The sequence below is a fragment of the Ptychodera flava genome, chromosome 5, assembly GCF_041260155.1.
Source record: "Ptychodera flava strain L36383 chromosome 5, AS_Pfla_20210202, whole genome shotgun sequence".
Taxonomy (NCBI): domain Eukaryota; kingdom Metazoa; phylum Hemichordata; class Enteropneusta; family Ptychoderidae; genus Ptychodera; species Ptychodera flava.
In genome coordinates this window covers 3,817,254-3,889,342 of record NC_091932.1, presented here as the reverse complement: position 1 = coordinate 3,889,342, position 72,089 = coordinate 3,817,254, and the positions used below count along the sequence as shown (strand labels likewise).

Sequence of the window (72,089 nt, the reverse complement as noted above, 5' to 3'; positions counted from 1 at the left end):
TAAATACCAAAATATTGGAATACATATTTTTGTAACTAAGTACAAATCCTTTCACTTTTCAAAAGATCATGACTGTATCACAACTAGGAATACATGCACTACTCACTGTGCCTTTCATCAATACTGGTATACAGTAGAAATCCTCTGAAGTTGACAGTGTCATCACTGCTTAAGGTGATACACAAACTGCTAGAGTCTGTCACACAAGGTGGTATGTAATCCATTCCTAAAAGCCAAAGCTAACAGTTGACAGGTCAGTTTCATCACGTACTGCCTCCACCTACCGGTATGTCTACCCAATTGTAACCCTTCTCAGTTGCGAAATCTCTAAAGTTGATGGTCATTGGTTTTCCTGACTCAGCTGTCACTTTCCATATGCACCATGAGTTGATGTGGTAATTTGCTGGGTAATTTGGTGACTGGATGTACAGTATTGAGCCAGGCTTCAGGACCATGTCTGTTTCACCACGTGGTTTTGTGGGCAGTAGCTCTGTGATGAGAAAGATATTATATGAAAATCAATTTATGAAAAAATTACTAACCAAAATTATGAACTGAATGAGTTTTGAAAAAGTCTACATTGTGTTATCTATATTGGACAGTTGACTTGAAAAAAATTTCCAGGATTTCAAGACAGAGAGAGGACTACATATCTTTCACAATGACTGTATCACAAAAGCCATGCAATCACATCTTATAGTTTCCTAATTTTGTTTTCTAACAGATACCCATTGCTGCAAGTAATGTTATCAGCTAGCAAGATAATGTATGTTTCACATTTTTCTTGCTTGACCAAATCCAACATCATGTTGGATTGATGTTTTGACAAAGTGATCTGCAATCCCTCCAAATATAAGAGGCATATGTATGTCCCTTTGTTGGGTACAATTTCTCTTCAATGAAAACTTCACTAAGTGTGAGACTTTTGAACAGCAAGAAATGAAAGCTGTAAATCAAATAGGATCATTCATCTTTCTTGGATCAATAATGGTAAACTTGTTCGAGAATGCCCCGCATGCAACTAAATGCCAGATAGTGTTAACTGAGGAGAGCATGTAATAAAATACTACTGCCGGAGTTCTTGGGTTTATATCCCTCACAGTAGGAAAAAAATTGCCCTATATATTTTTCCGGTTCAAAATGATGGTCTCCTGACTTTGACAAATTACGGGCATGCTTTTTAGCTTTAATATTACAAACATACACAAATATAACTTCTAAACAATCAAGTCTTTGATGGAGGGACTGTGATAATTTCTGAGTTTGTTCCCTGATCTAACTATTGTGAATCACGGCATATTTTCCTCCGATATGCACATTTTTTTTATCTGTCATTACCCCATAAATATTATATTTTCAATAAGCCAGATGTCGACTTGCAACATTTTTACAAGCATGCATACTATAACTGCTTGGTTCCCCTATATCAATTGATTCAGAGATTATGCCTACCGATTTCTTCATATTACATTTATTCAGTTATATTATTGTTCTTCCGACATTTGATCTCTTCAAAAAATATATGGCAAGTCTGTCAGAGACCCCAGTCACAAATTTCATGACACGGTATGTAGAATATTATTTTGGTTGTGTTGTGTTGTGTTGTTTGTCTGTCTGTTCAGAGAAGGATACCCAATAAAATCCGCTGCCATGATCACATTCTAAGATGTCAGATTATTATTAATCTTTCTTTTCTCTTGTTCGTTCTTGTGTCATATAAATTCAGCATAAAACACTTTCATAGTTCGTGGGCGTGAACAGTAAGTAGCGGAAATACTACGAATGACAATGAAAAGGTATATAATTTTAAAGTCATACAATTCAAAATTATAGAGACACTAGGAAAGGCTTGCTGATCCTTGATATATGTTTTATTGCCTTAGTTATCTTCTTCGCATAAAATTACAAGGCTTGAACAAGTTGTGCTCTGTCTGTATACGCCATCACGCAAGGTGCATGTATAGGACCCATACATCTGCATGGCCCTAAGACAAATAAGACTTACAAACCAGAAAACGGCTCGGTACAGATGTCAGATAATCAGATTTATACGCACCCATGAACTCCGCGAAAATGAATCTTTACTAGTAGGGCCTAACGCAAAGCTGTATACATGACTGTTTTGGGGTTTTGTTCAAACCCGTCGATCGCGTTCCATAAACATTGAGCGTGGAGCCGCCGGCCGCCATTAGGGACGATTCAGAATTTACTTCCAGGGGGAGGGTGGAGGATTTTCTATTTTCTCGGTGATTTTTTTCCATGGCCCCCCCCCCCCTTAGTAAATTATAGAAAAAATCTATGGCCCCCCCCTCATCTTTCCTGTTTTTTTCCATCCCCCCCCCGAATATATACATGCATGCTTATAAATTATAGACATATCCAGTCTAACAAGTTGCAGGAACTGTAGTGGACATCTAATCGATGATATAACAAATCATTCCAGGGTTATATGACTATAAAAAGAATGATTTGCAGGGACTGCAAGTGGCACACTTTTGGAAAGGGTAGCAATAAACATATCTGGTTGTAAATTTCTGAAGAAAAGTTAATTACTAAATATGAATAGTTTTTTCGTTATGTCTCACTGATACATATGATGCACACAAAGACAAGCAAAGATGTCAGTTAGAAATGGTGAACAGAAAATCAGAGGAGCAGATAATTGGCAAAGTGATATATATCTAGAAGTTTAATTGTACATCATTTGCAGATATCCAGATATTTCTGGAAAGTGAGATGTACATGTACATGCACACGTTCAGCATACATTTTCATTTGATGATGCTGAATATTTGCAGACTCACGTTGAAAGTTTTAAACATTAGGAATTAAAATTGGTGAAAGCCAACTTGTTTTTAATTTTCTCTTTTTTTCTAATTTGGTTGTCATAAAACCAAGTTGCTGCCACTGAAAGCAACAATGCTGAGGAATATTTTAGAACATTTCTTGAACAAAACACCTTATCCAAAACATGAATTCACATGTTATTCTGCTCATTCCATTCACAATCCAATGTTCATATTAAAATGCAGATAACCCTGTGCAAGTCAAAATTCACATTTTGTCAGCAGTATTTTTCAAAATTGACAGAGCATTCATATTTCAAATTTTTTTTAACAAACTTTAATTTTTAAATAGTCATGATGTGCATGTTTTCAGATGACACGAAACAATACATGTTAATTTGTTTTTTTGCCTTTTCTGCCAGCCGCCACTGTGAAATCTTTGATTATACATATCAGAATGAATGGGACACAAAAGTATTAGCATCAATACACAATGTGTAAGCCTATCCACATTTCTCCTAGCCTCATACACACTGAGATCACTTCTTGGACTATAGCAAATTTCTTGTGTACACAATATTTCAACAATCCAACACCATAGCATTGGTGCAGTGCCACATGATCTTCTGGATGCACATACAGGATTATTGGAAAATCAACCCTTTTGTAAATTTTTCACCATATATTTTTGACAGTAATACATAATATTTTTATTTTCAACATTAAAACCTATTCCTTGAAAAGCACCTTGAAGATGAGACGGCCATAAATTTATTTTCAAAAAAGTTTATAGTAGATGTAAGCACTGTAAAAAGTTATGTAGAACATTTAAAAAATTTAGAAAGGGTAAAATTGATGAGAATGAAACATAGAAAAAAGGAGAGGAAAAGAAGAGTAGCATTAACAGTAGTTTACTCAAAGGATGAAGTGGGTGTATATTTGGGGTAAAAAACCTCAATTTTTGTATTAATGATAAAAATTAATTTAAGTCGAAAACTAGACAGTATTTTCTGAAATGAAAAATTTCACTTGAAAGGATATTATTCATGTAGAAAAAAACAACTATTTTACTTGGCATTATCCATCTTCATTTTAAAATTGTAGGGGTTTAAAGACTGACACTCTAATAATTGATTAAAATCATGATCAGCAAAATTAAAATGCCTCTTATTCAAAATGCCTCTTATTAAAAATGTAAGAGCTTTATTGCCAAACAAAACCAATTGATAGTTGTTGTGTTATATAGCATTTAAAAAACATAATGTGAAATTTCAGAAAATTTGACCCAGCCGGAGTGGAGTTAAATTCGTTGGAAATTTTGAAATTGGGAGGCAAAAGAAGCCAAGAAATCAGGTGATTTGCATACATTTGCATAAATTAACACTTCTTTATCATGCAACTTTCAACTGCTTTACAAGCTACAAGGTAAACCCAACCTTAAAAAGACATTTGCTGTAATTTTTAGCATTTGTTCAATGTTCATCTCTGTGTATCAGCATTTGTTTGTTATTCTATCACTACATAGAACACCCAATGCTGTATTTAGCAACATAACAGTGTGAACATAAATGACCATTGTTATTGTTGATAAATGAATTCTAGTCTGGACTTGATCTGAGATCTCTTTTCAACAAAAACAACCCTGACTGTTCACTGTATGGTTTGTATTGACACGCTAAATACTGGACATTTCATAACACTTCAGGGAGGAGAACAAGATACTGCAGTAGATGCATAAAACAAACCACTGTGAATATTACCGAATTTGGCAGCTAAAGGAGTTTAACTAAACATGTTGAGTTTATCTGTCACCCAGGTAGCGTCTACGGTGCTCTTTTGTAGAGATCACTGATCAGAAATACTGGGCAAATATTGAATTGATGTTTTTTTTCCTTGGCCCCCCCTAAAAGATTGTGGTATTTTTGTCTGCCCCCCCTAAATTTTCCTGGGAAAAATGGGTGCCCCCCCCCTGAAAATCCTCCACCCCCCGGAAGTAAATTCTGAATCGTCCCTTAGGCTTATCAACTTCACCACGATCGAGAATCAAACAATCGGTTATCGCTACACCAAGTACTTACCCTACTGTTCTCTTTACGCTCAACGTGTGGTTCCTTATCCACCGTTGCCCACCATATTTGTCAATATCAGTATTTAACAACGTCAATTAGCTGTATCAGGGTCCCTCCGTCTCTACAGTTACACAGCTTGCACTTCCAGGCTGGCTGGAGGGATATCCCGCCTCATTTTCAAACGATCTCCCAGAGGGCGCACATAAGGAAATCCCTGTTCCTGGCCGCTCATGCTCAATCGCTCCATCGCATCGGAGTGATCGGTCGGTATCCGGTACGGAGAGAAAGGATGGGAAGCTTTTTCAAAGGTCAAAAGAACTGTGAAGAAGCGACAAGTTATCTCCTTTGGAATAATTAGATTAAAACAGTGTGAATCGATTTTTGCTGAGCGGTAGACCACAGCAAAGTGAAATGACCTTATTTTCAGCATTATAAGTTGTCATTCCGATGGAAGGCGGATTCTGTAACCGCAAATGTTTATTCATTCTAAAAAACACATGAAAGAAACATTGCATTCCTTTTAAAAGGGATTGTATGATATTTATAAGCATTAAAATAACAATATAAACTTAAAAAATTCCCACATTGAACCCGCAACGTTGGCAGTGAACAGTCATGATTCGAATCCCACACTGAAGCTGTGGCGATCCCGAATGAACCACGTCACAGTTACAGCTTCGACCATACACAGCACTTCCCAAATTTCCATCGTCTCGACTGATGATCGTCACCTTTACAGCAGCTTTTCGTCGATTTTGTTTGATTCTGTTGATTAGTTTATACCTCAACGAGTTAGTGTATAAAAGGTAAGTAACGGTCAACTTCCCATTTACTGTCCATGAAATACAAAGAATGTGTGAGCGCATAGAGCTCGCCAGCGACTACATGTAGTCGCTGGCGAGCTATACACTCAGTGTGACAGTTTTCGGACGACCTCAGTTTTCGGACATTTAGTGACATGCTGTTAGTTACACCACACTCACTTCGCTCCGTATCGATAGCGATTTACAGATCATGTGACCTCATATTAAGTCAGGTGACACTGTTGTCCCGTTTTCGATAGTTTTTTTGGCAGAAGCTATTGAGTTCGCTATGAGCGGCTAGCGGCGGTCACAAATTGTCGTCTGACACCGCGTCAGTGATACTGTCAACATACTGCCGTCAGGTCAAAGTAACTGAAATTTTGACTAAAGTCCTTATTTAGCATTGAATTTTGAATGTGGGGGAGAATAATGATTTTGAAAATATTATTTCCATTGTTCGCTACGATCTGCATGTAGTTTTTTAACGAAAACTGCGCAATGAATGTAAGAAGTGTACAAGTTTTCGGACAGACAATATTTAGCATAATTGTGTAAACGTAGTAAGTGACTTACCGCGTAAAAACTTGACAGGTAAATAATGTCATACGATGAAATATACTCGCTATTTTTATTAAATAATGCCTGTGCGATTCTAATACAAACAAAATATGCAATGGAAACAATTATAAGTAATACTCACTGAACAAACTTAGCGACGTTAGCCACACCGTACGATAAAAGGTGCCGAAAGCAACACACACAGAGGCAGCCTATGTCCGATATCTAGCGCTATACACGTCGAAATATAGTTGAGTCGTCCATGGATTAAACATAACTAATTATCACGAAATATTCTTATATACAGTTTTCTAAACACATCGAAATTAAAAATTGGTGGTTTGAAGTTCAAATTATCAATACTTAGCTCCTAATCACATTCAAAACACGACCTCCGATTTCTGGGATTGCAGTCCGATTATTACGCCTTCAACATGGGGTCAAAACTTTGGCCCCGAAATACCACTCCCGTCGTGTCAACTGAGTTTGAGGATAACCACAATAAAGTTTCGAAATGTATGGTAATAAGATTTCGTATTGCTGGTCATTTACGAAACGAATTTGGGCGAAATTCACAACCCTGTCCGAAAACTGTCACACTGAGTGTAGGCCTATGCAGGTGCCGCCAACTGGTAAAGTTCATGACTTTCGCAAAATCATCACAAAACATGTTTTGAAGGTTGATATACCGATTTTTCTTATTTTTGACCTTGACCTAAAATTTTGAGGGGAAAGTAGAGCTGTTCGTAACTACCCTTCAAGTTCCACTGGCATACACTGAAAATGTGTCCTCCCAGTGAATTTTGATGCCCACTGCCCTCCGTTATCTACAGTCTGCCTGCTCCCCACAACAATTCAAACGCCCCGCTGCCCTCTCCCCACTACTGAAACCCCCATTGCCAACTAGTAGATGCCCACTGGGCAACCCAGATCAACGCAAAACCATGCGAGCAGTTAGCAGTATACCTTGGAACATTGCTGCCCTCTAAGTGAGGCATTTTATTTCTCATCAAGTTCTATCAGCCACGCTGCTTTCCCCTCCCTCTACGTATTTTCCGGTGCCCACTGTCAACAATTTTCTCCCCGCCTGCTGAAAGTAATGAAATTTCTTCCCCGCCTACAGTAAATATCGATATTTTCTCCCAGCCTGCTGATTAGTTTTAAAATTTGCCTGCCCGCTGAAAAAACTTCACACGAACACATTTTTGCATGAACAGCTTGGTAAGCGGCACCTGTATATGCACTCACACATACATGCCACTCTGCGGTAGGGGTACTTCTATGCCCTATGAATATGATGAAAGTGTTCGGCTTTGGCTACGCCTCGTAGCCAAAGCCGGACACTTTCGCCATACTTGTATGTGGCTAGGATACTTCTATACACTGTAGCTGTGTGTCATATCAGCCCAGTCGAGTTTATGTCCCTTTTTCAGCAAACGTATCTTGATACTGAATTACTGTAATATGAGAAATGCTCAGCAATGTCATGCATAGAAAAGGGGCAAGGCAATGGCATTCATTGTATAACTTAGACGCGGTAGAGGTAACACACAGGCTCACGCTCCAGTAAATGCGGCTGTTTTCGCCTTTATCCATCGCATAAAGTCACATATACTTACATCATCGTTCAAGTATATTTACAATCAAGTAATGAACTCATGATACAATCTAAAACTGATAAAACCTGAGGAGGATATTTTAGGATTTTCATGCATCCGTGGCGAAAATGCTCTTGTGCACTTGTGCATCTTCATAGCCATTGGCAGTTTGTCATATTTGGGTAGAACAAAATTGAATGCAACCTGGAAAAAATGTGTTTCCTGTTACCCAACCTAGTCTAGTTCAAATCCCCTGACTCTAAGGTATTTCCCTTTATTACGCAAAGCTCGAGAATCTGAGAAAAACCAGCTAAAATCGCGAAAATTTATGGAAATTCATCAATTTCCCTCTTTGTATAAAGGCGAAAAAACAATGCACTTGCTTTGAGCCACGTCAAGCAATTAAATCAGAATGGGGAACAGGCCTAGCCTAGTCTGTCAGCAATAAGGTATTTAGGTCTGGAATTTTTTTTTAAAGTCTGGAATTGAGAAAAGTAAGATATTTTCAGATATATCAGTGATTTTGTGCTTACCACCAAATATCTCACAGGATTTTATTGCCAGTGAGGGTCATCAAAAGGTCAACCCACCTCAACCGTTTGACAACATTTAGACAAAGACAACAAAGTCCACTAATCATTGTACAATAAAAATCAAAACTATCCCTTCAAGTAAATTCTGCAAAGTTTTGCAGCATGTGTTCATTCTTATCTATCAGAAACAATAAAAAATTCCTTTAAAAGAGAAGTTCCATTTAGCATTTAGCTAAAAAAAGGTAAATGCTCTACCCATGGACATAAATTACATCAATGCTCTGCAGATTGGAAAATAGTGACGCTTTGCTCGTAAGGTTTATCTACATGGATTCAAATAGCCATGAATCTGAGAGGACAGACTTTGACTTGCAACCTACAGCAGTAGACCTAGGCCCTGTTTAGGAGTAGTAGCTTTCAAGCTGTCTGGCAAATGCTTCAGACCTTGTAGTCGTGATCACATCGATCAACCATTCATTTTGAAAGACTTCAAAATTACCAGAACAAAACCTTGTTGGCAACACGCCATTATCGCCGAAACAATGGAGACACAAGTATACATTCGAAAATTTTTCAGATTTTCCTCCATTTATGTCTAATCATGAAAGATAGGTGTATAAAATTTCATGTAGATTTAGTATCATTTGTTCTGGAATTTATAAAATCCAGCTTCTTTGTCGTTAGAGCAATGCACCTATTAGAGCTAAGTTTGATATCTGTTTTCATCAGTGGTTTGCTGTCACATTAGGGTTTACATCACAACTTCTGAGCACAGGTTTGAAGTCTGGTACATGGTAGAGACCATGTCAGAGCACAATTATAAACCTGGCAAATACTAACTGGCAATATGTCAACAGGATTAGCAGAGGTGGCAAACGGTTGCTATAAATTGTGTAACAAGTGTTGGGGCAAATTAAACATTGTAATGGACCCAGTGTGTATGTGAGAGTTCAGAAATCGACAGTCTGCGCCCCCAATCTGCGCTAGCGCATTTCAATCTGCGCTATCAATCTGCGCTACCGTTCTGCGCTATCAATCTGCGCTACCATTCTCCGCTATCAATCTGCGCTACCATTCTCCGCTATCGATCCATGAATGTTTTGATTTTAGTCATTACGGTGGCATTTATGACATTGCCGCGATATAGCTGCCCGCTAGATGATACATGGCATGGTCTAGTGTTGAAATAGATTTGTATTTTTGTACAGCATACCGACACTTGTACAGCATACCGAGTGTCAGGAAGACTAGTTATTGAGTAATGTTATGTACGATCGAATGCAATTCCGAATCAAGCGCGACATAAAGTTATAGTCTCATGGATCCTAGGGCTATGAAGAAGACATTCGATGAATTTTCTTTCTCATATAAAAAGCTTGAGAAATGATCAAGTACATGTAGTAAGCGCAAAGTCAAGTACGCTTACAATTATGGTAGACCTTGCTACAAGTCAACGACGACTTAGTCGACAGCCCAACAACGCACAGCAGAGGGAGTGCAGTGGCAGGGCTTGCTACCAGCACTGCAGCAACCTTGCGACATTGATTGAAGCAGTTTGTAGGATGGCCAACGGAAGCGCAAGTGGATACAAACTTTTGGTCTGGGTTACCGTCACTATTAAAAACTTTTTTACGATTTTTCTGTCGATATTGAGCATTTCTGTTCATGTTCAGAGAAACGTTTGAGCCCGACAATTCTGACGTTAGCCTGTTCGCAATGTCCTTTATGATGATTGGCAAGTTACGTCCAGTGACGTCAAGCTACTGAATACACGCGTGTGCGGTCGGTGACCTGTAGATGACGTGACACAATGGCTATCTGTTTATGTACTGATCAGGAAGTAAATAATTCACAGTAATTGTGCACAAAATCGCGAAAATCGTGAAGGGAAATGTAAATCATGTCTTTCTGTTTCACATAACGCAATACGATGCCTGGCCTGTCACAATAAATATTGTCTCTGACCGTGTGCTGACCTTGTGAGTTTGACTCAGATTGAGGTTTCAATGAATTTCTCAAATAAAGATGACATCACTGATCTGAGAGATGTGATGTCGAAGAAAACTGATACTATGACGGTGACGATTAGGTAAGTTGATGCCATAACACATCGCAGAAGACAAGTAAAAACAATGATAGATATATTTTCTCGAGATGTTTGCGATTTTCAAGATTTGCACATGATAACAAGAAGGCGATTTACATGTAGTCCTATCATGCAAGAAGTGAATGCCCGTGACTTGGAACACTCTGATTTGTACCAGTCATTTCAACTTCAGTGGTTGGTTCGAGCTGTAAATAATTTTTTCAATTGTCCACAAGGACGACCCACGACTAAAACTGCATAACTTTTGTGGCACTTTCAATGCTGCTCCCTTGTTTTCATGTATGATCGTAGATGGCATTGATCAACAAATTATGACATCCGTTCTAGCTTTATGTTTATATCATGCGAGGAGGTCAGAAACGACAATGTACTCCCTTGTCACCGCGTCAACCTGTCCTGATATAATCAAGGCAAGGTGGTGTCACGTCTGCAAAGATAATAAATTACGTACTATAATTCCATAGACACACACTCTCTCATAAATGCATGTGCTCCTTCTCTTTCGATTGTTGAAACCATATTCATACGGAACGATTGAACTAACAAGCACAAACATTGCGATTGAAGTTCCACTCTTGTAAACAATGGTCAGTTCGTAAATCTTTCTCTAGTCACAATCCCTCACGAGCATGTCCCCGTAATTTCAATAATTTCACAAGCTGAGCATCTCTATCAGCTCATTTTCAACCCAACTATCACTATTACAGTAGCTAAGCCCATAAAACAGTTAATTTGAGTGGTGAAAACTAAATAGATTCGTTCGAGATTACTGCAAACTTTTCTACTGATGTGAAGACGAAATATCCAACTCTAGCCAAAACATATCTCTGCGTTTTGGGCGATTGCACTTGACGTCTTTTTACCAATACTAGCTACAACCTTATATCAAGGAAAACGGTTGCGCGACAGGGCACGTTCAATTCGAAAATAGAGAGCAACTTTAAGGCAAACGATTTATTTTAAAACATGGAGATTTAAAAAGACCCCCTTTGACTACGTTATGATTGGAAAAATCTCGCTGAAGTGTAGCGAAGCCCCTTCAGCCAGGCACCTGCGTGAAATATTACATATAGGGCCTAAATGGACAATATGTGGAACTCGCGGTAGAGAAAGTCATGACCACTGTACTGTCAACAGTGCGTGCACACGAGGCAATCATACAAGGATGCCATGTAATTTGTCTTCGCTACCGCTGGTAGTACGGCGAGAGTGCCCACTAAAATGTTTTACACCCTTGGTGTTTAGCTTTTAATTTTCAAATTGAGCCCGTTTGCGAAGTGAAACGTACATACAAGAAAACAGCTGGTAGTCTTTGTCAAGGATTTTATAAAAGAGAGATTCGTACATCTGATCCCCTTTTTCAACAATACTAGCAATGGAGCAAGAGAGTCAGTTACTACATGTATTAGAAACCCGCTGGGAAAATCGGGCAACAGCCCAGACGTCGCATGGTCACCATGGAAACCGGCGGTTCTATTCAGAACAGAAGGTACAGCAGGTGATGTTTCACCATCTCGACAAAATAGAATCATTTACGTAATGCTTATCTTTGACCCCCAAAACCTCGAATAGCTAAATTGTACCAACCACGAAACTAGTTCAGTCACGTGAATTTGTATATTTCGATACATTTATGAATTCTTTCACAACGGAACGCATCAAAAATAAAGGTCGCGGTTCTTGTTCAAGGACGTTCACAAGAATACTACGTCGACTAGCGTCTATCCCAAAAGTTCTTGACGTTATTTATTTGCCTACGAACGCTTGTTGCTGTGAAGATCAGTAGCTTAAAACTGATAGAGATAGTCCCGAATTTAGTTCTTCAGCTTGCTGGGTCTGTAAAAGCATCTGGTCATCATTGCACATCGCATCGACATGAGTTTCTGAGAACTTTTACAATTTGTATCACGGTCCCTCTGTCATAACTTTTGACACTGTCCCTCGACAAACTGTGGAAAGACGATGCTGTGTAATACCATGGAGCTAAAAACAGAAGAGGTATCCCTCATGGTAATTTAGAACTGTCGTATCTCGTCATGTTTCCTGGTCAAACAAAGCCGCATATGCAGCAGTATACATGTATGCTCTAATCCACCAGAAACCTGGAATCATATCTTACCGACGACGACGTCATGCTCAGCGGTATAGACAGTAGACACTAGGATACTGCGACATTGCACTTTTATGTGATATCGGATATTTTCAGGAAATTAGGATTGTTGAGTCAGATATGAGGAAGAGGGGAAATCTTCGATATATCGGATATTAGAAGAGGGGAAATACCCGTGATTTGACAAGTCTTTAGTATTGTCTAGTATTGTAAATGAAATCAGACTGACGACGTCGGGCTGAACCAGCATGAAATCTCCAGTAGCACCTACATTGGATATACTTACCTGCGTTTTGACAAGTCTTGTATCACCCAGGTAAAGCATATGACAAATGTGACTTTTCGTACAGTGCTTGTATCAAAGTTAGAGTTAGACTGACAACGCCGAGCTGAGCCAGATCTATTCATGGGTGAAATCTCAGATATTTATCGAATAGAATTACCAGCGATTTGACAAGTGTAGTCTCGGTATTAGAGTCCCAACATCGCCGATAAAAATCGGATAATCGACGATCACGCAGACCCAGCGTGCCCAGATACAAGGTACGTCGTTGTGGTGACGTCTAGTATTGATATGGGACTCAACATATATTCCAAGTCTGTTATCTATAACAGAAATATATATCTATCTATAACAGAAATATATGGGACGTCAAACTTCGATACTGGACAGTAAATAACCAATATTTAAAAATTGTGCAAAGTCGCTCCTTCATGGGGAAATACCCGATCGGTTAGGTTGTGCAGTTGACTTTCCCGATACTTTGGTGACTTATTACAGTCATTTTTGGAACTGGATTTTTAACATAATGACACGTCAACGATGACATTTAATTTTGTTTTTTGTTCCACAATGACAATTCTAGTTTTTCAGTGACCACAGTGTAGTCCTGCAGTGTTCTACCTTTCTGAACACAGTTCATGCATACGTCTGTGCAAAGATATTTTTGAAAACAGACACGACAGTCAAATTTGGTCTTCGCGTGTCTCAGCAAGATCTTGTGCCGATTCGGCAAACTCGGAAACTGTTCAGTCCGATCTTTTCTGACTGAGGTAAAGCAGATCTTAGTGAGAAAAATTAGTTAGCCAGTGAAAACACTTGCATTCACCCATGTATTTTTATTTGGGGACATTAGGTTGACCTACTGTGCGGACACATATAACGCAACAAACCATCTACCACAAAGTTAACAGTTTGAGCAAAGTCGTTCGGGAAAAAAATAATGGACAAAAATACAAGTTTTCAAAACAATAATGTAATATGTTGTCTCTTTTACCTTGGATATTCTTTGAATTCTACTCACTCCATGATCTGTACCCTGAGAGTTCGAGAGCGCAGAATGGTAGCGCAGATTGATAGCGGAGAATGGGAGCGCAGATTGGTAGCGCAGATTGATAGCGCAGATTGGAATGCGCTAGCGCAGATTGGGGGCGCAGACTATCGATTTCTGACCTCTCACATAGCTCGTAATGGACCCAGTGTGTACCTTGGAGGAGAACTCACTAATTAATGCGAGAACCAGGGATTTAAAATTGCTGCTGTAACACGAGTTCCAATGATAATTAAGGCAAGAGAGAAGCAAGGTTACTGGTTAACTAAGCATCTTATTTGTTGAAATATCGCTGGAACACGTGTTACAGCGGCAATACAATGTTGATTTAAGTGTAATTGGATCTGTGTCCCGATTTTATCATGATTTCTTCTGTATATGAAGGTGGCATTTATTGTGTTATTTTACAGCAGTATCAGTTGATACATAATAATGTGTATTGTTGGTGTGCATATTTTATCACAATTTGAACAAATCTGTATCAGATTAACCCTGAGGATCTCTATACCAAATATCAAAGCTGTCTGACCAGCCATTAAGGAGAAGAATATTTTTCCCCAAAAATAGCAAAAGTAGCCTCAAAAATACAAATTTGCATATTTCATCAATATCACAATTGAATGAAATCTAATGAAGGTCATCTCTGGGGGCCTGTACTCCAAATATTAAAGGAACCAGACTGGCTGTTTTGAAGAAGAATCTTTGAATCACAAACTCCATTTTTCTTGAGGGTCTATGTTTGAATGTATAAAAGTTGACAGAGGCTTGATGATGCCATAATGCACCTATTAGATAAGCTCAGAGTCGCTGACAGTGGAGATAAAATGCGTGACAAGGTGGAAATGACAATGGTACATAGATCTGGATGTGAATCACTGGGATTGAAACAGACAAGGTGCAGGTGACCCTCCACATTGGAGTCATTTGGCATTGTCACAGTAGATACAATAATTATACACATGCATATATTTTGCCATTTGTCTTTTGGGACAGTAGCTGTAATGATTTTCTCAGCATTTTTGTTTCAGTGTTCTAACTACTCTTTCTTTTTCTACATTAGCAAAACATTTTGAAACACTGTATTTTCAGCTCATCACTAAGGTAAAAAGTAGTCCATATACTGGACAAAAATAAGTTACAACTACTATAAGGGCATGTATGAGTTTCCTTACGTTTAATTATTTAACAAATTGATGCACTTGTTTTTGAACAGATCACTATGCCATACAGGAAGGGTATAGGCGGAAAATTCAAAAACCAAGAAAGGAAGAAGAATCTTGCAGCAAAATTGAAGAAGTGCAAAGTGGATGGATCACAGAAAGTGAAACAATCAATGAATGCCAGGCATAAGTATCCTTGAGGATTTTGTTGAAGTTGCTATTAACCATTCAAGCAGTCATCGGAATAGCAAAACAGAGGAGGATGCAACAAAACAAGCCAAACTTTCACCAGTAGAACGATCAGCTTTAAACAAACATTTGCCCACCTCCATTAACTATTGGCATCCCTGACAACAAGCAAGAACATCCAAGATTCAATTTTGTACAGTAGTGTGGTATTTCATACACATCTTATACCGGTACTTGATCAATATGGTTTAAGCTGTTTGTTTTTGAGGAGTTTCTGGATAGCAAACCGACTCTATCCCTTTGTTGTAGGTTAATGTTTAATATATTCATTGTTTAATGTCTGGAGCCCATAGGATCAAGTTTTACATTGGATATACTGTGTTTGCTCCATTGAACATTTAATGGTCATAACATCCCCATATTTTAGGATAAACCAAAATGTGTTGGATAATGAAGTGCCTAGAATGTCAGTGTTTTACATTGATCAATGGAAATAAGAGTATTTACTCTTTTGACAACATGTACTCTCAAGAACAATTCAAATTAAAAGAACAAAGTGAAAGAAACTAAATGTGTATGAGGGCGCTAGCATTTTAATCCCTGCCAAGTTACAGCTCTTATTGCAACTATACATTACCTATGCAAAAGTGTACAGCCAATTTAAAGTAGAGTTATTCAAAGAAAATAGAAATTCCCATAATAAATAAATTAAGCAACCTTTTAAAAACAAAGTAGATGATCTAAATGCACTACTTTAAATCATAGACCCTCGAGAAAAACGAGGGTCTATGTTTAAATGTATAAGTTCATATAAACTTATGATTGACAGTATTTCATTAGACACAGCATTCATGCATATTACAGTCTTTAGTACAGTCTTGTATTTGAAATATCTATCTTCAAAACAAAGATTTTGTGCCTTTTAAGTGTAAACTGATATGAGACGGCAAAATGTTAGGGGCTATGGTGAAGTGAATTCAATGAAAGTAAATCACAATATTTGAGATTGTTATGACTCTGTGAATAGTCATATTGAACACAGGCAGTGCATATCAGACCTGTGTAGTATCTACAATTGTTACAGTCATTCCACATTTCTATATGTACATCGATACACTATTATGACCGTGTGCTATCATTTTGAGCATTTGCATAGCAGTAAAATGTAATTTAGATGAGATTTCTTCAAGTTTTTATCTCAGTATTCTATAGCATGTCTGTGATATCTGCCACAGTCCAACAGATTTCCAGAGTCCAACAGATATTCACTATTGACCTGTAATCCTGTTGTGACAACCACTGTGTAAACTTTCCATAGCAACATGTAAATTAGACAGCTATCTTTAAAATGCAAATATCATTCATTTTGCAGGTTTCAGTGAATTGTGTTCTGCATAATCTACCCAGATCTGAATTCCTTTCCACTTTCTGTTGTTAAAATGAATCTACAATTATTGAAATTGTCAGAATGAAATAAAAGTACTGTTGCCTGGAATAATTGCATCTTTATGTAAATGTGTGTTGATCTCCAAGGCGCATTGATTTCTGTAGATCAAGTTTCATCCACAAACTGTGTTTAATGTGAAATATTGGACACATTAATGTGACAAAATGTTATACCTGACTACAATGTGACACTTTATTGATTTGGAGATTAAACTTAAATGATTTTTATGGTAACATATGATTTGATTAACATATGATGGTAATTTCTAATATGCTATTACTCTCAACTCATATCCAAGTAGTTGTACTTAAATATTTCAACAGATTTAGATGAATTTTATGCTGATTTATATGTACATATTTGAAATTTTTAATGTGTAGAATATATTATTGAAATATTTTGATAGAGTGATAATTGTTTTGGTAAGATCTGTGAGGTAGCCCACAGTATAGCTATTATGGAAATGCATGGAGTATTTGTAATTTTTTAGATTCAGCGGATATTTGTATGTAGTAAGTTAGATGCTGCATTAAATTGAAACTATTAAAATTCCATTATCAAGAGTCTCATTAATTAAGGTCATTCTGATATTTCTGTCAAAAAGTTAACATTCCTAACAAATCGCTACAATTTTATGGCCATCAGAATAATTTAATTAATTTCAAAAACTCAGAATTCAACTTAATTTGAAAATTATTTTATTCAGAATATTCATTTAAAAAAAGTGCTATCTGCCATTTTCTATGATTTTGACGAAGTAATTTTGTATATCATCAACTCAGTCTAAGTGTTTCCATAAGATAATGGCTGGTTTGTTGTACATTTCAATAATGATGTGTGGGTGGTCCTTCCTATAGTTATTTGAATTTTTAGTTTATCAAGCCTACAGTGCCATGTGTGTTCTAATTTTTCAGTGTTGTGTTCAGGTTATGTCCATAATCATGTGATTTTAAGAACACCAGATTGAAACAAGGATAGTGATTGTGTACATAGAGTGTATCCACAAAGATTCAATAATGTCTCAACTCAAATTATTGAGTCAATACGTCCAAGTCTTACTCTACAATCAACTCTGTCCAAATGTTTCTTCCAATCAAGGTTTGACATTTATGAAATATTTGCTTCACAACCTTTGAGTGAATGAAATCTGATTGCAAACGTCATTGATTGAAAAGCAGTTATGTTCAGTTTGCTTCTTGTTTCTTACTGATTACCATTCTCTGTTACTGTTTTTAATTTTAAAGGCGGAGCCTCCCTTTAAAAGGGTGCCAACCTATGGCGGCATTCATTGTGTAAGTGGACACCAAACAGGCAACATGAGGGCACACGCTCCAGAAAATGCCACTTTTTAGTGTTCCCCGGACGCAAAAACGCTGACAGACTGCCAAGCGGCCAGCCCGAAGCTGCTGCCGATCGAACTCAGTGGTTATATTCAAATTCTAACGTGACTGGAAGACGTTTTAAGGAAATTCGAATGTGGTGCTGGGAATAAATGACCGTTGGCAATTTGAAACCGACCGTCAATCAAACGGTTATATAAGCTCTATTTGCAGGATTAGCAAAAGGTGACAAAAGATTGAAATCAGTTTGTGTAATTAATGTAATAGAAATCAAACATCGTACTGGCCATGTGTTGACTGGGAGGAGAACTCCACTAATGCGAGAACCTGGGATTGAAAAGTGCGGCTTTAATATGTCGTCGGCACTTTATCAAAAACTACATCATGACAGATGCAGTTGTTATCTGTATATCCAACAATGAAAAGAGTTTGACTGAACCACAGAGACTAGAGTAGACAAGTCATCTAATGTGAGCTTGGAATAATGAGAGTGTATAACTCTCAAGTTTATCAAATATAGTTTAGACCATCAGACTGTTTTACATACCAATAAACTCACAATGATAAATGAAGATATGTGATCTCTGCATGAATCTTGGTGAAATATTTATGTTATTCAAAAGAGACGAATAATCTGACAGGTTCTGCAATAAATTTCAATTGATCAAGAAACTGCCATAGTTTTCTTTGTTCAGAGAATTGCAACATTGCAACATGATTAAGAAGCTATGTAATGCTATGTAGTGGTCATATAGAATGTTCTTTCATGGCATTTCTTGCCTGAAAAGTTATTTCAGCGTGGTCTCTTTGGTGCATATGTATCCCACACACATTTGAAATAAATTCAGCAAACGTCTTCAATTTATCATTTTCTGAGCATTTTTTGTGTTGTTCCAACTTTGTTATTATGTTTAAAAATTGTTGATTTGATCCAATCAACAGCCTTCATAGTAATATTGTATTGTTTTATCATTTTTTGATGAAGTTAATTCCAAAAATGACTGTTCCAGTATTATATAGTCTTCATGCTTTCATAGATGTAATTTTTGCACATTTGTAATGAAAAGTTAACCATATAAGGTTTATCATGTTATGACAAACAGTGTACAACATAACATTGACATACCGGTACAGCATTGCCGGTGGTGTCGTTCACAATTCATAAATAGTGTAACGAAATCATACAAAGTCATAAAATATTATCCATTATAGGACCCTTACAAGACTTCACATAGTAGTATTTCAGTGTTATGAGTCTCATAGTTTGATTGAACACCCAGTAACAGCCATTAACTGTCAATGGGTTTTTGCATTTTGTAGGAATTCTGAATTACTTTTCCATTGTCATTCACTATCCATTCACTGTAGTTTGAAATTTGAAAGTGAAATACCAGATGGGAAGGTCATTCAAGTCACGAAAACATCCTTCAGCTTCATAATGATTGTATCGCCATGACATTTAGTCTTTCAAAGATAGAATATTGAACTATTGACTTAAATATACTTTAAAGTGTTCACAAAGAAAACATGAGTAAAATCTGACAGTCTTGTAGGATATGTTGAGTCATGTTTAATTATTCTGTATAAGATCCATTGTTGTATAATCACCTGGTTGCGCTGTAGTAGTGGTATACTGTACAAGAATGTGGAGACATAATTTGCTACCTATTATCCAAATATCATCACATTTCAATAATGCCATATGCAAAATACAGTGTGCGCATTTTATATTTTTAATATTTTTGGTATTGTTCGGCACAAAATAGCCAGTAGACTATTTTAGTATCAATGAGTGTCTGAGAAAGATTTTGTGGCATCATATCGTATCTCTTTTTACATTGTTTTGATTGATTTAGAGTCGGATGTAACAACTTGCACATAGATTTATAAATTTCTCAATGTCTTCTTCAGTGGTTATTGTTGAATCAACACCACGTATATGTGATATGCAATGCATCTTTCCTATTTGGAAATAATCTTTTGCTTCGTCTCTTCATTTATCTCAATATGTCACCATCTTCTACCGGTACTGTTATTTTGGTCTTAATTATTTCAAGTGACAATGTGACAGTTTTTAAATTTGAATATCACTGTGATGCATCATATCATGACTTTGATCACACACGACTTACACGTAGAGAGAAATGAAAACAGAATTGCGATTTGCAACAACCAAGCATGAATCAGTATAATGGATAAAATAGATAACATCTACCAGGAAATCAATCAAAATAATGTTGCAAGATCATAGACTCTATCCTGTCACTGTGTATGCTATCATCATCTATGACATCGATGAAGTGAAGACTATAATTTATAATATACAATTTATACTCTGTCCTCACTATACCTATGCATTGCAAACACAGTTATGTCCCTCGTTCTCATTTTCACTGTGACCATACAACAATATCTTGTAAGGAATTGACTTTGTGTGATCATTACAAGATTTCTAAATTATGCAAAATCAGAAATTTTAACAATATGGTAGGATATTGTGTCTCACCCCAAGTAGGTACATCGTTTGATATCTTTCACTATGATAGAAGTATCCCATCAGGCTTAGCAAAGAAATCCTATGTAAAAGAATCATCATTTTCTTTACAATGCTGTAGGTAAAGATGTGGGACAAATACAATAAGGGAAATGGCTGTTCCCATATTTAGGAGATACATCATGTAGAAATTCCCCATAATCTGTTTTATGCAACTCATTGCTTTATGGCAAAATTCAGCCTTAAAGTGTAGGTTGCTGATTAAGACTTAGTACTGTCCTTTGCTTTCTGTGTGGATTGCTAAAACATTCTGTAACAAATGTGGGAAGTTTGCTTACCAACATTTAGAAAATTATTTATCATGTCATTTGGGAGGACAATCTCTCAGATTTGTTTCGTGTTTGCCATTGAATGTTGTCTTACCCATTAGGTCTGAATACTCTCTGAGAGAGTGGTAGACACATGGCAAAGGCTGGGTATACTTTATTTCATATGTGGGATTGTATTAAAAACTTCTTAAAGTATTATTTATTGAGTATATTTGTAAACAAACAAACAAACACTGTTCTTTATAGACAAATATGAACACAAATACAACTCTTTACCAGTTTTTATCGCATACAGAAATAATCATACATAATAAATAAATAAACGAACATGCATAAACAAACAAACAAGGAGCCAGAGTTATTAGAAAGTGTGAGTATTCAGAGAGTCGTGGACAAACATGAGTGCTTACCACTCATGGCAAAGGCAGGGTATGGTTTAATTCATATATTAGATTGTATTAGAAAATTTTAAAGTATCATTTGACTATACCTGTAAACAAACAAATAAAACCAAATAAGTAAGCAAACAAACACCATTTTTTACTGACAAACATGAACGTAAATACAACTATTACAAACACTCATAAACAAACTTAAACAAAAAAGGAGCCTGAGTTCCCTGTGGTGAGACGACACATACTGCCTGAAAGAATATTTGTAAGACTGTCAATGGTCTGATCAAAAATTTGTATTCCTCACAAGAACGAGTATTTACATCGGATGTATAATTACTTGATTTATGACTTTGTTTGCAAGTTGAGTGACACTATCAAAATACACCCTGCAAGAAGTGGTGAGGACGCCACCTACGTTGGAAATCTTTTTGGTTTAGTTACTAGTATGTTCGTTGAATTTTATTGGTCAACAACGACAACAGCATGACTAATATCATCATAAACAACAATACACATGACAACAATAACTACCTTTCTTGGTTCCCTATGGGAACACCAGAAGATCAGCTATTTCACCTCCATTTAAACACGGAGTTTAGGGATATATTTGAAGATATTTCCGGTATTGTTGCTGCATTTAATAGTAGAAGCCTACTTCGAAAATGCAGCAACGTTTCCTTTTTGCTCGTACCGAAGTGGAACACCAAGAAGAGGCTCCAAGCTCTGATTCACCGCTGCACAGACAACTGGCCCAAGCCGGGCCCAAGCCCTGCAGAGCTCTACAGCCGCTCGGTTCAGCTGGCTCACATGTACAGTAATATCACGTACCGTTATTCTTTATTAAATAATCAAGTCATGTAGACATTCTACACATTGATGTTTAGGCAGTGCGTTCGCCGGGCCCGAGCCATAGCCATTCGTGTATAATGCCAGTCAACTTGTAGGCCTATAGGCCTACACAAATATCACGTACAGTGATTCTTTTATTGAATAATCAAGTCGTATATAGATATTCTACATATTAAATACGATTATTATCCAAGCAATGTGCCAAGCGCCTGTGGTCTCAACTGGCACCTCTCTTATTTATTTCATATATAAACGAACTTTACGTAACTTCCAGTTCAATGTCTCTGTATGCTGATGACTCCAAGTTGTATCAGTGTATCACATGTACATCAGATTCTTGTAACTTACAAAATGATCTTAATATTGTAGAAAATTCGTGTAAAACCTGGAAACTTAATTATTATAAAAAAATGTATGGTTATCTCATTTAATTTGAGGAAAACACCCATTTTACATGACCATACACTCAAAGATCTCACTCTTTCTAGACTTATACAGTTAACGATCTGGGAGTATACCTAGCATACAATCATTGACAATATATGTCAAGGCTTTCAAACTGTTAGGATTTCTTAAGAGGACCTCTCAACATTTTCAGAACATCAAAACTTTGAGAACTCTGTATACCACTATTGTATGGCCCCATTTGGAGTATGCCAGTCAAATATGGTCCCCACATCAAAAGTATTTTACTGATAAACTTGAACCTGTTCAACGCAGTTTTATTAAATATCTGTGTTGGAAGAGTGTCATAGATTATTCTGATGACAATTACAATTTTCTAACCTCCTTTTTCCAGTTACCTAGCCTAGAATCACGTCGACAGTTTTCAGATGTATCTTTCTTCTTTTAAATGTATACATTCTTTTTATTACTGTCCAGATATTCTTTGTGGTATCAATTTTGCAGTTCCATCTCGTTCACTCCATTTCAAAGCAACATTCAAACCAAATATTTCCAGAGTAAAAGTTCCCTCTTCATCGTTTTTACAATGATCAATGAATCATTTTAACAGTTCTGTATGTCAACATGACATGGATATTTTAACTGTTCTTACCAAGAGTTTCATAATATTATGCGTCTCAATTTACATTCTACCATGTAACGTATTGTGTTATTTTTATTATTTTATTCATATGCTTTAATGTGATTTTAATGGATGTTTTTCCAAACTATAGTTGTCTGAGTTTTTTAGCATTCAACGCTTTTATGTTGTTTCGTTTTGTTTTTATGTATTTTGCTTTGTAGACTGTGTTATTATTATGGGAGCTGTAACTGGGCGAAAGCCCGTTGCTCCTGCTATGAATACAAAAATAAAATAAACACCAGTACACTACAAAGAAACACATTACTATGGAAATCCGGTCACGACATGCGACCTGCGACTTCAAAACTGCGACCTGCGTCCTGCGACTTTGAAACATGCGACCTGCGACTTCTGCATTTAGACCTAGGTGTAACCTGCGACTTCACAACAGCGACCTGCGACTTCACAACTGCGACATGCGTATATAAGAAAATGACAGCAACTTTACACATCGTTTTCTACCTTTGAAAGTGATGTGGTATATTGAATTGATCAATGTAATTTAATGATATGGAAAAACATAGCGAGACACCGGTGAATTGATAGTGCTTTGACCCTGTGTTAGAGTGATTCGTCTTAAATGCTGCATGTATTAAACTGTCAATTGAAACGTATTTGTAATATTCGTAACATGAAAAATATCGACTCAGCAAGTCAAAGTAGAAGTGCTTGATCATTTATTTTGATAAAACATTGCAACAGAAACTTGGATTTTGAGACTTGGAAAGTTTAAATCTGCATCGACGTTACATACTTCATTGAATGCATGCGATATGTTCACTTGCATCAAAGACCTTCAATTGAATTGCTTGGATTGCTTTTCATGACAATAGCAGTAAAAAGAATGTCACCGTACGCGTCGCAATCACTCCGTTTACTTATTCAATCGGGCGGTCGACTGGTCCCTTGTGACCTTAAAAATAACGGAGAAGACAAAACTGTATCAGCCAAATATTTAGTACAAACAATTAATGTAAAACAATTTATCTCAGAATAGATTCCAGAGATGCAGAGAAAGCGATATTTTAGTCGGTCCTTTCGGTTTATACTCGGGGGTTTATATACTTTGTATTGAATCTATTCGTGATGGTACGCAAAGTAAGGAAGTATATTTAGCGATAATCAGCTATCCTTATGTGATCAATAATAAGTTATGGAGCGTTACGCGATGCCTGTACTACAATAAAGCTGATGTCGTATTAAGACTTGTCCACCCGGAGCGAAAAACATAACCATTTGTGTCTACATTTCAAATAAATTGACACTAACCATGGTCAAGTGCAGCCTGTCTGCATACGTAGGCATGTTTCCCATTTTTCTTGATACTTGCAAGGGCTTTGTTAAACATTCCAGAACGTGACTGTCTTTACGTGTTGTCAGGTGGAAACCTGCGTATTTGTACCTGAGTGCAATGCCCATGGAGTGACTGCAAACAACAGAATTTTGACCATAATCATAATGACGTTTCGGATTGTCATTTGTCTTATTCGCTCAGCTGTTTTATATGTACATAGGGCCTATACCAATGAAGGTCATGCATACCAGCGAAGGTCACGCGTACGCGTAGCTGTAAGTAGTTCGGTTACAGTGAAAATATAATTCGTATTTTCACTAGTTAAAATATGGGTTCATATCAGTACCGTCTAAACAATGGAAGAATGGCAATACAGGCATAGCATGTATGATAATATGAATCATACACCTGTCAGCTAAATGGTTTAGTAGATTAATTTTCGGCGAATTTGCAGTCAATTATTTGTCATACACATAGATTATAAGAGTATATTTTGTTAATGGTCGATTACGGGTCAGTCTATATTCTGACGTTTAATACGAATCTGTCACAGCGATTTTTTATGCATATGATGTGCAGCGATTAAGATATTTGTTCGGTGCACAAATCCTGTAAAGTTCGAACGAGATCGCTGTTACCGTTCTCTGCAATGTAACACAACGTATTTTTAGTACATCATCGACACGGTGGATATCTTTTATTATCAATGGCGGTACGTGCCTGTGATCTTTTCAAAGGTTAACGTTGCCAAAGTAAATAATTTTGACCTCGGCTTAAAGTAATTTAAACTCATTTATGTCCACAGGTGTAGATTAATACCGATAAAGACATTGATTACACTGAACGACACAGGACAGGAACTGTGATTTAATCTTTGGAAGGGAAGATATCAATTGAGCTCTATTTGTCATCGCTATTAGCCTACGTCTTTAAAATCTTGTTGGTAACTTTGTTGTGTATGTACTCCGTCAGAGGAAAATGTAAGAATGCTTATGTAAGCCAATCATTCCAACTAAATAAAACGAGCCCATGACGTCGCGTATTTTATTTAGAGACACAGTCTGTCTGTTGGAGAGTAATGTCAAGATTTGCCTTTGTAAAATAATTTTTGTCTTTGTCATTTTCTGATCCGTAATACATAGTAAGACTAGCCTTCAGGGCAAAATGAGCTGGTCCGACAGATTCTCATTGATGACGTCATAGTTGTGTATTGGGGTAACGTTTCAGCTTACTGTCAGTGTTATAAACGGGAGAGTGGTCTCAACCAAAGTCCAATACGTCACTGTATTAGCGAGTGTCTTCTCTGTAGTCAGAGATTATGAATAAGGAATTTTAATAGGAATGACATCGATGATTTTACTTCGAGCTCGGAATTCGGAACAAGTGAGAGCCAGCCTTCGATTTCTCAGGATAGAAACATTCCCCGTAACATCACATTAGCTTCCTATAATGCCGCGTTTCGACTCTTGTCATACAATGGTCAAGCAAAATGTTGACAGGTCACATTCATGCACTGGTTGAAAATTTTAAAAGTCTTATGATGTCATGCCAAAATTGATCTCTTTTCGAGACGGTATCGTAGAAATGGAAATGTATTATTGTGTTGGGCCAAGAAAAGATCGTTTCTGGTCCCCGCGCGCGTCATTTCAGAACCTGCGCGTCATGGCATTTTTTTGGGTTACATACACATCAGTACAGCTATCCTTGATGCCCCTGTTTGCATGTCCAAAATGCTAAAAAAAGAAAACGGAAGTATTACGCAGCCAGTGATCAAATACAAGAGCTGCTGCATCAATAGTGCCAAACCAGCATTGCTAGAAATAAAAAAGAAGGAAAAATAGAAAACCGCGTCGCCGCATCACTTTTGCTGAATGTCAAGTACCAGAAACAATATTTTTGGCCTTATATAAGAGAGTAGCGATCGCTGTCGTCACGGTCATAGACTATTTCCATAAATCACAGAATGCGTTGTCCCTTACCTGATACAACTAGTACCGGACACCACAACATCAACGCTTTGGTAGCAGACATGTCATATCCGGTGGTGCATCAACACTGAAACAATCAATAACAAATTTAAATTCTTGTAGTGTTCTCCATATTTCAGATATTTTGACCAGCAAACCAAACATATTTGCCAAAGTTTGAAATCTACCTCTCGTCAAATACCCCAACTTTAAAATAAATTGACATAAAAATGCTCTTAACCTTCCTACCCAAGTGCCCTGACACATCTGTATATCATAGATAATACACGGTTTAGTGGTTGGTTGAAACGACTGTCAGATTATGTAGAGTCCGGGAGACATAGAGAGGGACAGTCAAAATAACAGAGAATGTGGTAACACCATTATTACATTTTCAAAGATGAAGAAATACTTCATTTTTGTGATAGAAAGCCCTAAAAGTAATTGCATTCTTGACTTTGCAGATCTGAGTAAACATTATAAATTCGGGAAATATTTCTGAAGTATGCATGCTATCTACGCAGCATAAACAACTTCCCTCCAACTCCAAGATGAGACAGTCAACTCACCTCCGTATCTTCAACGTTTGTGACAGTAAATTCCGATTCGGAGTTTACGACGTTGTGCCTTGGAATATACCGTCTTTAAGTAGTGTACATGTAACAAGTAGACGAATTGGTAGGTACACCTCCTGACAAAACTTAATGTGATTGAGTTAAAGTCAGTGATAGCAGTTACGATATGGCAGATTACAAAGCAGAGAATCGCCCGTCCTATCAGATTTGGATTACAGTAGGAACTTTGAACTCTTACGACACTGGGGTCGTCGATTTGACAACCAGAATATGTTTATTTGATAATCGCTCAAGTCTTATTAAAGTACAAATATTGGATTTGGTCTCTTGCAAGTCGTATTCTAGACCGACATTGCTCGTTGTTGAAGTTGCGATCAACTATAAATTAATCTAGAAGCTAATCGCGATAGATTAATCATGACATGTGTCTAATTTGAGGCATGTACATCGGCGTTGTCGATTTGGCCTGCCTGTTTTGTGTTATACATGCATTCTGCAAACACTGTTTATTTGCCTAGGCATTGTCACTTACTTGTTGATTATAGCTATAGGTCACGTGGTAAAAATGACAAACGTATAGCAGCAGCTTCGAAAATATGAAATCAGGAAGATGAAAGGTATGTTCATGCTTTAAATCCTGTGAAACTACAGTTTTTAATGTTGTAGAGTATTCATGTCAACATAATTTCGGCTGTGTTCTCAAACACCGCTGAAGGGGGCAGTTGATTTGAGGGGCCTTGAAAATGTGAGGGTTCATCAGAGGAGATTCGAATACATAGTAGTACTTAAAGAAGAACTTGAAAAAATACGCTGTTTGTTGGAAATAACCTAATTAAGTGACCCATGTTGAACAGAAAGGAACTAGAATACAAATACACAACACCATACAGAGTTCTCATTGAGAAAGCAGTAAAGGATCAGGTTTTTGTCATGCTTTGTGTATGAACTGCAGATTTCATAATAATTAGTATACGCTTTGCAAACATCCAGATATCTCTGATAGTCATATCTCTGATATTTTAAAGTTATGCGTCCGAAGGGCACGCCGAAAACTATAATTGAATGATGCAAATTATGACTGGTATCATGATGTTTTGCAAAACACTTTCAATTTGCAAAAATGCAGATATATCTAATATATATCTCCGATATGTTAAAGTTACACGCCCAAGGGAGCACCGAAAACTGGATATGAATAATGCAATTCTTGGCTGGTACGATGTATTTTATGCAAGTATGAGCCGGTGCCTTAATTCAAAAACAGACTGACACCTCTATCGAGCATTTCAAAAACACACTGACCCCCAAACCAAAGGGAAAAACTAAAACGAAGGGGGAAGGGGGAAGGGGGAAATACGAAGGGCTATGATATTCTCAAAAATCAAAATCAAAACCAAGCTCGAAATGAAAATGAAAATGAAAATGCAAAGGAAATCCAAAGTCAAAATCAAAGTTGAAATAAAAGTATGAAAAGTGATTTCATGAGCCTCCTCGGTTACCGTACTATTTGGTTACAGAACACAAACATGAACCCACATACAGAAGAATCAGATGTATCCCTAACGTTAAGAATGGAACAAGAGACATCACGGTGTCAACTTGGGAGGAAAATGAAATTGAAGAGATCATGACATCATAGAATTGAAGAGCAACAGTCGACTTAAAAAGTACATCACCCATTGATGAAGATTTTCAATACGAATTACAGGCTAGTACACTAGAAAAATGTTTTTCAAATAATGCACGAACAAGTCTGGAAATATTTGATGTGTATATAATTCTCATGACACTGAAAAAGAATGGTAAAGTGATAATGATTTATATTGGTCAAGTTCAAGTTTTGAAATGTAGTATTGTTGCGTGACTTGTATTTATATAAAAATATGAGATACTGTGTTTTTGTTTAGACAAACAAGTCAGTGCTACTTTTCCTAATCCGTGTAGAGTTTGAAAACCGAACACTCAACCTGATTTATCAATGTTGCAATTAGCAGCTGATGTCCTTTCAAGCTGAATATTGTCTTGATCACCAGTAAAGCAGCAAACAAATTCGAAACACAACCTTTGTAATATTGTATTTATTAAAGCCTCAATAGCTGCGAATTTTATGCATTATTTTCATTATTTTATTTTTAAACCAAAGTTGGTACGCGTATAAATGTGCTAACTGAAGGACTTGGATAGAAGTATCACTGCGCACTGAATTGGACCATGCCTGCGCGTTTTAACAGGTTCAATAATGAACGGGTGTCGCACTAATAAAATGGCGCTTCCACTGAAAATTATAAAAATGCAGTATCTCCTGCACATACACATTGTAATCATAAAAGAAACAAGCATGATGCCATTTACTCGAATGCACAACCCACGATGGCCAACATTTTGTTGTTGTAATCTTTATTTCCTCTGTCACATGATTAGTCTTTGAAAATGGCGGGAAATCTAAAATGATGTTAAAACGTTTGAATTTACATGCCACTTTCGACCAGTGTTATACACTTTTTCAGTCTTTAATGGGTCTTATAGAAAACTCTTGGAAAACTGAGGACATTTTGGATCAGTTTATTACACATTCGCAGCTATAGGGGATGTAATTTGTCAAATTAGATAGCAAGAGAAATATTCTAATTATAAGAAAGAATTGAGATAGACAAGGAATAAATTATCAACACATTTAATGGTATAATTCTTCAATTACTGAATTTCTTAATTTTAATTGTTAAACAGATGTTAGATTAAAAATGAATTATTTTAAGGAATTGCCAAGCATCTTGATAATTTTTTCGCACTCAGACAATGAAGTCAGAGATATGTTTTGAAAACATAACAAGCATGAGATTGTGAGTTTATCCCTGATGAACGCACAGATTTGAAATAAAATGCAAATCATATCAGAGACATAAACTGTGATCAAAGCTAAAACTATTTTAATTTGTCCAGAACTAAGAATGTTGAAGACACTCATTTTAATAGTAGTTAACCGATGTACTTTATAATAGAAAGGGCAGGTTAGTGGAATTAGATTGGTCATTTGTGTTGTAGTAAATATGCGCTTTCAATAAAATACATGAAGAGACGAATACACAATATCTATCGTCGCTGCTCGCCTAACAGGTTCGTAGAGCTCCCGGGTAGAGCTAGCATAGAAAAGGTATAGTCGTTCAGTAAGCACCTCTACCTTGTAGAAAATAGCTTCAAAAATGCTTTACTTGTTTGCATGTAATTCACTGAAACAAGAATAAAATGGCGATCATGATAACGATCAATGAGTGATTGAAATCGGTGACGGACTGTTGGCCGCCGTACACCGATTCTCTCACGCTGAAGGGATTAGCGACGTCAGGGCGCCATCCAGTGGCAAACACGCGCAGAGAAGCACCACTGCCATCTTCTGTCATCATTGGAATGGCGAATACCGTAGCTCCAGTAGCGGGTAGCTTGTCCATATTGGCCACATTTTCGAATACTGAAGATAATTGGAGAATGGAGCGATAATTAATGGAAAAGTAAGTTTGTGATTTCGATTTATGGATAGTAGTGATTCCATAAGTAAATTGTAAAGGACTAAGTTGTCGTCATGTCACACTGCTGCTGCTGCTACTGCTGTTGTTATTAACTTGTGTAAATGAGGTACAGAGTGGATGTTACATATCTAATGATCTATTTTCATCACATATATATTTACATCACAACCAGCAGCTGGTGAGCAACATGACGACTTGTCAACCACGACGACTCTGGCATTGTAGCCTTGTACCGGGGAGTGCATGTTATGAAGGGAAAATCTTCCAACACCGAACAAAAGAATCATTTCATCAGCACAGACAACGTTACCTTATTCCTAACTTCGCGTGACTTACTCAAATTTTAGATAACGTCAACAGTTGCACTACATCAAAGTGGTAATGTCAACGTTTTCTTCGTCGCGCAGACGCAGAATCAAACTATCTATTGCAAGTCGATAAAAACGCCAATTTTGTTGAAATACGTTAACTTTCCAAATTTCATTTGCATCGACTAACTTCAATTAATGAATTCTTTGTGCTTACAGGTTCGGCAGCACCTGCTATCTGTCAGGAATCGCGTCATTTGTGAAAACAAAATAGTGCACTTTTTTGAAACAAAACGATGCACAGTAGGACCACTGTTTTACCAATACTGACCCTATTAAATCTGTTGCGAGACTATGGTGAACCACTGTGCTGAGATAGCCAAACCGTAGCTGCATGTGTGCTGTCTACGGGGTATCTACTATACAACTTGTAATTACAGAGACACATTTCTGATAATAAGCTGACAGTTAATTCGTACTATCCTGTACTCATCTCACAATGAGCGCTAGCCTTACTGAAAGGTCCAAACTCTTGTATGTTAGTTGCAAAGACTTCAAGTGCGTGATCCCAATACGACAGCACTTTGGATAATTTTCAGCTGACTTTAAATAACTGCAGACAAATTACTGCTTTATATTACGGACCCTTTGATATAATGTTAAATCGCTCCGAAAACGAGGTGATTGGCCTCTTTCTGTAGCGTCTTACACACTGTCAGTTGTGTTTGTGGTTATGCGCATTTTGGTTTTCAAGAGTAAGCGGACACGGCACATTGTCTCGACCACACACTTGCTCTTGATTAATGCTAGGCTATCGAAGAGGGCGTCATTTTGGTCATCGAAGAGATGACTAAAGAAAAAATAAAATTACTGGTGACGTTTGTTTACACACCATCTTACCTGGAATATTGTGTTCAAATGCAGTAAGGTGGCTTTCGAATTTAGAATCTTTACCGCGATCAAATGAGGGAGTATCAACTCCTATAGCTTTCACCTGTGGAGAACAAAAAGACATTAATTCCAGTACTGAAATGAATGACAGATTAAAAAGCCAGTCCTTTGATTAAGATAGTAATTTCAATTTCAATTTCTGTGATCAACGTATAATGTATGGGAAATTTTTAATAAATCTATGATATGCAATTCATTTTACTAAAAATCACGTCAATTGCGATGGAAAATCTGATAAACACTGACGGGAAGACACACTTCTGAATGTAAACGTTCATAAGGATGAAACAGTTTTGGCCGATTTTTTTATTCAGAATTAAATTTGCTACTTGCTTCATTCTCGACTCAAAGAAAGACGTTTACCGCATATGAAATGTTGCATTTGAAATTTTGTTTAAGTGACCTTAAACCATTTAGGGGTGGCCCATTTGATTTCGAGGCAATCGCTGATTGACAAACTATGAAATACTTGCACAGCACAAAAAAATTACCCACAACTCTGTTTGATTTGTTTCAATGATGGTTAGTTTTCATATAATTGTTTCTGCTCTGCATATAAACAGTAACGGAAAACATAAAAAATTGTTTAATAATATTAGAAAAAGTGCGTTTAGATATTTCAGTAAAACTTTCAAAATAATCATTAAATTACCGCTAAAGTCATATATTCTGCAGGTACCTTTGGGAAGTAAGTCATGGCAAACTGAAGGGGTCATTCTCTGTGAAAAGTCAGAAAGTAACTCTCTTTTGTCATTTCCATTGAAAAAAATAATATCCTTTTGTTTTATCAAACAGGTGCAACTAGTCTCCTTTCTATTATATATTATTCTGTACTGCTGTAAACACAATCTGTGGAATTTTTGCAAAAAAAGTATCTCATCTATCAATCAAAGATAATTATCCTAATTATTTAAAAAGGGAATAGAGGAGAATGCTGTACTGAAAAGTATTCAGAATTTTTAAAACGTGTATCTGAATCTGTACATTTTCAACTTCCCCGAGTAATTACCAGTGGTACAGATCATAATGAATCATGGGATATCTCCAGACCTGTGTAGCATCACTAAATTTGAAATAACCAGGACTAGTGTTTAGTATGTATATGTATCATTCAGGCCTTCCCGTAACTGACACTTATATTTCTTAGTCATTCAATATATACAATCATGAAAAATGTTACTTCTACAATATTTTGTCTTTATTAATCATTGTTAGTCATAAATTGTCCGAGAAACAGCTTGTGTATTTCTTTTAATACAAGTCATCGTTGATGACACAGTCCCCACTTGTTCATGGGTACTTTGATTACATGTCCTCAGAAAGGATAGAATCATCTTCATTAATTAGGTCTGTGATAAAAATACTGCGATACAGATGGTGCTCAATGGCCAAGAATGAGTTCCATGGTGATGAAAACATAAAACCAATGTAGGCAACCATCCTAAAGTTCATAAAATGAGTCAACTAGGAATTAATCAACAGGATGTTGTAAAACACTTTTGCATACAATCCTAACACTTAACAGATTATCACTGTTACCATATTTCTTGATGCAGTATTTACAACACTATGAGATCAACATCTGTATCAAGGTTCATCAAATTTGACGTTGTATTAATTTGTGGCTATATCACTCTAATTAGGAAAGTTCATTACTACTGCAATTAAAAATTAATGGAAATGACACTGATAAATGTCTTTTTCAATGTTAAAGCAATGTGAGCTTAACATCTGTACAAAATTTCATGAATTTGATGCAGTATTTCTTGACATATCAGCCTACTTACGAAACTTCAATAATTGACATGTTACTGCTACATGACGTGAAACAAATTGACGAGCATATGTATGAAATAGGTCAATGTCCTTGTACCAACTTTGAATGATACTGGTGGAAATATGTCTGAGTTATGGCTCTGTACATTCGAAAATTGTAACAAAATCACAGCCATGCAGCGATATTTGATCTTACTGTTTAAAAAATCAACACGTATATTTTCTATATGTATAACATAAGTCAGAGTCCATGTACCAACTTCGAATAAGATCAGTTGAGACTTGCCAGAGTTATGGCTCTCGACATGAAACAACCATAACAAAATTGCTACCATGTGGCCATATTGGACCATCTCGTGAAACAAATCGACATACATATGTATAAATAAGTCAATGTCCTTGTACCAACTTTGAATAAATTCGCTTGATACAAGTCTGAGTTATGGTTCTGGACATGAAAAATTCAGAAAAAAAAATGGCACCACTGCGGCCATATTGGATTGTATCACAAAACAAATCAATGTGCATATGTATGACATAGGTCAATGTCCTTGTACTATGTTTCAATAAAATCCGTGAATAAAATCAGTTGAGATGTGCCCAAGTTTTGGCTAAGGACATGAAAAAATTGTAACAAAATGGCTGCCATGCAGCCATATTGGATCATATCTGAAGCAAATTGACCTACATATGTATGACATAGGTTAATGTCCTTGTACCAACTTTGAATAAAATCGGTTGAGATATACCTGAGAATTATGGCTCTGTACATGAAAAAATCGTAACAAAATGGCCGCACAGCAGCCATATTGGATCGTATCACATAACAAATTGACATGCATATGTATGACATTAGTCAATCTCCTTGTACCAACTTCGAATAAATTCGCTTGATACATGTCTGAGTATTATGGCTCTGTACATTAAAACATCGTAATAAAATGGCTGCCTGGCAGCCATATTGGATCGTATCACAAAACGAATCAATGTACATATGTATGACATGGGTCAATGTCCTTGTACCAACTTTGAATAAAATGGGTTGAGATATGCCTGAGTTATGGCTCCTTACATGAAAAAATCGTAATAAAATGGCCGCCTGGCGGCCATATTGGATCGTATCACCAAAAAAATCAACGTGCCTATCTATGACATTGATCAATGTCCTTGTACCAACTTTGAATAAAATCGGTCGAAACATGTCTGAGTTACGGCTCTGTACATGAAAAAATTGTAATAATATGGCCATCTGGCGGCCATATTGGATCGTATCACAAAACAAATCGATGTACATATGTATGACATGGGTCAATGTCCTTGTACCAACTTTGAATAAAATGGGTTGAGATATGCCTGAGTTATGGCTCCTTACATGAAAAAATCGTAATAAAATGGCCGCCTGGCGGCCATATTGGATCGTATCACCAAAAAAATCAACGTGCCTATCTATGACATTGATCAATGTCCTTGTACCAGCTTTGAATAAAATCGGTTGAAACATGTCTGAGTTATGGCTCTATACATGAAAAAATCGTAATAAAATGGCCGCCTGGCGGCCATATTGGATCGTATCACAAAAAAAATCAATGTAGATATCTATGACATTGGTTGATGTCCTTGTACCAACTTTGAATAAAATCGGTTGAAACATGTCTGAGTTATGGCTCTTTACATGAAAAAATCGTAATAAAATGGCCGCCTGGCGGCCATATTGGATCGTATCACAAAACAAATCGACGTGCATCTGTATGACATATGAAGTAATCCTTGTACCAAGTTTGAATGAAATCGCTCTTTGCATCTGTGAGATATCTGCGTGAACGGACGCAAGCACGCACGCACGCACGCACGCACGGACGCACGCACGGACATGACCAAACCTATAAGTTCCCCCGGACGGTGTCCGTGGGGACTAATAAACTTTGCCGGTTCCTAATGATGTTCACATTTAGTACTTAATCTTGTAAGTTGTGACAATATTAGCTATGTTAGGATATCGCTTAGTTTTTCAGATATCAACAATTATTTTAGCAGAAAATGCTTATCTTATTGCTTAGAGTTTGAACTTTGGTTTTCAGATTCCAAGCATTCCAAAAAATTCCCCTGTTTTATGAAACATTAAAAATTGCCAAAACATAAGATTTTACAGGGACAAAGCCACCTTTTCACCTTTTTTCGTGGCTTAAAGTTAGGTGTTTTAGGTTCAAGAAAGTTTGTAACGTTGTTTTGAGTTCGACAAAGTGTTACATAATGTGTATTTATTCTTCAAATATTTATTCCCAAAATTGCAGTGCATATTATTCTTACCTGGCTAGAGGGTCTCTGAGTTATTGACCACATTTGTCAGACTCCCTAATTATCTTATAATTATCCATGTCGCCACAATCTCTATGCGGAGATTGTAGCGTGTTGTTACTTTTAGAACCTTGGTGACGGAATATCAGACTTTGTTTATTTATAATTTGTTTCTTCGTACGCATGCCGTCCTTGTCCCTTCAAGTAATGGATATCTGTCTGGATGATAAACAGTTGACCTGTTTTGTTTGACATGTGTCCGAAAACTAAGTGACGTTATTGTTTATAAAGTATTTGACAGCATCTCCTAAATTTACAATGTGAATTGGCATGTATACAGTAAAACACTTATTTCCGGCATGTAAGCAGGGGGGTCTCGTTATGGTGTTCTCATGATGGGCAGTGAGGTGAGAGAAATATAGTGAATGGGAGAGGAAATTTTTAAGTTCGTATCCGGAGAACAGTTGTGAACAGCTTTCAATTCGCCCTCCTAATTTATTTCTTCATAAGATACCATAGTGCGAATGACATTTTACATTTAATGTTATTCTGATTAAAATTTCTCCAAACTTGCTGATATGCTGCCCCTCAAAAAATACAGCTGAGGTATTTATCAGTGTTGTGTCTGAGAATGCAAATATTACAGAGTTTTTATGAGACTTTTCTCACCTTTCTGTTCTCAGTAAGCCATCTTGCAGCGTCTGGGTGGAAGCCTGGAAAATTTATCTTCGAAGTGTCGTTCTCTGTACCGAAGTAAAGGGTCTAAATGAAAAAGTTAAGTGCGTTAAGCAAGTTAGATGAAATGTTGACAACGTTACTTAAATGAAAATGAATCTTTGGTAGGCCCAACAGATAGAAAGTGGTAGTAATTAATTTCAATACGAAGTTCCTTTTTGAATATTGTCCCTTTCACGATAAGTTGAAACGATGATTTCAACCTTTATATTCATGGGCACTTATCTTTTTCGTCCTCAGTCAAAACACAGATATAATACTGCTATGTAACTATATTACAGACGATACAGGGGCGTGAACTGTATTACCTGTTAAACAAGAAAACGATAAAATGAGAGAGTAACATTATCTTATAACTCCATTCGGTGGGAAAAGTCGATAATCTGGCACAGATCCAAATTTCAGTACTGGATCAGAAAACAACTTGGGGAATGTCAAATCTTCAACATCCTTAAATTCGGGAGTGTAATAATACTGTAGAGTAATTCAATCAAAAGCAAAACAATTTATCTTAGTTTAAAGTTGTTTGTCTGACTTTGGCAAACTCCACACCTTATTGCCATAACGACCCGACCAGCCATAGTCTATCATTAATATGACGTCATCTGGGATACGACCATGAGTCTCTTCCCAAGACTCCAAATCATCGATTTCTAAGAATGCATCGACATCCCTGGCAACTTTCTCCCTGATATCCACTTTAACGGCATTGCCAATCAGTGCATCAAGGACCAAACGCACTACAAATCTGTCTTGACGTCATCATCTCCTTACATGGTAATCGGCATACCGTATTTTTTAGCAAAGGAGACACAGAATACGTCGGAGTATTCAGTTTCAAAACGTATTACATTGTGTGATGTTGTCAAAAAAGGTGATGTTACTGCAGTGGTATAAATTACAAAACACAAAAGTTCAAATCAGTTTATTTTGGACTGGCTTTTCCCAACATTTCATATTGTTTCTTATGCCAGATTTGACCACGTGCTTACTGGAGACCCCTTTACATGCAAATTTTGTGTCAAATGGTGTGTTCTCCTGGAAAAACAAACGTACGATTTCTATATGAAGGAGGCGAAATTTGCCCTCAAAACTCGAAACCACCCCTTTGGGGTGTACCTAGCTATTTTGAACGAGCTTCTCGAATCTGCAGCTCTGTTTCGAAATGATGGTCTGGTTTTCTCAGCTCAAGGATAAGTGTTCTCCATCGCTGTGGGCATTACTATTCTCAACTGGGGGTACAGTTTCCAGTCGTAATGTTTTTCATTGTGTCCGGGATATAAAACCTTTCCTTTTCACAATTTTACTTTAATTAACACTAGTCCACATCTTGTCAGCGATTAAACATGTTACAAGTTTAAATGTTAAATTCTGGTCTCGAGCCCTCTTGTTAATTCGACCAAACTGAAATTACCTCTCCCACTTTGTCTCGTCCAGTGGGTGTAGCAAGGGTCGTGCCATCGCCTAGGAAACGGAGGGTGCATTAATTGTTGCATTTCGATGCACATTTTGATTATATTCAGAAGATTTTGTGGCAAAAACTCAGATAGAGAAGCATTAATATTCACATCTCACTTATTCAAGACTGGCTGAGAGCAGCACTTCCATTCAGTTAACATCATTACGCCATTTATTATGCCAAGAAAGATGAAGCCAAGACATTTTGCCCTCCCTGGTCTCAGCCAGAAATGGTTATACCTTACAGAGTTTTTTCCCACGGAATGAAAACAAATGTACTTGGGCTGAGGCCCAAGTACAATAAGGACTTTCACGATGTTGAAAGACTAAACCAAGGTTTAAAGAAAAATGAATTAAACTATTTCATTTACAGTGTAATGATTTCGCCATATCTTTTTTGATAAAACGATTTTCCTTCACTTCACAAAATACACAAATAAATTTGTAGCTAGTGACCTTAGTTTGTAGAAGACGAACATTTTAAATGAATTTTTCACAGCACATGGTGACATGTCTTTTGTTGTGGTCAATACGGCTACAAAATAGGCCACAACTAGTGCAATACTAGTATTGAGCGGGTACGCCAACGTTTCCCCATCATAACCGACAAAGTTTACGGCTTTTACATAAGGCATAAACGTCAGAGTTAGCATTATCCCCTACAAGTTATAATTGTCATTTCAAAGTTGTTTGGTTTCATTACATTTTTTAAAGAACTTCATAGATTTTTTATTATATTCTTTTAATCGCCTAGGAGCGTTAGTTATTCCAGATAAACCGATCATCCGCTTTCTGACTAAACATTGAAAACATTTGAACGGCAACGCGGAAGCCACTGTTGACGTAATTAGGTAACCTTCCCGTCATGCTTTCCGGTAGAACTGATTTGGTATTAAACAGTGTCTGCATCTCTCGTGACCCGACTACATAGGCCAGCTCTCTGATTCACATTTGGTTAAGAAAATTTCTGCCAGTGAAATTGCCTGACTCACTTTTGATATGTACACCTACACATATTCAGGGGATATGACTAGCACTGGCTGAACACTTAAATTGATGGTTCCCCAAACAGAACATCAAATCATAACCGTCGCCAGCCAGTAACGGGAATTTGACATTTTCAGCGATTTGATGAAGAAGGGCTTCAATTTTAGGAAATTTGATAAAGTTTAAAATTTATGATTTTCCTGCATTTCCGAGCACTTGGTTATGCAGCCCTACGATCCTTCATTTTCTGGAAATCACTAGCCAAGTTTGTTTCGGACAAATTCCTTGTTTTTAACCGATTTTACCTGTCAATGTTATAATAAGCTCAAATACCTTTAGTCGATTCATGGAAACTACCGTATTCAGGATAAAGACCGCAATAGGTCACGACCTCTGTGTAAATTTACATTCTGCTGTTTTCATAATCAAGTATCTCGACTCCATCCTTTGGCCTTCGCCCGAACGAAGGCCAAAAGACGGAGTCGAGACACCAGATTAACATTTACATCGACATGAGTCTGTTGGCTCGATTTTATACTCTGCTATAGCCACCATAAGCATATATTCGGCATAAACTAGGTCATCTATAAGATCAAAAATATGCATTTTCTCTCTCACACCAACAAGGGGTCCAACCACACATGAACGAAAATACCAGAATGTGGCCCATGAAAGTCGCCCATTTGGAGAATGATCGTCGGAATAACCAAGTAATGTCGACAATCGTGCCGACTTTTGGCTATATGCACCGTTCTCCTATCTTAATTGTTGTCGTCTACATAGGATTCTGTTTGAGTGAAAGGGGGGGAGATTTACGAGATAACAGATTGCAATACGTTTGAAATATTAGTAAACAAAATAGTTACCTCTGACTTTACCAACTTTGCATATTGAAAAAATTAGGTCGTATGTTAACAAATTCAAACAAGCTGACGGAACAATGTGTTCAAGCCTCTGTGTGAAGTAAACGTGCCAACACGTTTGCATTGATTTGTATCGTACCATGAGAGCACGGATTGAGTTTTGCTAGATGAATAACGTACAAAATTGTCGTAGAATGGTCGAAATAAATATTATTTCACAATGAACATGTACATGAGTATCGTACACTTTCTTGTAACCCGTTGTGGACTTACTTTTTGATTATGTTTGGGTTACACAAACATGCAGAAAGTACCGTCCCAACAAATTACAGTTTTCATGTCAGTTCACGTCAAAGCGTTGAAAACGCCTAGCCATTCACTGAGGGTTAGAAGAGATTTCGTGCGGATAGACTGTCAGCTGAGGGACTCAAAGAAAGTGAAAACTTAACAGTAGACGTCTGATAGTCTTTACAGTTTTCTCCAGAAAATCTGTGCAGAGAAATTTCGACAACACCCATGCAAATTTGAACAACGAAATTGACTCCCAGTGTTTGTTTTTTGGTTAATTGCGGACAACAAGACGAACGACAGCAATTTTTAGTCACGTAAGACGAACATCCGGGCTATTAAACTGAAAGTTACAGCATTCTTTTGAATCTTATCTTCAGCCTTCTGCGTCGAGGGAATACTTGAGCCTTCACTTCAAGGATCGCTGAGTTCCCAAAAGGGGGAGATGGTTGTGTGTGAAAAAGCGTACCAGGATAGGGAGAACTAGTGCAGAGGTCATGACTGTGCTGGAATATAAACCAGCAACTCGTACATCGCCGTGATAATTGATGAACAGCCTCAGAGTGTCTTACAACAATGCGTTTCGTATTCTCATGCGTTTGCCTCGTAACTTTTGACTCTTTTAGCTGTTGTGGCAGGTTTATTTTCTGTGTTATGTCTTTTTTTTTTGTTGATTCAATTTTTATATGGGATACAACAAACTGTATCTTTAATACTTATTGTGCTTTTATCCTGAATTAAAGTTATTATTATTATATATATATTATATATATATATATATAATCTTTATTCTTACAAAGCACATTACGCATTTAAATATCTTAATGCGCTTGACATTAAAAAGGTATCGAAATCAGGTCATGACATGCGACATGCGACTTCAAAACTGCGACCTGCGTCCTGCGAGCTTGAAACATGAGACCTGCGACTTCGGCATTTAGACCTAGGTGTAACCTGCGACTTCACAACAGCGACCTGCGTCCTGCGTACGTGTTTGTCAAACTGTGACCTGCGACTTCACAACTGCGACATGCGACCTGCGTCCAGTCTGGTGGTTCAGATGGGAGACTGATCTGCATGTGATTCCAGAAACTGAAAAAGAATCATAATTACGCTTGAAACTAAACGAATCATAATTACGCTTGAAGCTAAAATCCACGGATCGCTCAATTTTCCGTCACAATGCGGGACCATGTTCATAGACAGTCTGAGAAATCAGAGAGGTTGTGGTATCTTGTCCTCTTTGTCAAATCAAACATTTCCCTTGGTTTTGAACCCAATCTTCATGATTGTCCGTTTTTAGGTTAGTTTGGCATAAGGGATAACACCGACACTCCTGAATCAAACTGAAGGTATATCCAAGTCGCAGGTTGCAGTTTGACTAACACGCAGTACGCAGCAGGTCGCGGTTTTGAAGTCGCAGGTCGCATGTCGCATGTCGTGACCGGATTTCAATAAAAAAGTGAACAAAGACAACAGTAAACATGTTCAGTAAATTTAAAGTAACAGCTTGTAAAAATCGTGAAATGTTTAAAACAGATCAAAAAATAAAACTCATGTATAAAAATTATTTAAAATGGTATAAAAATAAAATAACTTCTTAACAAGGTAAGTTTTGAACCCTTCTTTAAAATTGTCAAGTCACTGAAGTGCACGAAGGTGTGACGGTAAAAAGAATTCCACAAACGAGGCGCACAAATTGAAAACGCTCTATCTCCATAGTAAGCTTTGCGACTAATGGGTTGATGTAACTTAATTTCCTCATTTGAAAATGAACGCAATGTATGACTCGTACTATGTCTAATCAAAAGCTCGTGAAGGTAAGACGGTACATGACTACAGAGAACTTTGAAAGTAATACAAAGAATTATAAATTTGATACGTTGTTCAACAGGGAGCCAATGAAGGTCACGAAGAATGTGAGTAATGTGATCACATTCTTCCTGGTAACAAGTCGAGCCGCCGAATTTTGAATTGTTTGCAGTTTGCGTATTTCAAATGAAGGGGGGCCGAAAAGTAAACTGTTGCAAAAATCCAAGCGAGACGTAATAAAAGCATGAATGAGTTTCTCAGTCGAAGGCTGATCAAGTATACTACGGATTTTACCTATCTTCCAAAGAGCATTAGAGGCTAGCTGATTTACATACACTGACAACATATGCTGAGATACTGCCACTAGAATTCAACGTGATACCAAGATGACCCTGCTGATGTGCAGCATTGAATAAGCTGTTTCTCTGATTGGTCCATTGTCAATATTCACAGCGACTTAGGAAGTCTATTTGTATTATTTTAATTATATTTGTAAGATTCAGGTACCCCATTGGATAACAGCTTATTCAATGCTGTACATTAGCCCAGATTCTGAAGTGTCAGATGGGTGAACAATGACATCAGCTATTTTAATATCACAACGAGGAACCGGGCCTACGCCTGTAAATTTAGAAGAAAAATGAATGACTTCGTTTTTACCATCATTTACAGCGAGCATATTGTCTCGCATCCATAACCTGATTTCAGCATAGACAGTCGAAGTCTGAGGTTGATATTATGGACGTGGCCGAGGTAATCATACGGTATTTGACATACACAACTAGTGAGAGGTGCAAGCCCCTCTACATTTAAACACCCCCTAACCAACAATACAGTGTTTGAAAGATCTTTTGTGTCGACCCTGAGCGGTGGATATCGGTCTTACTTTCAAAATGGTATGGTCTTTCTTGGAGAAGTATTGATCATTCAACGTTTTACACCTGGGACGACATACTACTGAACTCAACCAATAATTGCTAAGTAATGAGCTCACACGCAATGTTTCTTCCAATTTTATTAGATGTGAATATTTTACAAGCGCACAGTGATATATGGACTAGTACAAATGCACGGCCACGAGGTACATTTGTCTTTTTCACGTGAGCGTATCGTAGTTGCAGCATGGCTCGAGAGGTGTAGCCAGATTTTTCTGATATCTCTGATGAAGTTAGTTTATTCACAAGCAGCATAATATTTGAACGAGCTTGACTTTGAAAATATTGATGTTGCAGTGACCAGCATCCCTCCTGTGAGTATCTAATTCGTCATTTTACTAGCCACTTTCACCATTTTACGGATGGGTATGATTGCCATTATTTTTATACGTACAAGTGAGAATGTATAATTACTAAATAATTTTTATTTCATTAAAGGATATTCCAGAGGGCGGTTTGCTGACCCAGTGTCGGATTCCTACGGTACAGGGCGTTGTAAAATAATCCACTCCCAAGAATCAACTCTGTAATGTGTTGGTGCTACGGACTTTCAACGAATAGGCCGCGCCATGGCCTGAAATAATACCCGCGTTGAATCGTCAACTGATGAGTAAAGTGAAGATGACTCCGTTCAGAAACGATATCCACACATGCTTTGCAGTAAATCGACGGACACACTTACCCACCAAAAACTTTGCTTTCATTGATTATGGGCTTGCAAAGTTATGTTTTTTGAAAAGACAAACCCGGATAAACTTTCTTGGCGACAAAATTCGTTGATTTCCGTCAGGTCCTTTATGCAGAGTTGAAGAGACTGTCTTGCATTGGTATTGGCACAAAAAGAAACAGGCCGAGGCATGTCTACTAAGCTAGTAGATTGACTGTGGAAAATGAAACCACTTGGTGACCATTCCCTCAGAGGTCTGCTTTACACAATTGTATCCATACTTGAAAGTGCGTCGCAAGGAAGTGAAACATGCAAATACCGTAATCCAGCGAGAATTCGTGTCTGGCTATATGAAAAGTACATTTCGCTGTACCCATCAAATGGGAAAAAGGAGGAATAGTTGATCATGGAACGCACAGGACATCTCCCTTATTTAAATATTTTTTTCATAAGTATATGGACTGTATGATCTCTATTATGAAGGACAGATTATCAAATGTCTAATATCGATCAGAGAGATTGTGCATATTGCTGATGATCATCAAACTCGTTGTGAAAAATTGTCAACTTCAAAGATGAAAGATACTTGCATTTCCTAAAAGCAAATCTTCGTGTAAAATATTTCATTCGAAAACAAAGGCAAACTTTCATATGTCAACAATGTCAACAATTAAGATACATTGTGAGAAAAGATTGAAGACTGATAAAAAGTTTAGTCTTGCTAATTGCTGCTTTACTGTTTACGTTTCGAAGGTATTCGTAATTACAAACGTTCGAGCCAGGAACAACGGAAGGGTGTAAGTGACATCTTGATGGTCGAGCTGCGACTAAAAGTAACCACACAATGATAAGAAGAATTTGAAATGTCCAGCCATGCCAGATCTTGTGTGGTTACGATTGTATTTCCAATATCCATAAATATACATTTGAATAAAATTGAGTAAAGAGCTGTGTGAATGTTACATTTTGTAGTTATGTCTGCGTTTTTATTTGGAGGTAGGTCGTGATATTGTCTCGAGGTGTAGCCGAGATGCAATATCACGACCGTACTGACAAATATTCTTTTTCGAGGTATGATAGCAAAAATTTCACGAGACGAAGTCGAGTGACATTTCTGCTATCATGCCGAGAGTTCAGCAGGTTGATATCACCACCAACTGCAAAAAATATCAACTCAAAATGAGGTTGCTCTCTAAAATTTCAACCACTATATCTATTGTTCTATCCGTGACGAGTTGTGTATATAATTACGATTGAATTTTCTCTATCCTAGTGACCTTTGACCTCAACAGTGATATTTATTATGTCATTGTAAAAAACTTACTGTCATTGAATTCAGGGTTGTCGAAATGAGTTTCCGTTAACACAAAATCTGGATCACCGTTCTCTATGTCGCCTAAAGAAAAACCGGCCTCTTGTGGAAAATAGAAGCCCTGACAGAAAAGACATAATAATATGTTAAACGAATATACCAGCAAGTATTGTTTCATTACATTTTAAATTAGACAAGTACAGTGCCATGTATAATATTGCGGAAAACCATAGTGAGCTTTAAAACTCCCTTTAAAACTAGTTTGTTCAGCCCCAGCCCTCTTTCCAAATAAAGATATTACCTTCCTCTCGCCGGAAGTGGGTCGTTACTCTGCCGATCCATTTTACTCGACTTACCCCTCCTCCAATGGCCCAAGAAATGATGACAGAAGTACACAACGTCGGATTCTGTGGCATGTTTCGTGAAGAGCATTTGTGTCCGAAAGCATGGTAACCTTCACCGACACCATAGTGACACTGGTAGATCAAGATGTGATGGACAAGGGCTTCATGGCCTTCTTGAATGATTTGTTCGTACTAAAATAGAAACAAACAAACAAACAAACAGCAAAACAATTGTCATTCTGTGTATAGCGGTTTCCATATGCAGCTTGCAATACGGCAGATACGGCAAATGTAACTGGCATTTTGTCAACTAAAAATCGAATTGTGTTTATAGGCGATGATGAAGAAACAACGCAGCAGCACATGTATAAACTACGTCTTACATCAGTCTGACAATGATACCGAGGGTTAGCATAGGGAACAGTCGTCATGTCCGTCCCCAGGGGTGGGGTGGACAAACTTGAAGGGCACAGGGATTCCTTTCAAATCATCAGTATTCAACGTTTTCAGTCTCAGATTCGTTGAAATGACTGCATAAAGCATGTCAAAATCAGACATTCACAAACCGTCCTGAGCCAACTCTTGGAACGGATGTTTGTTCTTTGTTTTACATTTATTCAACAGAACGTAAACATCTTCAACATTTCTCAAGTTGTGGTCAGTCTTCAGTCAGGAAATTTAATTTTCTATCTCAATTCTTACACATCATAAAACAACATCGCATCGAATTCTGAAGCCGTATGGTAATATGCCAGAAGACAACTTGTAATCACAAACCAAAACTGGTCGTAAGATCTTCTATACATACATTTGGATTCAAAAACTCGTAGACAAGTAAATCGTCTCTGGTTCAACTGGGGCAACACCAAACGCATGAACACTTCGAGCACCGCGTTGTTCTACACCGTGGTATGGTAGACCTGTCTCTGTATCTGGATCGTCAGCGTGGTAGGCGTAAATAAGACGCAGTGTGTGTGACTGGAAAGGCAAAGAATATCGGTAATGAAGTAAATAACCTATACACATGAAGTAGAATCTGTAAGGAAGGTTCGATTGAGCTCGAGAAAGACAAGTCGCCAATTTCAAACCTAATTTACATCGAAAGTAAGACCAATACAATTTTAGTTTCTCATCCTCAGTCTCTCACAAAAACGATTCAGTGTTCGCTATGTGATCTTTTTTTACTTTTATTATTTCTGGTTTTTACTAATAAGATTCAACTACCGACATAAAAGGAAATAAATGTCTGGTATACAAAGTGGCAATTTTTAACATGTTGCAAGATAAAGACAACAAATTCACCGCACAGAATTGTACGTACATGTGATCCTGCAGGTTTGAGATATCATTTGTATAAATATTTTCTTCCACGGGTACTGAACATATTTTCTTTTTAAATTGAACATTAGAAAAGACTTACACGGTTGGTCTAGGTCGATGCGCGTGAGGATGACAACTAGAACCTACATAGAAATTGTGTTAGTTTTCTGTGAAGTCGGCACTGTGTTATGTTATGGAATAAATTGGTAACTTAACGTATTTTGTCATGAGCAAATCTGATGTAGTTTCCAAGTACAGTGATGACTCTTATCTTTTTCGTTGCATGTGTGAAGATTTCTTGAAATAGTCAACACGATGTGCGTTTCTGTTTCCATTCCTCCAGTTAGCTGGTAATCCTGCTGGTCGTCAATGACTGGTTCTCCGTTGGCACTTGCAAAGCGATCGTGCGATAATTTCGATGCAGATACAGTAATGAAATTGCCTTTACCCATCATCGATCACCTAACCAGGTGATTTGTACACCAGTTTAACGTGACAGGGGCAACCGACGCAATAAAGCGGTCTGTGAAAAGGGATTTATAAATGATAGGTTTCCTAGAGGGCGGTCATTTTTTCAAATAAGCGGGCGACAAATGGGTTACCGGGAACTTTTGCACTTATGGTTCTTCATTGGAGACTTCTGTGACAAGGAGAGGACAGTTGGAAACTTTCTTGTGGGTGAGGGGATGGGTGAATTTTCAAATTGTAGCGCGGAAGGGGCAGTTCTCTGCAAATATGGCTTCATTGCAAATAATGTAATATTCGACATACAAACAGTAGGCCATAATTGTATAATCCTTTCCCTTCATGAATTTCTAATGCACTGCAATTAAGTTCGCTGTTATAGCACGGCTGGCTGGTGAGCATAGTTTGCTAGAACGGTCGTTGAGGGCGCATACCTGCGTAGCGAACGAGGGGCTGTGAGAGAGTCTGCGGAGCATTTTACTAGGTTTAAATTGCGTCAGCGAAGCGAGCTAGGTCTGGAAAGCGAGACCACACATTTACAGGCTGGGTTTACTAGCTAAATACAATCTCTATATGCTTTTGGAGTAGAACAAGACTTTATGGTTGACATTGAAATAAAAAAAAGTGAAAAAAATCATCAAAAGTTAGCATTACTTGCCCTGCAAATTAGATTATAGCAATAAGTAAGACAAACGAATTTAAAATTTCAGTTTGCTGAGGATGGTTTTTAGGAAGAAGAAATGGCAGTTGACATATTTAAAATCATCCTTTTGCAGTAATGAAAGTTCATCGTGATTTGTACACGCCTGTCGCTTCGTGTACAATCTCAAAATAAATTAAATATTTTGGTCTACATACTAGTATACCTTGAGGTATGTGTTTCCATCTTTGACCAATCCGATGACGATATCAGAGTTGGTCATACCTCCATTGGGAGAGATACCAAATCCTTCATAGCCAAGAGTCTCACCGTGCATCTCGAAGGTTATTGTTGTATCGTCATATTTCCAGAACAGATGAACTTTACCGAAGTCATCCAAGGCGGCGTCGTGCGTGTAAGTATCTGTGGGTGTTACAAACCTATCTACGACACACATAATAGCAATCCTTTGGAGGACGAAAAAAGCAGTTTTCTGAGACATTTTCAGCACTAATATGGCAGCCTGTCCAAAAGCTTTGTAAGGCCGATTGCTATTTTATTTGAGTCCGACCTCTGCTCTACATTTTCGTCGAGATAAACTATCGGTCTTGTGATTGGAACATATTCATTGCGCAACGGAACCTTAAATCATGATAACATTCTCTGTTCCAGTGTCTGTGTCTTTTGGCTATCTATTGATCTATTGATCAAATTTTTACAAACTACTTTATGGAATTTATGCATGTCTACCGGACAGCAAACGTGGAGACATAAATCCTATAGCACTCAACTCATTGATGTATCAGGTCTTACTTTATCTGCGTGACACTGACATCTATCAGTTTGCTTAGAATAATACACTCATAACACAGCATAATTTTATTCTATTTTATTTTATTTATATACCATTACTATCTTAACTTTAAATGTTATTATCTCACATACCATTGACACATCTCCTGGCATTGAATGAAATGATCGTAATCTATATATACATTGTAATCTTTCATTGCCAATCTTGTTTTGGTCTTATTGAATTCTCCATTTCTGTAATATTTTCGATAATGTATATATTTTATAGGTACTTTTTTACGCCGGGAAGATTTACACCTTGCAGTACCTATCAAAAGTTTGCTTTGCGATAGCTTTGTACATTTTATGGACGAGACTTCCAAACCAAGTCATGAATACATTTAGTCGCAACATTTTTGAATAAAATGTAGCAAATAAAAATTGCAACAATAATCAAATAATGATAGCAAGATGATTGGCAATTGGTTATATTCACAAACCAGTAATAAAAACAGATATTGGCTGAGTTTTGTAAGCAAACGGAAATGTAAAAATTGCAGAAACATGATCAAACAAAGAGTAACAGTGGTAGAGTTGCTAAGTAATTATAAAATATGTATGTGCACGGAATTATTGTGATAATTAAATAATACAACGAATAAAAATATATCACACATTGAGCAGGAAAAAATGTTTCTGTTCTGACTTCGAGACATGCGCATCACGTCTATCCCTTATTTTGGTGTATTCACCAGAATCCTTAGAATTTTTCTGAGCAGACCTCTACAACACGGAACGTAAATGATCTGTAATATTACATCAGAAAAAATTTCATAGTTACCTTCCCTTCATAACCATAAAATACTGACAGAGATAGAGAAAGTAATTTTCTGCGTCAGTGAAAAACGTTTGTGGTATATAGAAGGATGTAAATAGAAATTCACATCCCAGAGTCGCTTTTAAAAACCTGTCAAGGACCAGAAACAATGTCAAATGTACTTTTTCCTGGCCCTTTTTATCAACAATCTCCACCTGGCATACTCGCACATGAACGCTTTACGAGAACACTATTAACCCCTCTTCACCGCCATGGTTTGGCCTAAACCCACTGTGATTGTGGACCTGTTTACAGGGAATTAGGGGGACTGAGCAGCTTATATTTTTTGAGTGCATTCGAAAATTCCCTTCTACTGAAAATTGTTCTGAATTGTTGATCTGTGATGGCGAGATATCTTCTCATTCTCCTCTAATCGTCTATATTCCAAACAATAGGTGCCAGGTTACCCAGATCAATTCTCTCCCCGCCAGCTAGCAAAGGTAAACATCTTCATGGCAATTTAAACAATTGACAGACTTCCTCGTTGCGGGCGTACATGCATTCTCCCTCTGGTTCAGTTTGTTCACAAAGATACCGCCGACGACATGTTTATACCGTACTCGCGTCCTTTTTCCCGCCTCCAACCTTCCTTATTGTTGTTGTTGAGATTTCTGGCAAACAAAAGTAACATAAAAAGGGAAATCAGAGATTTAATTCATTTTGAGTTCCGCCTCTTAGGTTTTGATGGCACCTTTGACCTGTCTTCACTGAAGAAAATGAAAGTATTGATTATCAAGACCAGAGTCTACCGAATGAGACACACACCTGCTTGTCGTTGTCAGGAGACTGCGCCATAACGCTACCGTAGGGCGTTACTGTCTATGAACAAGCAAACACGGTATAACTATTCACCGCAAGTCCCTCAAACATGGTGCATGTGTCTTAAAACAGTGTCGCTTTTGCTAAATATAAATGGTTTTCTTTTTCGAAGAATATTTAAAGTAACTATATAAACCAAATATTGACCAACTAGAAACAGAATCACACTGATCGATAGGAAGATTCAATTTGACGTTCTACCATAAATTTATTGTGCGACAGAGGAATTTAAATGAGAGTCTCATTTTTACAACTTTAATGACAAGGATTGACCTAATTATACGGACACACTTATCACCAGTATGTACCAATGTAGTCACCGAGACAGCAAGAAATCATACTTACACCCTCTAGTTCCTCTGAATAGTCCCCTGACAGCGTTAACCATTCTGCCATACCATCCGTTGATGGCGCTCGTGCACGTTACGTCACGAGACACGATGTCCTCTTCTCCGTCTTCCACATCACTTTCTTGGGCTTGATCGAAAGAAATATCTTCGAAGTCAGCTGAGTCATCAATTGCTGCCCACTCGTCATCAAAGTCTGTCTGCACAGCTTTGTCTGCAATAAATGGAAGTTGGCGACGTGTACCTTAATATGTGATTTTCAAAGAGCCAGCCCGAAATTACCCAGTACGACAATAAGGTACAGCTAAAATATTGTTTCCTTAATCATATTCTTTGCGCCGTAATTCCTGTAACTCAGAGCGATATGCTTTCGGTAGAATATTTAGACTGAATCACTCAGCCTTCATCAGCTGTTGTGTCATTGTGAATGGAACGATGACGTAACTACTGACGCAACAGTTGATGAAGGCTGAGTGATTCAGTCGTAATATTCCACCGGAAGACAATAAGGTATTTTCAAAAATGTTGACATCAACACTACTAATTTTCTACATTCCTGATATAAGTTTAATATTGAAACTTTCAGCTATCGGACACCAATCACGTTTGATAAATTAGAAAATGTCTAATGTCGCTTTTCGCGATTAACTTTTTTTCGACACTAAAGAATTTACTTTTTGAAAATAACATTGCGTAAGGTACATAAGCTTAATCTGTTCTACTTGCGGGGTGAATATTATTCGTATTTGGACACACTGAAAGACGGCGGGGGATGTTCTGAGATTTTGGAACAAAACTGATGAAAATACTGTAAAAAGTTAAAGAACTTTCCCTGGTCCTTAGACGTAAGGGGTTGATTGATGGATATTTTTACTGGTCATTAAGGCTTTTAGAGCTTTATTTCAGCCAGTCTCTCTTTATTCTCTTCTCTTTCTTAATGCATATAGTTATAATGACTTTAAATTCTTTCCTTCCGTGAATTTGTCATTATGATCTGTCTTACAAGAATGTCTTTGTGCTTTTAAAGTAAGAAAAACATTAAGTGAAATTATTTACCAGCTGTGGCTTGCTCTTCGGATTGCTGAGAACAAACACTGACGTCATTGCTCCATGACAAGGAGTCTGTTGTATCCAGGCTAATAACTGAACCCTGGCTTGATGATGGTGACATCAATAGGTCTGACGACTCTAATGTCCAGTTGTTCAGGAACTGTACAGCGAGTACTACGATCGACATCTGGCTTTGTGTTGGTACTTTCCAGTTAGTGTCTGAAGCACAAGGCGACGCCTTGTTAAATGCTGACGACATTTCTTCTAGAGCGGCGACGACAGATACTTGACTTGGATTTACGGAGAGATCTACTCTGTTCCCGATTTCACATCTTGGCGACACCGAGGTTTCAACAGCATCATTTGCCTTGTCGTCAGAAGTCGATCCGGATGAAGGGAGGGTTGTATAATCATTTGAATTCGGAGCGCCCTCATTGGTAGGTGCTCTGCGAGCAGGGATGTTCGCCATTGTTCGCTCATTTTGTTGTTGTTGAAAATCATTGATCTCGAATAATAGTGACAGGATGTTTTTCAATGTGAGATATTGGTCCAAACTGGTGCATTGGAGTTTGATGTCCTCCTAGCAAAAGTAAAAGAAAGTGAGTTTTACTTGTCATGCTCTGAGTATTTGAGTGAATTTACGTGAAGTACATGTGTCTAAGTAGCCATAATATGTGTGTGTGTGTGTGTGTGTGTGTGTGAGAGAAGAGAGAGAGAGAGAGAGAGAGAGAGAGAGAGAGAGAGAGAGAGCCCAGTATACATCGACACTCTGCATGGCAGGTTAGAACAATAAGTGACAGAAATCTCCAAACATTTGAAATCACAGAACAAAAATTTGGAAGTTTACCGCATGTACTGTGATGACTCATGCTGACCTGAAAAATAGGGAAAATAGCTGTAATTCTATATTTGTTCCATTAGTATTGAATAAACCATTACCATGTACCGACGTTTTCTTCGTCTTCCTAAATTATTATAAAATACAAAGTATTAGCTCTCTAAATAAAATATCTTGTCCTGAAGAGACAGTGTCAACGAAGTAGTAGTTCCGACTAAAATTTAAAAAGTGTCAATAGTTACATTTTATACCATTATGTAAATTACATGCATATAGGCTGTGTTGAAAAGCAGGATATTTTGCAAACAGAAGAAGAATATTGGTATAATCCATGATAATGACGGAGCTTATACCGCTTTTGAATGTGTTGTTTTTTAAGTACATGTATAAGAACAATTACAATATTATCAAAATTTACAACTATTGTCTCTGTGAGTCAAGCTAGGCAAGGCAGGCTATTTATCGGAAGAACAAACTTATACAAAACTGTGTCTCCGGCGTCATGATCTTCTGACAAATCTTACGAAGACGAATATCGGATGTTTTTTACAAGAAAGATAAAAAATGTATAGGTTCAAAGATTAGTTGTCTTACCATATCGGGATACACTGAAACCAAAGTGATTTTCAGGTATTTCCTCTTAATTTGTCCTCTCCTTATAACAGGCTTCGACTTTATCTCCCTGTAGTTGATCAAACTGTAGCTCGTCGGATTCTCAAGCCGATCCTGGATATTGAAAACCAAGCAAAACACATTTGTGAATGGTATAAATTTTGTATCCTGGGATGGGGAGTTGAATTTCACAAAGCCCGTGATCGATCTTATCCTTCCAACATCATAGTTTAGCCCAAACGTATTGTTATCAGTGGCATTTATGGACCAGTGTACTGCAAAAATGGGGGGAGGGGAGGGTTAACAGGATAATAAAACGGGCGAGTCAAAATAGGTGAAGATCTTAAACAAAAGCAGCATCTCACTTCAGTTTGATCTTAATAACTCGGCAGATTTAGTCGAAAAATAATAGTAAAAAACCAATGACTTGAACCATACGCAGACATACATAAGTAATACCCGACTCATAGTGTTTGAGGTGACTGAAATACACATAGCGGGTTCAGCTGAGTCTCTGCCACTCAGTGAAAGATTTTATGGAATGTCAAATAAATACATCTACATCAATTTGGATTCTTTCCTGAAAACAAAGACAACAGTACTCACGTCGTCTGCAAAGCATAAATAATAGGGAAAGCGAAGATCGAGGAATCTCTTCCGCCAACTTGAACGACGAAACATCCCATCCTTGGACTTGACTTTGACCTTGCCTTGGAACACTAAACTTCCGGGCTACCAACGTAAAAAAAATCACGAAAGATTTATTAATCTGCGAGTCGAGATATATATATATATATATATATATATATATATATATATATATATATATATATATATATATATATATATTACTAATTTTTATGCCAAACCGCTTTTGTCGGGTCCCCGGACGAGTTATTCTAACAAGTTGATGCACTAAGTTGACCATCTTTGGAACACACTCACTGGTATCCCGATTTAGAAATTATCGACCACTACTGGAGCTAGTTATTCGTCATTCGCGCAGTCCTGTCAATATCATGCACTCATCAGAAAGGCGTACGTTGTGAGGTTGCTTTCGTATTTTGGAAGAAAATCAAAAGTAAATGTCTGTGACACTATGATGAAGAAAGTATTTATTGCGTATTTTAATTTATATAGAGCAATGCACAGTTTCAATAAATCGGGGGTTTTTAAAACAAACCAAATTATAACAATAATTACATATTATTCCCTAACATTTTCCTCGTAGAGCGAAGAAAAATATGAATGACGTAACGACTTTTTTACCACGAGTTTAAAGTTAACCTATTTTTCGAGAAAAAAAAGTCGAATTAACCTCAGCGGCATGGTAGGTCAAGTAGGTGAAGCCGGCCGCGCCCGACCCTGGTTGCAATGCTTCACAACCAACGGTAATGCGACCTGTTCGAGATCGTTGTTTCCGAAAATTATTCACTGAATTCCTTTTTTATATACGGGCGTTATGCTGTTGTTTATTCATTGGGATTATTTTGTGCGTTATTGAAGTATTTGAAAATATTGATTTCAAGGCACGACTTTGGAGGCTCAGCGTGCGGACTGGACGCAGCACTTTATACCCGTTGTTGTTGTGGAAACTCGTGCGTCGAAAGTTCAGGCGGCGGTTTAGTCTATACTGATACAAACCTCCCGATTGACGACAAAACTGAAACAGGACAATAAATTTGCCAAGTTGATGTCTTTTGTTAGACTCTAATACAACCATTTTCAGTATTAGATAGCGAAGCTGCCGCAGTGAACTGCAATAAAACTGCTTACACTAATTAGTTTCAGCTGTAGCCGTGGCCACTTTGGTGTTGAACAAGGCTACTTGATAAAGACACAGAGTACCAGAGTACCAGAGTACAGAGTGGCAACAGCTATTGTTTAAGGCGTGAAGCGGTAACGTAAGCAATCCATGTTTGCCTCGCCTCACGAAGCTCTTGGCTCTCTTTTCCGAAGAGTGCCGACCATGCACCCTTCGGTAATTTTATGGATTTTCACCAATTGTTAAGCGAAAGTATGTTCGACAAAGTTTGTGTTGTTGTTGTCGTGTGGTGCTGATCGGAATTGATGTGCTGGCAAAAACGGGAGTGTTTTGAGCTTCAGGAAAGTGGGTTTTACCGTTTTAAAAATTCCTCTCATATTTTTATGAATATATAATGAGTGTGTTTGAACCAAATTTGAAAGTCTTTTATCAATACTGTCTGGTTTTACTCAATGGTTTACGGTCAGTCATACCGTCTTTTACACGTGCGTCAAGAAAGGACATGTTTATGAAACTGCTGGCGTGTTATGTTTTGATTGGCGTGAAGCAGTGTTTCTGGCCTGAGAGCTCACAAAGTAACTATGGTTGCTACGCGACTGGCAGTACGATGCCATCTCGTCGTATGTTTCGCATAATCTCGTGTAATTATCAACCACAAACAAAGCCTCCAAAAGTTTAACAACTTTGAAGCTCATTTTAATATGAAAAGCCAATAGTCTACCGAGACGACCATGGAACAAAAGGCATGCAAGTGTTGCCACTCTGTCTATGGTACTCTGTGATAAAGACAAAAAGTCTGCTTGTGATAATGGTACATGTAGTTGTTTTTCATTGCGTTGACGAAACCTATCGTAAACGTGTATACCTGTTGTGTCAACGAGTGTTCGACAGTAATATTCAAGTGCTTTTTCATGAGTACGCGGAATATATATTAAACCGAAAAAATAATATAAGTTATATATAGTTATATATGCCAACAACAATCCCTAATTTTAAAAAATTCTGACTAATAAGAATATTCAGTGATGTTACTGAGAACAAATAGAATAGTGGGTGACAAAGTCTTACCAGATGTAAGTACGCTAGTGCATGAATGTTCATCACGGGGTCAGTTACTCCCGCGTACTTGATGAAGTCTTTTTCTTCAGCAGTAGCCATTCTTGAAGATAGATACACTTATTTTTTATGATATTGGTGAGATAACTTTCTGAATCTGAGTAAAATCAGTTTTACTAGAACACTGAATACGCTTGGTGAACACACACTGTAAGAGCAGCAGAACACGAAGTGTGATGGCGTGGAATTCGTTCGGTGTTCTTTTGTTGTTGCTATGTCAACTGCGTCCAGTCTATTGTTCGTTCGAGCGACGACACAGCTTGTCGTTGAAAGTTACCCATGATCCGTTGGTCATCGGATTGGCTGGTCCCCGCCTCAGTGACAAGCACATAGAGGCAGGTAACGGGAAACCGCCATGTATCGAATTACGAAATCTGATTGGTTGAATCATGGGGCGCTGTCATTGGCTGTTCAATTTTACTTTGAAGTAAAGCTAAAATTATCACAGCGAACGTGGCTAGAATTTAATCGAGGATTTAATTAACATTCTTACAAGTTTTGAAATATTGGCAGGTACCAGACTAGACTAAAAAGCACGCGATAAAAAATGATGCACTATGTGCGGGCATGCGCAATCAACAACTTCCGGGAGACCAAAAACTGTCTCATTTCAAAATGGCGGTTTGCCGGTATCTGCGTCTTACTTCGTGCTGCGTCTAGCTAGTCACGTGAGACGCAGTGATCAGCGAAGTCATCGGATGCAAACGTCATCTTTTTATTGGTGGACAAAACCAAATGGTACGGGAAAGAGAACGCAGGGTACATTTCGGAGGGACGCTTTGTCAATCTGGCATTTCCTTCGTGCAAACAGTTTGAAAACTCGCTGGATAGATCTCACTTACGTTATTAACGTATCGTCGAATCATACCAGCGATCAAAAGATATAGCAACCTCACCTTTCAAAATATAAAATGAAATACGGAATGTAAATTAAAGGTACAAGATATTTTAATGGTATTTGCAATATCTTTGTTATGACAAATACATTTCCTTCTTCTTTTCGCGAATAAAACAATTATGAAATAAGAAGTATTAATTTTGACATTACAACCAAGTGTGTTATATCCAATGTTATTGTCTGCCAAGATCAGAGTCTCCGTCATGTCTTTCTCGCAAAATAGTGATACATCTTTCAGCGACATGTTTTTCAAGACTGGTGCCGTTGTCCTGTTTTGTTTAAAATCAAGGAGTCGAAATTACAGTATGTCCGGGTTATCAACATATTGTGTCTGGATTTGTTTGATATTTTCACAACTTTATTGGTTAATATAAAATATATTCGTGCTGTTGTTGGATTTTTATTCACTTTCAACGTTGTGTTTCTGTTGCTTGAACTGAAAAAGTCTTATTTGAATTTACTGTATTGTCCACAGTTTAAAGTTTACTCCTGAAAGCAATGGTGTAATAACAACCTTCTTCTACTTCCAAAGACACTGACAGCGCCTAGTTAAAATGTACACCATGCGACGTTGTTCCTGTCTTCTCGAAATGTTACATTCGATCGAAATCTGTAAGATTGTTATTACGAACACTGAAAGAACTGTACAGTCATATTCCCTATTAGAATACATGTTATTTGGAAACTGCCAGTACAAGATCACTTAGAAAAAGTCATGGTACTTCTATCCATTGTATTGTATGTGCACTCTGTCAGCAATCGATCTCCCTGTAAATAAACAAATGTCAATGTCAAAGTCAAATCAAATAGGAATAATGTATCGCTCGAGCGGACAACTACTAACCATTACGATAAGAAACAGCAATTTGGATTGAAGCCCCGGGCCCTAAATGCTAAATGAATTACTATCAATTCGATACGAAGTTTATCACGGTGTTGGAGTATTAGTCGATATAATCAATGTGATATAATGAATTAAGGCGATACAGAAGGATTCAAGTATCTAGGCAACGGTTGCTAAGGAAATTTGTCAAATCCACGAAAATAAGAGTTTTTGTGCATTTATTTTACCAAAACCAAGCAGACGCGTGGTTGCCGGTCATGGGACCCGTGACGTCATAGATATGCAGATTAGCACAGCATGTTTTTGAAAAGATTAAGCCAATCCAAATTTGCTCAAAATCCCCTGAAATTTTACACAGTGATACTTGACAGACTCCTTCACAGTCCCGGGCGTGGGTTTGGTCAGCCGTGAAACAAACACTATGTTTTGAAATGGCAAAAATCTACTTTGTAATTTCGTACATTTCTAATACTATTCCTGCCATATCTCAAAAATTATAAAGAATTTTCTAAAACGCATGATTAGCCTTATTTATCTCGGCGGTGTCTACAATTCTGCCGAAATTCATTTCAACAGATGGAAAATTGGCCGGCTTGAAAGCTTTTAAACATTTGTACAACAGCAAAGGCGATAGTGCCTAGAAAACTATGTAAATGGTAACGATTTTTACGCGCAATAGCGCGCATTTGGAACACTGCCAGCCTTAGTGATCGCGCGCGCGTTGAATCCTTCCAAGGAGATGAAATCTAGGGGTGCACTAAACACTTTTGGTAAGAGTCTGTGGTATTATCAGTCATTTGAATGACGAAACAAACGTGTGCCGTTGAAATGTGTAGCATAGTAAAATTCCATTCAATTCAAGATGTCACGTGTGTACAAACTTACAGGCTGTATGACTACGGATTCTTTCAAATGACGCATTTCTTGTAGGTTGAAGTCGTACGAGTTATCGTCGGCAATCATCGGCAGCTCGATTCCTCTGACGTGTTAGCAGTCTTACTCCAGCAAGACGGGAGTGTAACACGCTGGCAAATACGGTTATGCTAGTGTCAGCACTACCCTGCATTTGTAGTGAAAGCGATGAAATGACGTGAGAAAGTAAGTTATCGAAGTCTGTCTGCTCGTTCAATATGAGATGATGATGATGATGATGATGATGATGATGATGATGATGATGATTTTAGTGGTGGTGGTGGTTGTGGTGGTGGTCGTGGTGGCGATGATGATGATGATGATGATAATGATGATGGTACAGAGTTTAAATGGCTATGGAGTTTCTTCGGTGATAACTGTAGCAATAGTGATCACTATAATTATCATAATATCTGCAATCATACTGACCGACTTAATTAAAATAGATTCGAATTGTTCATTGAGAAAATATAACAATTGTGCGTTATTGTTTTCTTGACTGACTACTATTCAGCAGGGGTATCTTCTTAGTCTTCATAAGACGCAGCGTGTCTGACTGAAGGCATGAAAAATCGTCACATTTTATAGAGAAAAGCATGTCTGAATTGCATGTACTGACGAAGGAAATTGTAATACAATGTAAATGGCAAAGTTGACATTAGACTATTTAATAAGCAATTAGTATCAATTGGAATGTGTTACATTTTCAATATTTCTGGTCGCCAACTAAGAAAACCAACATTAGATAAATATAAATGACGAATCTACTTTTTATTATATTACTGACAGTAATGTGATTAAATTGGAATGCTTAAAGAACATTGCTAGTGTTTGAAACATTGTAATGAGCGTTTAGGACAACTTTCTCTAGAACTGTTCTTTACTGACGCCCTTCATGGCAGCAGCTCACTACAAGGCGAATTTCAAGAGGTACTTTCTCAAAAGTATTCATGTTTTACGCTCCATATCTTTTAACAGAAATAGTGAAAATATTTATTAGAAACTGTAACTTTTCGGGTAACTTTCTGTTACAGCTCTGTCCTTCTCGTCGCATGTATCAATTTTCCTCGAAAACGTAAGCACGGTGTGTGTTTCAGTCTCCATTCCTCCAATAAGCTCACAATCTTGTTGATCATCAATCTCAGGCTCCCCTTCGCGACTGGCAAAGCGATCCTGCAAAGATTGCCGATGAAAGTGTTGGTTCGCTGGAAATTTCAGTCACGGAAGTATCCATTATTGTTTTTACTTTCAGTTAATGCTAAAAAACCAAGTTTTGTAAATTTAAATTGCAATACAAAACATCTGATTATCGTAGCGTTCTATCCTATAGTTTCCAAAAGTATTTGACATTTCGACAATATACGTATGCACAAACGGGAAAAAACGAAAAAAAAACATTGATTTATAAGTTAACAGTGCCATGCATATCATTCACGAACAATTTTAAAATTCTTTCGAGAGAAGAGCAATTGAAAGACAATACGTCATCTGCGAAGGGTTGTATGCAGACGCGTACATTGCATGCAGCTGATTCAAAATGGCCGGCGCTGGGTTGGTGTTCCCAGCCGATTTCAGGACGATTTCTCGCCAGTAGCATAGGGTAAGGTATGATTTTAGGCAAAAGAGCCCAGTCGATCGATTGTTTATGCAACCATCTGACCGTTGACCAGTTTTTATCACCGGAAACGCTCAGAGTTCGTGAATTTCGCTGATTTATGAAATCGGACGGTGAAAAGCTTTCTTACCTTTCCATCCTGTCTGTGCAGAGGTGGACAACGGGCCCAAGCCGGGCCCAAGCCCTGCAGAGCTCTACAGCCGCTCGGTTAAGCTAGCTCACATGTACAGTAATATCACGTACCGTTATTCTTTATTAAATAATCAAGTCATGTAGACATTCTACACATTGATGATTATGCAGTGCGTTCGCCGGGCCCGAGCCAGCCAGCCACAGCCATTCGTGTATATTGCCAGTCAACATGTAGGCCTATAGGCCTACACTAATATCACGTACAGTGATTCTTTTATTGAATAATCAAGTCGTATATAGACATTCTACATATTAAATACGATTATTATCCCAGCAATGTGCCAAGCGCCTGTGCTGCAACCGAAAATTTCAGTGACTAAAAATCTACCGAGTTAAGATCAAAATTGAATTGACAGTAATGTGTACATGTATTGTTCTTAATAGAACGATGAAACAAGCCCTACAGGATGGGGAGAGGCAGTGAATGACCGCAGTATCGTTACTATAGAGTAAGCTTTTAGGGAGCCGTCATTATTTATGGCCTGGGGGGGTCGGAGGAATCTGAGGGGGGTCACTCAAAAAATCGAAAGCTACAAGGGGGGTTGCTCAAAAGTGGAGAACAAGAAAGGGGGGCTACTCAATTTTGTTGACATGTATTGAAGCATTTAGTGGAGTTACGAATTAATACAACAATAATAGTAAAGATATGTATATTCATACCCGGTATTTGTGTACACACACACACACATAATATATATATATATATATATATATATATATATATATATATATATATATATATATATATATATATAAATCATAATACAGGTGGTTTCAAGTAGAAACTAAAATCTCATTACACTATGTGTTTCACGTTATTGTGATCTTCAGAGGAGAATGATCAGCTTTTCGACGTGGCAAGCCTTATGTTAGAGGCTAGTACTGTGTACATTTTTCAGTATTTCCTGATTAAAGATTGATATACTTGCCTGATCATTAATGAGAAACGTCTGCTTTCTATATTCTACATTGTATAGGTTACCGATAGGGGAAAATGTGTAAAGCAAGCTTATTCTGATGCTATAAAGTTTAAAACCAGTTGAATCCCTTGACAACAAACCCATCTTTTATTGCAGGAAAATAATAATAAATAATAAATGTGAATAAATGTATGTCTGTCGCTATTTTTTCGGTTTCAAAAAATATAGTTGAAATCAGTGAACTGAAATATAAGTTTTGGAATACTGTCTCAGATTTATTTTCCTTTGAGTTTTTTATACGAAAAAAATACTCCCCAAGTGTCACCAAATAACACCATTTTAACCTCTATTTTTAAAAAGCTCCAATGGCAGAAGGGGGGACACCCCCCTCCTGACCTCCCCCCGTGACCGCTTATGCGGTCTCTTGTGGTGCTTTCGCACCACATCTTCCCCCTCTTGAAAAAAAAATCTACAGAATAACTGCATGTCACCAGAGCACTGGATACAGACCTGTACATCAGCCCCTGCCACAGCAATTGGAACTTCCTTCCGACAAAGACCTATACCACAGGGTTTAATCAGGGTCTGTACAGGGCCTGTCGCAGCAGCAATCCATTTTACTGTATAGATATTTAACTTTCCCAATTTTTTTTGGGGGGGAGGGGGGGTCACTCAAATTTTCTGTAGCAGAGAGGGGGGGGGTTACTCAAACACGTCATGGTTGGCAGGGGGGTTACTCGAAATTTTGGAGTTTCGAAAGCAATTCCTCCGACCCCCCAGGCCGTAAATAATGACGGCTCCCTTATTACATCATATCTAAAGAGATTGTCACCGCAATTGGAAGCGTCTGTGTCTATGACGGTGATTTTTAACAATTTTAGTAACTTATTATTATCAACGTCAATGATGGTCCTACTGGTCCTGGCAATAATATGGGTTGCTCTAATCTGGAAATAAGTTTGTATATGGGATATATAACGTTCAAAGTGGAATTTGGCTAGCGATGGTCCTGTTGTCCATTCAGAGTGCAATTTGGCCAGCGATGGTCCTGTTGTCCATTGAAATAGCTGCATTAGTAGTGAGCCACCACGCGTTGTTGTCATAGTCTGCATATTCATGAGATGTAGTCCGTTTAATAACACCTGTGTATTCTCTGACGTTAACAATTACTGTATATAAACTTGCATGATGACACAGACGCGTCACTACCGTTAACCACTCTAGTCTAATCAAGAACAATAATGTAAATAATCAAGCATACATAAATGCACAGATTTATCTAATTTTGTACTGGAAAAAATTATTGATATTTTCATCATAGACCGCCTTGCATAGTGAATCGACATTTTGGTGAAATTCTGAAATCAAATTTCTTACACGACCATAGACTTGTAACCACTCGTCTAATCAATATTAATATCAATAATCAAGAGTACGCAAATGCAAAGATTTACCTATTTTTGAATTGGAAAAACTATTCATAGTTTCATCATAGACACCATGGATAATGAACCAACTTTTTAGGTGACATTCAGAAATCAATTTCTGGTACAGAAATGCACATTTTACTTCCCAATTCAAGCCAAGTACATTTAAATACCTTATCAAACTTATATAATATACAGATATAGCATGTTTTTTGGGGGGGGGGCATTGTCAATAAGTTGCCTGATAGACTCCATATATTATGATTTGATATTTTTGAATGAAGCACTAAATCAGCCACTTTTTATAGTTGCACAAAATATTGTGATCCGCCCTCAAATGTATGAAATACCATATCTCTTCAAAAATTTTTGTGTGATAAATTGCGACTGTCCCTCCAAAAACACCAAAAGACAGTCCTCCCCTCTGTAATTTGTCCCTAACATGAAAATGACCAACTGTTATGTAAATTAGCTGCTACTGTTGTTACGGAGATGTTTTATTCTACACAAAGGTTAATGAACCTAGCGGTCATTGATACCAATAAAATTATCAATTAAAACAACAAGATCTTAATTATAAGTCGATTTCCGTACAAACCGTATTTTAGACAAACGCACAATAACGCTAATTACGTTTTACGAGGATGTGTACGGCAGTCGGGAATATATTTGAAGTATATTAAGAATCATGAAGGTAGTCAATTAAATTTGCATATTAATGGTAACATGTCAATTTAAGATCAAGACCTGTATTGATGTTTATGATTGGATGTATCATTTTATCTTTAATTCATGTCTATCGTATGATAAAAGCTACGCCTTAAAGATAACGTTTAAAATCCCATAAACAATACAACGAATATAGTTGTTTGGATATAGTTACTCGAGGATAGTTGTTGGAGATAGTTGCTCGAATGTAGTTGCTTGAGAGAGAGGAACACAGCGGACCCAAGAGATTTAGACTATGGGAGAAGCGTATCTTGGGCGATGGCAACTGTCAAGCTTGTCTACAAAGAAATAAAGTCTATGTAGTGCCAACGAACTCTGAACGTCTCGTGTAGTCACTACACTGAAAATCCGCAGGTACCCCTCAAGCAGGCCAAGGTGAGTCTACGAGATAAATGATTTCCCCTTTGAAAGAACGAATAGTAACACTGTTTCAGTTATTCCTGGGGAGAATACCGCAGTGGTTGGGGGAGAGTCAAGTTTTAGAATGTCGGACAAGGGGGAGGGTCACATTTTAGACAGGAGGATAGGGGGAGGGTCACATTTTACGGTACAGGTGAGCGCGAAATTCCCCCGGCCCATCCCCTGTAATTACTGAAGGCTCCCTTAGTTTCCGGATACGAAAGTTTAGATTTTAGTGGGAACCGTGACCAGTCGTGCCCTTTTCACTGTGTAATGTATGAGAGAAAACAGATTTGAGTCTCTTTACAGAATAGCGAGTTATGGAATGAGAAAAAGAGTAGAAGCTACTGTGTACGGTCTGCCAGCGGGGATTCGTATTTTTTCAGACTCCACAGTCCTCTGTTGCCTTCAGCTGTTACCTGAAATATGTCCAACCACTCCTGTGAGTTAATGTTGTAAAAGTATATAGTATAACTAAAGGTGAACGATCAGCGATAGTTTTTGATACAGTTGCGTTTTTTTTCTGGTGTAGGGAAGTAAGGATAATCATCGTCAATAACATTTTCCTTTGTTTTAACTGCCTCTTGGATACTTGCGTACCCATGTCACTGTAATATTTATACATTCATGTAGTTGATACGACCGTTCAAATAAATGATAAAAAAAAAAAATCATCGTCAATATCACCATGTCGGTATTTGTTGAATCTCCGTCTGCATTCATTCTTGTTTTGTTTCCGGCGTGTATTCCCGCCATGACGGCAACGCGAAAGTTCGCTCCAAATGGACAACCAACCAATCTGATTGTCCTGGAGAATGAGACTGCTACGTTCCATTGCATTTCCAAAGAAGTGGTTAACGGTGGCTGGAAAAGTTACGTCATATACTGGCAGAAGCTTCAGGCCAGTGGTAAGCTTAGTGGTGTTCTGACCAATAGCAATGGTGTACAATATGACAACGACCACTTTGATGTTTCAACTGTAATAAATTACACGCAAGTCAATTCTACCATTACTACAAGAAACGTTACGCGTTACGATCGCTCACCAAACGAGTTACTGCTGTCTTCTCCATAGAATTGCAACCGAACAGTCCCTTAACACCAACGTCAGAATATCTTACGGTACTTTCGAAACCTGCATTTCAACAACTACTAGTATCCTCCAACCAATCTGTTGATGGAAAACAAACTTTGACATTGCATTGTCGTCTTAACACTGATCATTCTAATTTCCAGACTGGACGGTTCAGAAATGGTAACTTGATTTTCTAGAAATTATGAAATCCTTACTTGTACTTCTAACTTTTATGGGGAATGAAAATTCATGATGAAAATATAGCTCCGGATTATTTGACATAGCTGTGGTTGATATGAAGCAAAATGGCGATTTCTACTGCGACGAATACCTTATCGTTACAAACAAAGTTGTCTTCAAATCTGAAATTGCTAGAATTCTTGTAAGAAACTCTGCATTCCAACATACAACCATTACAGACGATCATTTTAGTCGATAAAGTTGTCTATATCGTCGGCGCGTTGTTGAAATTATCACTATCTGCGTTAAATACATATTATATTATAGCTTTGTCAATACCTGTGAATTTTGTGATTAGCGGTCATGTTCACACAACGAGCGAGCTTCCAAGCACAAAACTAACGAAATGTTCTCCTTCTTCGAGCAGAAACGACTACTGAGTGAAAAGTTGCCTATATAGACGTCTCAAGAAACAAATATAAATGACTTTGATGTTGGCGTACAAGAATTTTCGCACAAAAACCGAAAAATTACGGATCGTTCTGAAAACCTGCTTCCATAGATGACAGATTATCCGATCAATATTACTTTTGTTGCTGGGAAACATGGGAGCCTCAATGTTATCATCGATAAGTTTGTCAACAAAAGCAACAGCTTTCATGTTGATAAATATGACCAACTGGAAGTGAACTTTCTTATATTTACCAACTATATCAACGTTCACGTACGAAGACAGTCTCTACCGGATATAATCGATCCAGGAGGAGACATAGTGGCCAAAGTTACCGTCATCACGAAAACCTTCGAGTGTTATGACTGCCTTGAAAGGTTCGTCAATAACGTTCGGAAGTTTTACCCAACAGTTTCAATCATTATCGCAGTCGATTGGGAATTTCCGGAGGTCGTCGACGAACCGAACGTGAAACATTTCATGATGGCCTTCCGCGATGGCTGCTTCGCTGTGAGGAATCTCGCTCTCAGTCAAGTTCGAACCAAGTACCTGGATTTCGCCGACGACGATTTTTTGTTCACTGCTAATACTGGCCTGGAACTCATGATTGAAAAGCTTGACGACAAAGACCTTGAACTTGGTATTGTGTCAGCGCCAATTGAACGGTTGCCAAATCTCTATTACCTTTTTAAATTAGCGCTAGGCGCTGAGAATGGAATCTGTTCAGCTGGTGTGCTTCGCTCCTTAGCACCGAAGCGTGGGGTTATACCCGGCTACCCACAGTGAACCTTAGGGACTTGACACAAATTACAGAGGGGGGGGGCGGTGTTTTTTGGGGGTGGGTCGCCATTTTTCGCGCAAGCATTTTTGAAGGGTCATAAAATTTTGTGCAAGCCTATGGGGGAGGGTCACCTTTTTTATGCATCAAAGCTGAAATTGCATGTGCACGTATTAAAGAATATGGAATACTGAAAAAAGAAAACATACCTTCTGGCACTTTCATTTTCTGTCATTTCCATTTTCGGCGCGCCCTTCGGGCGCAAGTTTAAGGGTATAATAAGTAATGTATTGATGATCCAAGCAGGCACATTGATTTAAGTTGTTATGATTTCTACTTATCCAACTCCTCTATTGTACATATAACCTGTCCATTATTATGACGCTTTAAATAACAATTTGGGAGATCACTTATTTGATTTCATTCTCCTATTGACAATACATTGGGTATAGGTCAGTGTCAAATGTTCATGAAGCTGTATGTACATTTTTCATTTTTTGAGGACATTGACAGAATACAAACTATTTAGAATAGTGCAAAATATCATCAATAACAACTGGAAGCTTCAGGTGAAACAACTTTTGAAAAACAATTTAGGATCAGATAACCTATGAGTTATTTGTAGTTTCCTCTTAGCCTACAATGTATAGTGAATCAACATTTCGGTAAAATTCCAAAATCAAATTTCTTGCACAACCATGGACTTGAAACCACTCTAGTCTAATCATGAACATTAATACTAATAATTAGGTGTATATAAATGCACAGATTTACTAGTTTTGTATTTGTAAAAAAATATTCATAGTTTCATCATAGGTTGCCATGCTTAATTAATGGACATTTCAGTGAAATTCCAAAATCAAATTTCTTGCACAACCATAGACTTGAAACCACTGTAGTCTAGTCATGAACATTTATACTAATAATTAGGTGTACATAAATGCAAAGATTTATCGAGTTTTGTATTGGAAAAATAATATTCATAGTTTCATCATAGGCTGCCATTCACAGTGAATGGACATTTCAGTGAAATTCCAAAATCAAATTTCTTGCACAACCATGGACTTGAAACAACTGTAGTCTAATCATGAACATTAATACTTATAATTAGGTGTACATAAATGCACAGATTTACTGAGTTTTGTATTTAGAAAAAATATTCATAGTTTCATCATAGGCTGCAATGCATAGTGAATGGACATTTCAGTGAAATTCCAAAATCAAATTTCTCGCACAACCATAGACTTAAACCACTGTAGTCTGGTCATGAACATTAATACTAATAATTAGGTGTACATAAATGCACAGATTTACCTAGTTTTGTATTGGTAAAAAAATATTCATAGTTTCATCATAGGCTGCCATGTATAGTGAATGGACATTTCAGTGAAATTCCAAAATCAAATTTCTTGCACAACCATTGACTTGAAACCACTGTAGTCTAGTCATGAACATTAATACTAATAATTAGGTGTACATAAATGCACAGATTTACCTAGTTTTGTATTGGGAAAAAATATTCATAGTTTCATCATAGGCCTGCCATGCATTGCGAATGGACATTTCAGTGAAATTCCAAAAACAAATTTCTTGCACAACCATTGACTTGAAACCACTGTAGTCTAGTCATGAACATTAATACTAATAATTAGGTGTACATAAATGCACAGATTTACCTAGTTTTGTATTGGGAAAAAAATATTCATAGTTTCATCATAGGCTGCCATGCATAGTGAATCGACATTATCGATGAAATCTAAAAATTACATTTTTTGTAAATGCATGCACTTTTTATCTGCCACTTCAAGCAAAGTACATTTACATGAATTATCACACACATATGATTTGATAGTTTTTGGACAAAGCGTTATATCGGCCGCATTTTGCCTTCCTTTTGGGAGGGGACTTCAAAAGTATAGCAAGTCAGAAGCAGGTCTTGAACGCATTGCGGGTTTGTTTGGGGGGTATTGAGTAACAGGGGAGGGTCACTTATTTTCATGCACGGATAAGGGGGAGGGTCACTAATTTTTGTGCATGAACTTTTGAAGGGTCATTATTTTTGACGCAGCGGTATTTCGAAAAACACCGGCCCACCCCCCTGTAATTTATGTCCAGTCCCTTAGGTGAAATGTTGAATAATTTCTTCATAGCAAAGACAACCGTATTGCCTCGCATAGGCTTCGGTCCTTGTTTCATATTTGCCGGCCACGAAGAGTTTTTGATAGATGCGGTCGGAAAGGCTACGAGCGCCGTCTGGAACGACGTTTCAATCGGCCACTGCCGGACAGAAACAAAAAAGTATTGGCCGTATCGGCTTCAATCGGAAACCAGACGGGAACGGAACCCGCATCTTCTGTATGGAAATAATCTTTGCTATGAGAAAACTTGTGAGTTTAAGGAAAATGTAGAAACTTATGAATAGCGTGACGGTGTCAGAGAGAAAGTTAAAATTCTGAAACTAATTGTCTCGACATTTTTTCCGGTGTAAATAAAACTGCAGATGTAAGGGACTGGACATAAATTACAGGGAGGGTGATGGGCCGGTGGGGCTTTTTGGGTTCGCTATACATGGTAGAGTATGAGAAAACTATGAACATTTTTCCGATATAAAACTAGCAATATCTTGCCTTTGTAAACTTTTGATATTGTTATTAATGTATTTGGTAATAATAGGGTGGTTACAAGTACATACGGGTACAAGAAATTTGAATTTGAAATTTCGGGAAAAAAAATTGACACAATATACATGTAAGCCTATGAGTAAACTACAAATATTTTCTCCGATACAAAACAAGTTAAATCCGCGTATTTATAGACGCTTAATTTTTGATATTTGTGTTCTTAATTAGACTAGGGTGGTTGCAAGTGCATGTTTGTGGAAGAAGTGTTGTGGTTCCTCACGGTCATTACAAAAACTGTAAGCCAACAGTCTGTTATCTCTTATTTTGACAGACGATTCTTAGTTATAAGATGTGTTTATCGTTACTTTGTTTTTTTTTTATTCCGGAGAGCAGATCGATCGATGGTAAATGTCACGAGACTTCATTTAAAGCTGTTTACAGTTACCAGTAGCCATGAAATTCAAAGTAAATACGTACTTTCAAGAAAATATCAGTACATTTTTCTAATTAAATATTGCGAAGTGCTATTGATGGAAGCAAGATATTATGAGATCTATGATACTTTACTGGTTGAAATGACTGTCTTTGAAATGGCTGTTCATCGCCTTGAATAGTTTATGTTACGACTAAATAAATTTACTTGAAGTACTCTGTATTTTACAGACTAGTGACGAAATGATGGCTGATTAGAACCCTGTCAAGATAAAAATGTGTAAACGATGAGCTAAACTTTAGCACATTTTGGTTGATATAGAAATAACGAACCATGCGGTGTTATATTAACTAGCCGATTACTGATACAATCTCCCCTCCCCAACATTAATGGAAGGACTGATAATAGCAAGCACTTCTAACATTTAAATTCAGCCACAATGACGTGTTCTATAGTGAGCAAAGATGAGTAGCTTTTTTTTGTATCAATTCAGTTTCATCATGGGTCGATGATTTTTGAGTTAAACTAACTCGTTTTCCTGCATTGGATTCACAAAGTTTCCCGTCAGTCTGTGACGTTCACTAACAAACTTATATTTAAAAATGCAATCGCCATCCCTGTTATATTATATGTCATAGAGATAAGGGATAGATCCTTAGGAAAATCGTTTTAGTTTGTTATTTTAGAATTTTCTCCGTGTGTAGGTTCCACCGAGAATATTCCCTGTTCTTTGGGTATTTTGCGCAATAATTGCAGGGCTTTCTCTCGACTGCGCATTTGCGCAAATTGCGCATTTAGAACCATTTTCTGCCCTTTAAAAGTTACTGACAGTGCGAAAATCGCGCACAGAACACAGCAAGCAAATACGCCCACGTGATGGTGACCAAAGCGCATAGTGTAGTGACCTTTGAATTTGCTGTTGTTTTTGCCCTAAAAAGTCAAGTCTGCCCCTTGGCAAAAATTTCTCCTTTCAGTGAACATGCAGATAAACACCGTAACTGAAAGTACATGGCAACATTTGGTAATTATAATGCGGCATTTTCAACTATGTGACAAATGAGACAAAAATAATGATAATTCCCGAAACCGGAAATGCGTCACGTATTTGTTTACTTTGCCTCATATATAGTTGACATGAGGTAATTTTCCAGCCAGTGAAAACTGATGTAGCTTTCAGTTAAAGTACCCTGGCATAGTTGAACTTACAGGAACTTCTTTGCCACATTTCAGCTATATGTGTATATTTCAGCTATACGTGTATATTTCAGCTATATGTGTACATTTCAGCTACATGTGTACGTGACAACATTTAAGTCGAGTCGGAATGGCTTCACCACAATTAAAAAACAATTCACAAATTGGTTAATCGTCGACTCCTATTTACTTGTTTTGAATTTTTATGTGACTAATAATTCCATGAAAATAACAAAAATTAGTTTCATGAATTGCTTAAAACTAACATGGTAGCAACGGACGGATTTCTTCATTTTCAACCAAAATTGCCTATATGATACAAATTTCATGTGAAGGAAGAAAACGTTCATTGCTTTAAAAGTTATGCAAATTTTATATGATAACTAATGCGGTTACTTTTGACAGCAAAGATAACTACATTCGTAACAATGGCAAACTATTTTTGGTTGACTCCGACCACCGTTTTGCTCGACTCTAAAAGGGTGAACCATAATTATTGTGTCTTAGTATATTGTACAGTACAAAGCGATGTTGTGATCTTAATCGCACACTCGCAGTACCGTTTACAGTAGCCGCAATGTTGTTTAATCTTTGACAGTTAAAATTGTATGTTTATTATCTTTACGACACGGTGACTGAATCAATGTCATGCCTAACACAATTGGAGGTGTCGATTTATCATCATTACTGGAATCACTAATGTCGTCACATTATCGAAAACATGACACAACGTGTCGAAATCTGTTACGTTGTTGCGCATCGTTTTTACGATACTGACGGATTTAAATTGCTAGCCAAGGCTGGTACGGATTGGGATAGTCGTATCAATCAACTTCTCTTCTGACTTACATCAAATGTCGACTTCGGAAAGGCATTTTTTTTCAAAACCAATGCTTATTGGTCGTGCGCCTAGATGGCAACCGCCGCAGTTTACGGTCATACTTTGGATTTCATTATCACAAGGACAGCCGACCCATGTGTTACCAACATCGAATCTGACTGGCTCCTACTGATCATGCTTCCCCTTTATTTCTCACTCCATTTACGCGACCGTGACCTTTGGAATTCACCCGGGCTTCAAGAAAACATACAAACATTAACATAACTGTACTTCAAGAGAAAATCGCCTCACCATTGCAATCAGCATTTTCTGAGACTGGCTTTTCTCCAACAGCCCTGTTACAACCGATAACGTAGTAACTAACCGTTAACGTATCAAACCCGATAACGTAGTAAAGATTTACCGATAACGTAGTAAATCAACCGATAACGTAGTAACGTAGTAATTTTTTTTTCTAACCGATAACGTATTAAAAATTTACCTAACTGATAACGTATTAAAAATTTACCGATAACGTAGTAATTTTCCTAACCGATAACATATCAACAAATTTACCGATAATGTATCAAATCAACGTATCAGTGTATTGGATTGTATTGGATCAAGTAATTAATGGAAATAGATTCATAGGGAAAGGTCTATCCTCGATAGATCGATAAATCA

At 37.5% G+C, this 72,089-nt stretch overlaps 1 protein-coding gene and 2 long non-coding RNA genes across 3 annotated transcripts; 1 reads left to right on the top strand and 2 right to left on the bottom strand.

Moving 5' to 3' along the window:
- Window positions 1–23,929: 23,929 nt before the first annotated feature.
- Window positions 23,930–27,171, bottom strand: LOC139132429 (uncharacterized). Its single transcript, XR_011552290.1, has 4 exons — window positions 27,016–27,171; window positions 26,459–26,534; window positions 24,455–24,611; window positions 23,930–24,098 (listed from the first exon to the last, which is right to left on the bottom strand). It is a non-coding gene; the product is annotated as an uncharacterized lncRNA (long non-coding RNA).
- Window positions 27,172–31,759: 4,588 nt separating this feature from the next.
- Window positions 31,760–37,313, bottom strand: LOC139132428 (uncharacterized). Its single transcript, XR_011552289.1, has 3 exons — window positions 37,163–37,313; window positions 36,545–36,637; window positions 31,760–31,847 (listed from the first exon to the last, which is right to left on the bottom strand). It is a non-coding gene; the product is annotated as an uncharacterized lncRNA (long non-coding RNA).
- Window positions 37,314–65,670: 28,357 nt separating this feature from the next.
- Window positions 65,671–66,345, top strand: LOC139132653 (beta-1,4 N-acetylgalactosaminyltransferase 1-like). The gene has a single exon (XM_070698922.1). The coding sequence runs from the start codon at window positions 65,671–65,673 to the stop codon at window positions 66,343–66,345; it is 675 nt and encodes a 224-aa protein (XP_070555023.1).
- The last annotated feature ends 5,744 nt before the right edge of the window (window positions 66,346–72,089 follow it).

Coding starts and splice junctions, on each gene's coding strand:
- LOC139132653 (XM_070698922.1), top strand. CDS start 65,671: ATGACAGATTATCCGATCAATATTACTTTTGTTGCTGGGAAACATGGG.